Source organism: Triticum urartu, chromosome 7 (assembly GCF_003073215.2).
Source record: "Triticum urartu cultivar G1812 chromosome 7, Tu2.1, whole genome shotgun sequence".
NCBI classification, from domain to species: Eukaryota; Viridiplantae; Streptophyta; class Magnoliopsida; order Poales; family Poaceae; genus Triticum; species Triticum urartu.
Window position 1 is genome coordinate 502,693,702 of NC_053028.1, and position 72,089 is coordinate 502,765,790.

Here is a 72,089-nt window from a genome sequence, read left to right on the forward strand (position 1 = left end):
ACCGGGTGGTGGCTCCAACCGGTACTAAAGGCCCCCCCTTTAGTACCGGTTGGAGCCACCACTCGGTACTAAAGGGTGTGCGGTTCCCGCCGCTTGGCCTGGCCAAAACAGGCCTTTAGTACCGGTTGGTGGCTCCAACCGGTACTAAAGGTCCATCCTGTATAACTAAACACTTCAAAAATTTCAGTTTCTCATCTGCATCTTCTCCTCTGCCCCGTCGCCCGCCGCCCCCGTCTCCATATCCCTCGTCGCTGCCCCGCCCCCGTCGTCGCTGCCCCGTCGTCCCTGTCGTCACCGCCGCACCTTCCCGGCCTGTCCCGCGCGTCGTCCCCGTCCCCGTCATCGCCGCCCCGTCCCCGTCGTCGCCGCCCCGACCCGTCCCCGTCGTCGCCGCCCCGGCCTGTCCCCGTCGTCACCGCCCCGTCCCTGTCCCCGTCGTCGCCATCCCCGTTGTCGCCGCGCCCGTTGCCGTCCCCGTCGCCGCCCCCCGTCACCTCTCGCCTCGCCGGTGAGCACACACACATACATTTTTTAGTTTTTTAGTTATAGAAATAGTTATAAAAATGTTAGAAATTTTTCTTTTTTTAGTTATAGAAATAGTTAGTTATATAGCTGTAAGGTCATATTTATCCCTAAGTGTTTTGGTGATTGATGACAATGCATTTGCGGACTAATCGTGTGCCATGAGCTTTCCAGACTCTTCTCTACTAGGCACAAGACGATTGGGTGCCCCTCGAAGACTGACGAAGACAGCGTCTTTTCTACGTTTCTTTTTGGTGGATTTGAGTCGTAGGAAAGCCGTACTATTAAGAGAGGGTCCGCGTTGGAAAGGTTTGGGTGGAATCATCACATACACGTCTCCTTTTACCCCCTCCTTCTTCCTTGGAGCTTCCTCCGTTTTCCTGCCATAGTTGACTGACTGCTTGTGTGGTTGCGGTAGTACCGCTCCAGGATTAACGGTAGTACCGTGGGCATCCACGGTAGTACCGCGCAGTGGCACGGTAGTACCGCTGGTGCTCACGGTAGTACCGCTCCCCTGGAGCCTTACTACCGCTGCCCCACCCGGCTAGTGCCGCCTGGTTGTGGTAGTAGGAGCGGATGTAATTTTTTACATCTGCACCTGCCACGGTAGTACCTCTTTCACCGTGCGGTAGTACCGCGCTAGGCAGTCAGGCAGTAGTACCGCCCCTCGGCAGTACTACTGTGTCGAGTTTTTGCTACTTCCGTTCTTTTGCGGAAGTATGCACGGAAGTTCCCCTCCCCCCTATCGGGACTTTTTGCCTCACGGTAGTACCGCCCTGATGGCGCGGTAGTACCGCGCGGGCGGAAGTACCGCCCCAGCTTGCGTCTGTTTCCCTGGCTGGTGGTCGTGACAGTACCGTAGGGTGGTACGGTAGTACCGCACTACCGTGCGGTAGTACCGCTTGGTTGCAAGCAGTACTACCGCGTGGCCTTGTGGTAGTACCGCTGGCCATGCGCGGTAGTACCGCTGGCCGCGGGCTGGTAGGTGGGTAATGGTTGGATCTTTTCCACACACTATATAAAGGGTCTCCTTCTTCCCTGTTGACTCACCTCTTCCACCATTAAAGCTCCATTATTGCTCCAAGCTCCATTTTCGCCCGATCTCACTCCCTAGCCAACCAAACTTGTTGATTTGCTCGGGATTGGTTGAGAAGGCCCCGATCTACACTTCCACCGAGAGATATTTGATTCCCCCTACTAATCCCTTGCGGATCTTGTTACTCTTGGGTGTTTGAGCATCCTAGACGGTTGAGGTCACCGCGAAGCCATAGTCCATTGTTGTGAAGCTTCGTGGTGTCGTTGGGAGCCTCCAATTGAGTTGTGGAGATTGCCCCAACCTCGTTTGTAAAGGTTCGGTCACCTCCTCCAAGGGCACCAATAGTGGAGTCAGGGCATCTCGCATTGTGTGAGGGCGTGAGGAGATTACGGTGGCCCTAGTGGCTTCTTGGGGAGCATTGTGCCTCCACACCGCTCCAACGGAGACGTACTTCCTCTCAAGGGGAAGGAACTTCGGCAACACATCCTCGTCTCCAGCGTCTCCACTTTTGGTTATCTCGTGCCTTTACTTGTGTAGCTTATTTGTTTCATATATCTTGCTTGCTTGTGTTCCTATTCGTGTTGCATCATATAGGTTTCTCATCTAGTTGCATGTCTAGACAACCTATTTTGATGCAAAGTTTAAATTGCTAAAGAAAAGCTAAAAATTGTTAGTTGCCTATTCACCCCCCCTCTAGTCAACCATATCGATCCTTTCAATTGGTATCAGAGCCTCGTCTCTTTATTAAGGACTTTACCGTCCGAAGAGTATGGTTGATGCCGTAGACGTAGCGGAGGAACACTCCGGTGTGAATCCTATCTCGTCTACGGGCGATGGGGGAACTTCGGTCTCTCGTGAGGAGTTCAATGTAGCCTTGGAGACATTGAAAACCTCCATGACGACCGAAGTTGAAAGCATGTTTACTAAATTTCTTGAGGGGCTTAAACTATCAACCGCACCGTTGAAAGCGGGGGATCCCGCCAACAAGGTGTCGGATGCTATCCCTGAAAAGGGGGAAGCTAGTAGTGAAAAGGCTCCTTCTTCTAGTGGCAAGAATGGCACCGGCATCTTTGCCCATGTGGAACCACCACTTGTTTATGGTGGACCGGTTCCTTCCACTCATTTGAATCATGCCGGTCCTCCCCCTAAGATTGTGAAAAATGAGGATTTTGATTCATGGGTTTACCGCTTTAAACGTCATTTAAATCATGTGAACACTAACCTTTGGAGAATCATTGAAGAAGGTTTCTATCCACATGATCCAAGCAACTTCACTCCTCGAGAAGCCGCGGACAATCAATTGAATGAGAATGCTCTCTTCATCATTCAAGATGCATTTCCACCCGAAGACCTACCTCATCTTCGTCCCTTCGCCTTGGCCAAAGATGCATGGCATTGTGTCGTGTCTCTCTACCGGGGAAGCGCAAGCATTCAACGGTCGAACTATGAAGTGGTACAAGATGAGGCCGATGAGTTTGCAATGAAGGAAGATGAAGAACCTCGTGAGCTCTATTGGAGAGTCACCAAACTCACGGTCTCACTACGAGATCACGGGAGCAAGGACACGGATGACAATTGGATCAAGCGCAAATTCCTCAAGGCGATGATGCCCTACCACAAGGCCATGTCCTCCGTCATTCGTCAAAGACCGGACTTCCACACTTTGACCTCAAGCGAAGTGTTGGATGAGTTTGTGGCCATGAACATTTTGGACAAGACCGCCGACAATGCGGTGCTCCGTTCTCAACAGGCAAAGAAGCCTAACCTTGCATTGAAGGCCAAGCTCACCGTGGAAGAAGAAGAAGAGGAAGAAGAGGAGAGCAGCCCCGAAGATACGAAGTATGCATATCATGAACATATGGCACTTGCTTCAAGGCAATTTTGGAGCAAGAAAAACTCGAGGCCCAACTTTAGCAAAAACAACTCGAGTGGCACAAGGGGAAAGCAACGTGTAAGGACTTGCTACAATTGCGGCAACGTAAGTCATTTCATTGCGGAATGCCCGTATGAGAAGAGGGAAGACAATGGTGGCAAACTCATTCGAAAGGACAAGGCCAAGTCGTTCCCCAACAAGAACAACTTCACCAAGAAGACTCCTCCCAAGGCCTTGGTTGTGCAAGAAGAGTACAATGAGGATGATGATGATGATGAAGATGATGATTCAGTTGCCATGGCCTCCGTCGCCATTGCAACAACGTCACGAGTGTCCCTCTTCGACTCACCCAACGAAAGCATCACCGCCAAGTGCCTCATGGCTAAAGCCACCAACAAGGTAACCTCCAACATCAAAACTACCATCATTAATCATCCTTCCCAAACGGATAGCATTAATGAAGTTGAGGGAGCTAATGTGGAGGCCAACGAGTTTGAAGCCTTTATGGGTAAACTCAAGGGAAAATCCAAGAAGCACTTTGTTGCTCTCTTGGAACAACTTGGTGAGGCCAATGACATGATCGAGGCTCACGAATACACCATCTCGAAGATGGAAGGGCATAGTCGTGACTATGCCGATGAGATTTCGGATATTTCCAATGCTCTTGAGGAAGAGCGTGTTCTTCGTTTGGCTCTCGAGGAGTCACACAACGTTGATCATGCTAAGTTAGAGAAAGACTATGATCATGCCCTCGTTGTTTCTCGTGTGCTAAATTCCGAGAAGGCCAAACTCGGGGTTGATCTTGCTAGACTCAAAGAGGAGTTTGATATACTTGACAAGGCCCACAAGGCCTTGAAGGGTATTCATGCTAGTCTCAAGGAGTCTCATGATCAACTCCAAGTGAAGCTAACTAAGGAGAAAGCAACTTTTCCTCATATGGTTTTAATTGATAATGCAAATGCTACTAACCCGTGTTGTGAGCATATACATCTTGTTGAAGAAAATGCTAAGTTGAAGGAGCAACTTGAGAGAGGCCTTGCGACTTGCATACAAGGCAAGAAGAACCTCAATGATCTCTTGATCAACCGAAAGGGAGGTGTGGCGAAGGAAGGGGTTGGGTACGTCCCCGACTCCAAGAACAAGAAGAATAATGACAAGACCAAACGACCTCCTCCCCTCATGCAAACCTTTGTGAGGGCGGGAGAGAGTGTCCCCGAGGAGAAGAAGAAGAACAAAGTCAAGAAGGGCAATGTCACCTCACCCAACAAAGCCGGCAATTTTAATCCTTCTTATGTGTTGTGCCGTGCTAGTGATGGGCATGTTTATGCCAAATTTGTTGGTTCTCTTCATGAGTACATTGAATGGTCTATTTGGGTTCCTAAGACCCTTGTTACTAACATCAAAGGACCCATTACAAAATGGGTACCTAAAACCAAGCATTGGTCTCTTGTAGGTGTTTGCTTCCGGTGGTGGATCATGGTTGCTCGATAGTGGAGCTACAAATCATATGACCGGAAGCAAGGACTTGGTGGTGGACGTGCACAAGGTTCCATCTATGCCCACCAATGTCGAGTGGGGTGACGCCTCATCTTCTAAGGTATTGGGACTTGGCAAGGTTGTCCTCTCTCATGATCTCACGATCGAGAAGGTCATGCTTGTTGAGTCCCTTGCATACAATTTACTTTCCGTTTGTCAACTTGCAATCATGGGCTTTGCCACTTTCTTTGATATCGATACCGTGGCCCTCTTGTGGAGCAAGACTCTTAAAGTAGCCTTTGTTGGGCATGTCGAGAACGGTCTATATGTGATTAACTTTTCGGAGCGACCCACTAAGACCGCGACATGCCTAATGGCTAAAGTTGATGTGGGATAGCTTTGGCATCGCCGTTTAGCCCATGTCAATATGAGATCTTTGCAAAGTCTCCTAAAGGGGGACCATGTCCGTGGACTAACGAATGTTAGTTTTGCTAAAGATCGTGCTTGCAGTGTCTGTATCGAAGGAAAGCTACATGAGAAGGCTCACCCTCCCTCGACTATCATTTATTCAAAGAGGCCTTTGGAGCTCCTTCACATGGATCTCTTTGGGCCTCCATCGTTCGATAGTCATGGAGGTAGGAAGTATTGTTTGGTGATTGTGGATGACTACTCAAGGTACACGTGGGTGTATTTCTTCAAGAGGAAGAGCGAGACCCAACAAACCGTCATTGACTTTGCAAATGAAGCACAACGTCAACACAATGCAAAGATCTTGACAATAAGAAGTGACAACGGCACCGAGTTCAAGAACTACACCTTGGATGAATTTCTTAGTGATGAGGGAATCAAGCATCAATATTCCGCACCATACACCCCTCAACAAAACGGTGTTGCGGAGAGGAAGAACCGGACGTTGATGGATGCGGCAAGGACCATGATGGCGGAGTTCAAGTCTCCGTACAACTTTTGGGCCGAAGCCATCAACACCGCGTGTCATGCATCCAATCGGCTCTACCTCCGCAAGGGCTTGAACAAGACTCCATATGAGATACTCACCAGTAACAAGCCCAACCTCAAGTACTTCCGGGTATTCGGGTGTAAGTGTTTCATTCTCAAGAAAGGTGTTCGGTTGTCTAAATTCGAGGCTAGAGCTTATGAGGGCATATTTGTTGGTTATGCTACAAACTCTCATGCTTACCGTGTCCTCAATAAATCCACGGGACTTATTGAGGAGACGTGTAACGTGGAGTTTGATGAGAATAACGGCTCCCAAGTGGAGCAAAGTGGCACTTGTGATGTAGGTGATGAAATTCCTCCTCAAGCCAGAAGAAGAATGGGTGTTGGTTTCATCCTACCCATTGAGGAACCCCTTGTGGCCGAAGGGGAAGGACAATGCTCCACTCAAGTGGAGCCATCACCAACCCAAGGGCCACACGCTTCCGCAGAACAAAGTGAAGGCCCTCAACCTCATGAACAAGACCAAGGGCTAGATCATACTCAAGACGGTGTGGACACACCAAGTGATGACCAAGGTCAAGTTCTCTCCCCAGAACAAGTTCATGACGGCGCTCAAGATGATCAAGTAACCGCTCCTCAACTCACCACCGAGGAGGAATTAGAGCATCGTGCCGCCAAGGTTGCTTCCAAGCTCTCCACCAAGGATCATCTCATGACGAATGTGCTTGGAAGCTTAAGAAAGGGGGTAAGCACTCGTAGACAATTAGCAAATTATTGTGAGCATCACGCGTTTGTCTCTTGTGTGGAACCCCACAAGGTCTATGAGGCGCTAGAAGATCCGGATTGGCTCAATGCCATGCACAAAGAACTCAACAACTTCGAGCGCAACAAAGTGTGGAGATTGGTACCAAGGCCAACGGGGAACCACAATGTCATTGGAACCAAGTGGATATTCAAGAACAAGCAAGATGCCCGTGGGATTATCATTCGCAACAAGGCTCGTTTGGTAGAACAAGGCTACTCCCAAGTCGAGGGTATCGACTACGGTGAAACCTTTGCTCCTATTGCTCGTCTTGAATCCATTCACATGTTGATTGCATATGCTTCTCATCATAACTTTAAGTTACATCAAATGGATGTGAAGAGTGCTTTTCTTAATGGTCCCATTAATGAATTGGTGTACGTCAAGCAACCCCCCGGGTTCGAGGATCCCTATGTTCCCGATCATGTGTATCAACTCGATAAGGCACTCTATGGCCTTAAACAAGCCCCACGTGCGTGGTATGACCACCTTACCGAGTTGTTACAAGACCGTGGCTTTGAAGTTGGGATAATCGACCCCACTCTTTTTACTAAGAAGGTCAAAGGGGAGTTGTTTGTGTGCCAATTATATGTTGATGATATTATCTTTGGTTCTCCTAACAAAGCTTTCAATGAGGAATTTTCCGCTCTCATGACCTCAAAGTTCGAGATGTCCTCCACGGGAGAGTTGAAGTTCTTTCGAGGGTTCGAAGTGAAGCAAAGAAGCGTAGGAACCTTCATCAATCAATCCAAATACACTCAAGACATGCTCAAGAGATTCAAGCTAAGTGACGTCAAGCTGGCTTCCACTCCAATGCCCACCAAGTGCCAACTTGACTTAGATCCCAATGGTAAAGTGGTGGATCAAAAGGTATATCGTTCCATGATTGGATCCTTGCTTTACCTTTGTGCATCTAGACCGGACATCTAGTTGAGTGTGGGAATTTGTGCATGGTTTCAAGCCGCACCTAAGGAAAGTCACTATGTGGCGATCAAACGAATCTTTCGATATTTGGCTCATACCCCAAACTTTGGCTTATGGTACCCAAGAGGATCAAACTTCAAGCTTGTAGGGTACTCGGATTCCGATTGGGCGGGATACAAAGTGGATAGGAAGTCCACTTCCGGAGGGTGCCAATTCCTTGGTTGCTCTTTGGTAAGTTGGTCTTCCAAAAAGCAAAGTTGTGTGTCTCTCTCGTCCACCGAAGCGGAGTATGTTGCGGCCGGTAGTTGTTGTGCACAACTCTTATGGATGAGGAAAACTTTAAAGGATTATGGTGTCACTTGTGACAAAGTGCCTCTTTGGTGTGACAATGAAAGTGCCATTAAGTCTCTCTCAACCCGGTGCAACACTTCAAGACGAAGCATATTGAGATCCGGTATCACTTCATCCGGGGATCACATTAGGCGAGGAGAGATCGAGCTCAACTACGTCAACACTCATGATAACCTTGCAGATATCTTCACGAAGCCCTTGGATGAAGCAAGATTTCGCGAGTTAAGGCATGAGCTAAATATCATCGATTCGAGCAATGTTGCGTGAACCCTTGCACACCCCACCATACTCAACGTGTTGTCCTATTTAGATGTAGGCATGGACATAGGGGGAGTGATGTTCTCTCAATGAACTCTCCCTCCCCCCATTATGCATAAATCAATCAAGTCTTTCACATTAGCCATTTTTTATGGTACTTGTGCTTCAAAGACGAGTTTTGGTCATGGACCCAAGGATAATTCTTCGCGGTGCCATACCAATTGACTCAAACATAGGTGGCTACGGCCACCACCCTCTCTTTTGGAGAGGTGGTGTCTCGTGGTTGGTTCTTTTGTCGTGTGCCTTTCTGGTTTTGTGTGTTGCATGGTCTTGTGGTGTTGTGTTGGCTCGGAGTTATTTTGTGCAAAGATCCAGTATTTTGGGCTCAAAACGTGCATCTACTTGAGCCCACGGTACTACCGCGTCTGGGCGCAGTACTACCGCTTGGGAGGCACGGTACTACCGCACCACGCGATACTACCGTGTCTGGGCATAGTACTACCGCGCCGTCAAGGGCGCATGGGGGTTATGACTCGGGCAGGGGAGTTCCAACTCCCCATACCCATTCATTGTCTCTCTCTCCACGTCTCTCCCTCTCAAGAACGGCGCCGGAGGTCCTCGCCGGATCTCCATCTCCGGCCACTCTCCTCGGATTCCGACCGGTGGGATCATTCCCCACCACTTCCTCTTGCCATGGACCAAGGTTTTTCCCCAAATCCCTCTCTTTCTTGGCTGTTTTCTTGCTTCTAGGCTTTTGGGGAGAAACTTGTTGTTCTTGAGATTTTAGGCCAAATCTATGCAAGAGTAGGATGTAGGAGAGTCGTGATGCGTAGGAAACATACTTGATATGCTGTCTTGTGGTAGTTTTGTCCAACCATAGTACTGCCGTGTTTTTGCGGGTTTTCTCAGATTTGAACCAGTTCAGATCTGACGCGGTGCGGTACTACCGTGCCTGATGTGCGGTACTACCGCTCTTGTGGTACTACCGCCCGTCAGGTGCGGTACTACCGTACAGTGCAGGACTACCGCTCCGCTGACGCGGTACTACCGCGCCGGCTGCGGTGCTAAGGTCGTACTACCACTCCTACACCCGGTACTACCGTGATCTTGCACGGTACTACCGCGTCTAAGAGCCGTACTACTCTCTTAGCTACACAGATCTTGGCAGTACTACCGTAGGGATCAAATCTCTCTCTAGGCATGTATCATGTGTGCCCTCTACTTGTTTCACTTGCTTTGTTGTGGTCTTTGCATTAATCTCTCTTGGCCATTGTGGGTGTTTTTGCGTTCTGTGTCTCAGGTGGTGGCTCTCGCCGTTCCAATCCCAGTCATGACACTGGCTCCAAGCGTCTGCGCAACCCCCAAGATGAAGCTCCAGAGGGCTCCAATGCCCCCAAGCGCAATGTCAAGACCACTGCCAGAAAGCACAAGGAACCGGCTAAGGGCATGGACGAGATTTCAACCACTGAGTATGTCGAGCGCCAAAAGATCAATCCCTATGTGAATCCTCGGGCTATCCTCAGAGGCACCGAGTTGTTCTGGACCAAGCAACAGGCTCTCATCTATCTGGATGTGATCAAGAACAAGCAGAATACCTACGTGGATGTTAAGTGGATAGACATGCATCACCTGCGGAAAGACAAGTTTCGTGACTATTTTGGAGAGGCTCTGGACTTGGTGGAGCAGTTTGCTATTGAGCCGGTGATCTCCTTTCACCTTGACTATGACCCTGAGCTTATCTATCAGTTATTTGCCTCAGTGTACTTTCATCCCGGGGAGGAGCGGAGGATAACTTGGATGACCAATGGGCGTCAGCTGTCTGCTACATGGAAAGAGTTTATGGATCTGCTGCACATTCCTGATGACGGGCTTCACACCCCCGTTGGCGTCCGCCCCCATGCCAACTCTGAGTCTGCCAACAAGAACCAGCTTTAGCCCTTCCTTGTTGAGAAGGTACTCCCCAATGGGAAGTCATCTTGGGTGTTGAACTCCTTTCTGGATATCATGCATCGCATCTTCCGCAACACTCTGTTCCCACGCATTGGCGACAAGGACAAGGTTCATGCATATCTACTGGACATGTTGCTCTTGTGTGCAGAGGCACGTTCTTCTCAGACTCAACCGCTTGATGTCTCTCACATCATGTGGTGTGAGCTTCGGTTTGCGGTGTTCACTCGCAAGGTACCTATCTATGGACCGTACCTGTTTCTGCTGCTCTCCTCCACTTGGGAGAAGACATATCCAGGTGATGAGTTCCTTGCTCCAGACTGGATTCGCCATGAGTCCATCAGCCTCCGCGTCAAGCCCAACTAGGCCAACACCACTACTCGTGCTGAGGCATCTTCTGCTAGGAGGGCTGCTGGTCAGGGGGAGGCTACTGAGGACCGTGCTACTGAGGACCGTGTTGCCAGGTCCACCACTTCTTCCTCTGAGCCATCATGGGCCAAGAAGCTGAAGAACAAGATGAAGACTCTCTTCTGCATGCAGGCGAAGGGACAGTACAGGGCTCACGTGTCTGACAAGGAGAGTCGCCGCCGTGACAACAAGGTGATGAGGCTCTATGGAGAGGATGTGTCTGGCGGGTCTGAGGACGTCATCACTCCTGAGGCTGCCTGGATCACTAAGCAGGGCTACAAGTGGACCAGTTCAGAGGATGACATGGAGGAGACTATCCCCGCCGCTGAGTCTGACGAGGAGCACGAGGAGCAGTGGGACGACTTCTCTGCCTGAGCCACCCCGTGTCTGTAGGTGTCCTCTCTACCTTTTTGGCGTCTCGATGCCAAAGGGGGAGAGAGTGTAGGGATTTGCGTTGTGTTTGGTGTGTTTGTTTGCTTTGTTTGCTTTGTCGTTTGGACCTCGTTTGCTTTAGTTCGGTTTGTGCTTCCGAGACCTTTCCTCCATATGGTGTAAGACATATGCACTTTATCTATCGTAGTTAACTTATGTATGGTATATCTTGTCTAGTGATAGATATGCCTTGTCTCTATAATATAGGGGGAGCTTTGATCCTAGTATTCGTGTGCCGTGCAGTTCAAAGCACTCATCTAGGTAGCACACATCTAGGGGGAGCCCATCTATATTATAGAGAGGAGGGGTTTGCATTTACTTAATATTATTTTCTTTGTGCAAATCCCGTATTGTCATCAATCCACCAAAAAGGGGGAGATTGTATGGTCATATTTATCCCTAAGTGTTTTGGTGATTGATGACAATGCATTTGCGGACTAATCGTGTGCCATGAGCTTTCCAGACTCTTCTCTGCTAGGCACAAGACGATTGGGTGCCCCTCGAAGACTGATGAAGATGGCGTCTTTTCTATGTTACTTTTTTGGTGGATTTGAGTAGTAGGAAAGTCGTACTATTAAGAGGGCGTCCGTGTTGGAAAGGTTTGGGTGGAATCATCACGTACACGTCTCCTTTTATCCCCTCCTTCTTCCTTGGAGCTTCCTCCGTTTTCCTGCCATAGTTGACTGACTGCTTGTGTGGTTGCGGTAGTACCGCTCCAGGATTAACGGTAGTACCGTGGGCATCCACGGTAGTACCGCGCAGTGGCACGGTAGTACCGCTGGTGCTCACGATAGTACCGCTCCCCCGGAGCCTTACTACCGCTGCCCCACCCGGCTAGTGCCGCCCGGTTGCGGTAGTAGGAGCGGATGTAATTTTTTACATCCGCACCTGCCACGGTAGTACCGCTTTCGCCGTGCGGTAGTACCGCGCTAGGCAGTCAGGCAGTAGTACCGCCCCTCGGCAGTACTACTGTGTCGAGTTTTTGCTACTTCCGTTCTTTTGCGGAAGTATGCACGGAAGTTCGCCTCCCCCCTATCGGGACTTTTTGCCTCACGGTAGAACCGCCCTGATGGCGCGGTAGTACCGCGCGGGCGGAAGTACCGCCCCAGCTTGCGTCTGTTTCCCTGGCTGGGGGTCGCGGCAGTACCGTAGGGTGGTACGGTAGTACCGCACTACCATGCGGTAGTACCGCTTGGTTGCAAGCAGTACTACCGCGCGGCCTTGTGGTAGTACCGCTGGCCATGCGCGGTAGTACCGCTGGCCGCGGGCTGGTAGGTGGGTAACGGTTGGATCTTTTCCACACACTATATAAAGGGTCTCCTTCTTCCCCGTTGACTCACCTCTTCCACCATTAAAGCTCCATTATTGCTCCAAGCTCCATTTTCGCCCGATCTCACTCCCTAGCCAACCAAACTTGTTGATTTGCTCGGGAGTGGCTGAGAAGGCCCCGATCTACACTTCCACGGAGAGATATTTGATTCCCCCTACTAATCCCTTGCGGATCTTGTTACTCTTGGGTGTTTGAGCATCCTAGACGGTTGAGGTCACCGCGAAGCCATAGTCCATTGTGGTGAAGCTTTGTGGTGTCGTTGGGAGCCTCCAATTGAGTTGTGGAGATTTCCCCAACCTCGTTTGTAAAGGTTCAGTCGCCGCCTCCAAGGGCACCAATAGTGGAATCACGGCATCTCGCATTGTGTGAGGGCGTGAGGAGATTACGGTGGCCCTTGTGGCTTCTTGGGGAGCATTGTGCCTCCACACCGCTCCAACGGAGACGTACTTCCTCTCAAGGGGAAGGAACTTCGGCAACACATCCTCGTCTCCAACGTCTCCACTTTTGGTTATCTCGTGCCTTTACTTGTGTAGCTTATTTGTTTCATATATCTTGCTTGCTTGTGTTCCTATTCGTGTTGCATCATATAGGTTGCTCATCTAGTTGCATGTCTAGACAACCTATTTTTATGCAAAGTTTAAATTGCTAAAGAAAAGCTAAAAATTGTTAGTTGCCTATTCACCCCCCTCTAGTCAACCATATCGATCCTTTCAATAGCATTGTTAGAAATGTTATAGAAAAGTTAGGAATTTTTCTGTTTTTTAGTTATAGAAATAGTTATAAAAAAGTTAGAAATTTTTCTTTTTTTATTTATAGAAATAGTTAGTTATATAGCATTGTTAGAAATGTTATAGAAAAGTTAGAATTGTTAGGAATTTTTCTGTTTTTTAGTTATAGAAATAGTTATAAAAAAGTTAGAAATTTTTCTTTTTTTAGTTATAGAAATATTAGAAATGTTATACAAATGTTAGTTATATATATAGAAATGTTATAATTTTTTTTTCTGTTTTTTAGTTATAGAAGTATTAGAAATGTTATAGAAATGTTAGTTATATAGCATTGTTAGAAATGTTATAGGAATGTTAGTTATATAGAAATGTTAGAGATTTTAGTTATCAAAATCCAATCATTAAAAAAATGTTACTTTTTGCGGGCATATAGCTAGTATTTGTTCTCGACGATGCCCGGCCCGCATCCTCGCCGTCGACCCATCCGCGATGACGTCCGGCTGACCCATGTCCGGGACTGGGCTCCGCCGGGCTGGCACTGGGAGGTGCTGCCTGGAGGGGCACGCCGCTTGATGAGGAACCCGGCCCCGGTCATCGACCCTGATCTCGTCTGGTGGCGTTCGCGTGGGCCTGTTTTGGTGCGGAGGGAGCCGGCCCCGCCAGAGGTGGTACGTCGCCGTGTCAGGGAGGAGGACAAGCACGTCCATCGCTACATGGTTGCGTTAGAGGGCGGCAGGTTCTCCAATACCTGGCAGTTTCTTCAGGGATCTCACTTCAGCAATGATCCTGTGAGGGTTCCTTATCTTTGGGTGTCTACCGCCCGCGCCGCATGATCCGACGATGTATTCGAGATTATATCTATTATTCGAGACGATGTATTCGAGATTATATCTATTATTCGAGACGATGTATTCGAGATTATATCTATTATTCGAGACGACATATTCGAGATTATATTCGATGATGCTTATTATGTACTATGATTGATTCAGTTTTTCCTTATTAATTGATTGCATCGATGCATTGTAATTTGAATATTTTTCTTTTGGATTAGTTAAACAAAACCTATGGCGGACAATACCAACAGAGAGGGAGAAGAGGCCCTGTTTAATATCATACGCAATCCTCGCGGGCCAGATGATGATCAGAATGAAGAAGATTTTGACGGCTCCGAATATCTAAACAACACCGGGGAGGGTGATATGATATTCGATCGCGACGACCGAATTGATGAAGTCATGAACTATGAACATGACGAAGAAAATGTTGATCTTGAAATAACAAAGACCGGCGAGGTATATATATTTATATAAGCAGGCATCTGGTGATCATCACATGTTTTAAATGACTTGAAGATATATTAACGAATCGATCTTTCTTCTTTCAGCCATCCGGATTGAGCAAATCTTCAGGCAACAGGATGAAACGAGGCCCGAACAAAAAGTTGAAGGAGGGCGTAAAGTACAATATCGAGGCAATCAGACCTAATGGCGAACCATTCGCGCCTAAGAAGATTGCAGACAAGTTCGTTCGTCAGTGCGGAGTTCTTGTGAAGGACCAACTCCCGATCTCCCTTCAAGAATGGAGAGAGCCAGCAAAGCCACGTCCAGGAGTTACTTTTGTCGACGACAGACAAAAACATTTGCTTTGGGAAACAGTCATGGAACATTTCACCCTACCAGATCATTTCACAGATGCAGATGTGGAGAAAGTCAAGGACGCTCCTCTTAGGAAGATGGCGGTTGCATTCAAGAACCACAAGATTCGTGAATGGTCCAAGTACGTCAACGGAGGAAGGAAGACTCCAGTATTCGAGGGAACACTAGAGAACCAAAGTGCTCATTGGGACGATTTCGTGAAATTCAAGGATTCGGAATTATCTAAGGAACGGTCGAGAATAAACAAGGCCAATGCCGCAAAAAAGGATAAGTTCCATAAGCTGGGGCCAGGTGGCTATGCGGTGGGAATTCCTAAGTGGGATAAGTCTGAGAAAGAGATGCTGGATGCAGGTGTCACTCCAGAAACATTGAGCTTGCCCCCCAGGTGCAGGACTTGGTTCTATGCGCATGGGGGGGAGTTGGACCCGAAGACAGGCAAAGTTTCGAAGAAGGCATGTCTGGACGGAGCCGAAGATAAGCTACTTGTTGCAATAGAAGATGCTCGATCCGGGTTGTTCGAGCCCAACGAAGAGAACGATGAGCTTACGCGTGCCCTGGGAAATCCTGAACACCCGGGAAGAACACGAGGCATGGGCGCTATTCCGTGGTATGAGGGGTTTTCGGACTGGAACGCCGACTACAAAACCCGTGCGAGAAAGAAGATTGCGGAGGAGAAGAAGAGGAAGATGGAGGAGGAGCAGAGGAAGCTAGACTATGAACGCCTTCAAGGCCTAGAATCAGCGCACGTGGACTTGGCAATCAAATTCCAGCGGCAGCAGGAGCAGATCGACTCACTTAGCTAGCAAAGGGGGTCTTAGCAGCTAGCGGATGATCCACCAATGGATGGCACCGTCCCATCCATGCCGAGAAGTAGTGTGGGTTCCGCCCCGGGCGACACATTGCTGGATAGCTACCCAGTGGATGACATCATGGAGAACACTAACTGCGAGCTATAGTTCAAAATGAAGAACATATCCATGAAGGTGGCGGACGCCCTTGCTTTTACAAATCCCCCCGAGGCAACCTTCCATTGCAACCCGATTCCAGCAGGCTATGCTTGTGTCTTGGTTGATGAGGTGGTGGACCAATATTCGGGGCAAGAGCTTGACATTCCTAGAGGTGACGATGAGCACACACTAGGAGAGGCCAACCATCGTATCATCCTATGGAGAAAGGATTGCATCATCTTTCGAAGGCCACCGACACCGCGTCATCCGACTCCTCATCGCAGTCCGCCACCGAGTCAGCAGACTCCCGCTCCTCCAAGTCCACCAACGCGTCAGGCCACTCCTCCTCCAAGTCCAGCACAGCTTCAGGACACTCCTCCTCCAAGTCCAGCAAAGCGTCAGGCCACTCCTCCTCCAAGTCCGGCACAGCTTCAGGCCACTCCTCCTCCAAGTCCGGCACAGCGTCAGGCCACTCCTCCTCCAACTCAGCCACGTCAGCCGTCTTCGCCGCCTCAGCAATCACGGAAGAGAGCCGCCTCAGCTATGGTGCGTAGCGGTACAAGTCGAGGTAGTACTGCAGGTATAGGCGGAGGCAAGCGATTTCAATATGGTCCAAGCCTCGCGCCTCTTCCGCAGAGGCCTTATGACAAGTCTGAGGAGGAAAACGTAGCCATATTAAAGGCCGAGGTGGAAGCCCATTTTGCATAGAAACCGCCGCCGCCACCAAGGGAGAAATTGCCTGTGGAAAAGATTGACCACTTCATTCGTATGGCTAGACCACCAGCTCCCAAGCCTGTTGACACAGACTATGAGTGCCACCTCAGGAAGTTAAATCGAGCACGTCTACAGAGAGAGGCGAGCTCGATCTCGAGCAAATCAGCTAGCAAAAGGAGCGGTAAAACCGTTCCCCAGTTGGGAGAACAGGCGGCGCAATCAATCCCCCCGCTTGTTGTGCCAACAACACATGAGAGTAGGCGCGCCCAATATTATTGTGGGCAAACCGTTAACGTTCCCGGGGTGGGCGATGTGGTAATAACCGAGGAGCATATTGCGCAGGCTGAATCGATCGGGATCACTGTTGGACAACTCCTCGATATCGAGCCCATGTCTCCGACTAGAGAGGAGGAAATAAAACGGAAATATGCCCGGGGCCAACCTTTGGTTGAGCCAGAAGAGGTCAATAAGCTCCCAACGAGAATGTATGAATTGCATCAATGGTACATGGACATTACCAAGATTTCCAATCGAGAGTCCCTCATGGTGAATCTCAACGAGGAGCATTACTACCATAAGAAATCTATGACCGTTGAGTATTCAGAGCTTTTTCGGCTATACAATAAAGATGCACTCGACAAATCTATCGTCAGTTTCTATTGTATGTAAGTGATTTCTTTCTGTAATTTAAGTCTCAAGCTAGCTGATCATTTTGATCAATCATTACCTGTAATTATCCTCACTATATTCTTTTCTGTGGTATTATGCAGGATGAAGATTTATGAAATGAAAAAAGGTGGACGCTATGGCATTGGGTTCGTTGACCCAAATACCATTAATGAATACACATGGAAAATAGATCCATATCACGCAAAATGTGTAGAGGAAAGCATGCCACAGTTCTTCAAGGAACTCAAATACAATGAAGATATACTACTTCCTTACAACTTCCAGTGAGTCACACTGTCTTGTACTACAAATTCTGTTTTTCCCTACTAGCTATAGCTACATGTTTTTGCTTACATATGCCCGCTTAATTAAGACATGCAAACGTGTGTGCATGCAGATATCACTGGATCTTGTTAACCATTAAAGTTGATGAAGGAACAGTTGAAGTACTAGACTCGCTACTTAAGAAAGCAAGTGACTACACCATCGTGAAGGGGATAGTCAATAGGTAATTTCAATCATTATTAACTATATCTCGGCCTATTTAATTAGTTCGTCATTTCCTGATAACAACTATTTAATAACCCATTTATTCATTTTCTTTGTCGGCGGGCAGGGCTTGGGCAAAGTTCATCAGGGTCACTCCAGGCCCATGGAAACAAAGTCTGAAATGGTATCGACCCAAGGTAAGTAATTAAGTGGTACTAGCTAGCTGCCATCTCTTTAATTATCATGCTTGATTAATTATTATCTGATCAAAATTCCATTCTCGTAAAGGCCCTGAAGCAGGCGCCGGGGAATGATCTATGTGCATACTACGTTTGCGAGAACATTCGCATGATGGCGTCTGAAAGGAGCAAATCTCAAAGACAGGAGTGGGTACGATATCGATTGTCAGAACACTATTCACAATTTTTACACCATTATCGATATCTAGTCACACAACTAATACACATGCATATTGATCTCCTTCTTAACAGTTCAAAGAGGTGTGGGACAAGCTCCTAGCACAGGACCGCATAGAAGCAATTCAAGAGGAAATAGCGGGATTTTTGCTCGACCAGGTCATAGATCCCAAACGAGAATACTATTACCCGCTACCGCCCCCATGAACGACTTCCAATTGTTATCGTGCTCTTAAGGTACCAATTATCTAGGCTAATGCCACTGGCTCCAAAGGCACCAATTAGGAGAAATTGTATATATATATACATGTGTGTATATATGTGTGAATTAATTAATGGTGGTTGTGAGACATTCGATGGTATATATATATATTATGATCGGTTCTACTAGAAATTCTATTTATATATATGCATAACGTGTACAATATGTAGTATCGTAAAATACCAGGAAACGAAAAAGAATTAAATGGAAAACACAAAATTAAATGAAAAAGAAATCATAAACCCAACCCCCCCCCCAACATTTTAATACCGATTGGTGACACCAACCGGTACTAAAGGGCTCCCTGCCCCCGAAGCTGGCTCGTGCCACGTGGTTGCCCTTTAGCACCGGTTCGTGCTGAACCGGTACTAAAGGGCGGGGGGGCTTTAGTGCCTACATGTTAGCGTCGGTTACCAAACCGGCACTAAAGGGCCTTACGAACCGGTGCTATTGCCTGGTTCTACACTAGCCCTCGTAGTTGAGGGATAGATCTTGGTTTTTGGATCTCTCAAGTTCTTCATAATGATAAGCAGATATATATCCCAAGTGACTCAAAGAATAGAGCTATGCTCCTCGGCAACGGCGCCAGAAAATAGTCTTGATAACCCACAAGTATAGGGGATCGCAACAGTTTTCGAGGGTAGAGTATTCAACCCAAATTTATTGATTCGACACAAGGGGAGCCAAAGAATATTCTCAAGTATTAGTAGCTGAGTTGTCAATTCAACCACACCTAGAATCTTAATATCTGCAGCAAAGTATTTAGTAGCAAAGTAATATGATAGTAGTGATAACGGTAGCAAAAGGTAACAGTAGTAAAAGGAATGTTCTTGGTATTTTGTAGTGATGATAGCAATAGCAACGGAAAAGTAAATAAGAGAAGAATAATATAGGGAAAGCTTGTAGGCAATGGATCGGTGATGGAGAATTATGTCGGATGCGGTTCATTATGTAACAGTCATAACCTAGGGTGACTCAGAACTAGCTCCAGTTCATTGATATAATGTAGGCATGTATTCCGAACGTAGTCATGCGTGCTTATGGAAAAGATCTTGCATGACATGTTTTGTCCTACCCTCCCGTGGCAGCGGGGTCCTTACGGAAACTAAGGGATATTAAGGCCTCCTTTTAATAGAGAACCAGAACAAAGCATTAACACATAGTGAATACATGAACTCCTCAAACTACGGTCATCACCGGTAAGTATCCCGAATATTGTCACTTCGGGGTTAATGGATCATAACACATAATAGGTGACTATAGACTTGCAAGATAGGATCAAGAACACTCATATATTGGTGAAAACATAATAGGTTTAGATCTGAAATCATGGCACTCGGGGCCCTAGTGACAAGCGTTAAGCATAGCAAAGTCATAGCAACATCAATCTCAGAACATAGTGTACACTAGGGATCAAACCCTAACAAAACTAACTCGATTACATGATAGATCCCATCCAACCCATCACCGTCCAGCAAGCCTATGATGGAATTACTCACGCACAGTGGTGAGCATCATGAAATTGGTGATGGAGGAAGGTTGATGATGATGATGGCGACGGATTCCCCTCTCCGGAGCCCCGAACAGACTCCAGATCAACCCTCCCGAGAGGTTTTAGGGCTTGGCGGCGGCTCCGTATCGTAAAATGCGATGATTTCTTCTCTCTGGTTTTTTTCTCATCGAAACTCAATATATGGAGGTGGAGTTGGAGTCGGAGAGGCAACAGGGGGCCCACGAGGTAGGGGCGCGCCCTAGGGGGGCAGGTGTGCCCCCCACCCTCGTGGCAAGACGGTGGGCCTCCTGGCCTTCATATTTGGCAGGTATTTTTCTTATTTTCTAAAAAGTGTCTCCATGAAGTTTCAGGTCATTCCGAGAACGTTTGCTCCTGCACATAAATAACACCATGGTAATTCTGCTGAAAACAGCGTCAGTCCGGGTTAGTTCCATTCAAATCATGCAAGTTAGAGTCCAAAACAAGGGCAAAAGTGTTTGGAAAAGTAGATACGTTGGAGACATATCACACCATTGCGATAGTTCGTTGTGCTGAGACACCACGTGATGATTGGGTGGGATAAGCTCTACGTTCACATACCACAGGTGCGAGACAGTTTTGCATGTGCAGAATACTCGGGTTAAACTTGACGAGCCTAGCATGTACAAACATGGCCTCGGAACACTAGAGACCGAAAGGTCGAACGTGAATCATATAGTAGATATGATCAACATAGAGATGTTCACCATTGAAGACTACTCCATCTCACATGATGATCGGACATGCTTTAGTTGATATGGATCACGTGATCATTTAGATGACTCGAGGGATGTCTATCTAAGTGGGAGTTCTTAAGTGATATGATTAATTGAACTCAATTTATCATGAATTTAGTCCTGATAGTTTTTGCATATCTATGTTGTAGATCAATAGCTCGTGTTGTAGCCCCCTAGTTTTTGATATGTTCCTAGAGAAAACTAAGTTGAAAAATGATAGTAGCAATGATGCGGACCGGGTCCGTGATCTGAGGATTATCCTTGTTGCTGCATAGAAGAATTATATCCTTGATGCACCACTAGGTGACAGACCTATTGCAGGAGCAGATGCAGACGTTATGAATGTTTGACAAGCTCGGTATGATGACTACTTGATAGTTTAGTACACCATGCTTTATGGCTTAGAACCGGGACTTCAAAAATGTTTTGAACACCATGGTGCATATAAGATGTTCCAAGAGTTGAAATTGGTATTTCGGACTCATGCCCATGTCGATAGGTTTGAGACCTCTAACAAGTACTTTGCCTACAAAATGGAGGAGAATGGTTCAGCCAGTAGCATATACTCAGAATGTCTGGGTAGTACAATCGCTTGAATCAAGCAGGACTTAATCTTCCAGATAAGATAGTGATTGACAGAGTTCTCTAGTCACTATCACCAAGCTACTAGAACTTCGTGATAAACTATAATATGCAAGGGATGACGAAAAAGATTCCCGAGCTCTTCGCGATAATGAAATCGGCGAAGGTAGAAATCAAGAAAAAGCATCAAGTGTTGATGGTTGACAAGAACACTAGTTTCAAGAAAAGGGGCAAAGGAAAAGAAAGGGAACTTCAAGAAGAATGACAAGCAAGTAGCCACTCCCGTGAAGAGGCCCAAAGCTAGACCTAAGCCTGAAACTGAGTGCTTCTACTACAATGGGAATGGTCACTGGAAACGGAACTACCACTACTGCAGGATGCTGCTAACACGACACTATGATCAGAGACCCTTCGAGAAACTATGTGTGATACAATAATTGCAAACGGTGGTGTATAAAAACCGTCAAAATGTATAAAACGTTTGCGATGACGGATGCATCAAACATGGTTCAGATTTTAGTTGCGTGTGCGATGAAGGGCATACAGTTCGGTTCAATTAACTGTTTGTGATGAGAAGGAACAAAAGAAACGGGCAGCCAGATGAAGGCATGTGCGATACACAACATACGGTTCACTCGGATGAATTGTTTGTGATTAGGCAACACAAAAGAAACGGGGAGCCAGATGAAGGTGCGCACGAGCATATGGTTCACTCGGATGAACTGTTTGTGATTAGGCAACACAACATAAACGGTTAGCCAGATCAAGGTGTGTGCGATATACACATGCGGTTCACTTGGCCCTTGTCGTTAGTGTGTGACCTCTGTGGCAACCGTTTTCTCCCCAGGCGCCTCTTTGTGTACCGTGTCAACCGTCCACCGACTCTTCACCTTTCCCTCTCGATTTGGAACTGTTGCCGCACGCTAGCTCTTCCTCCCTCCTCCATTTGCCTTCACCCTTCCTTCTGCCATTGTTTGATCGTCTTCTCCATGGAGGGAACAGGCCGAAAACGACCACATTATTCTTGCCCCGATCTGAATGATGGCGCGATGGAGTAACTCATTGATCGGTGCGATGTCATTACCTCGGCTAGCATGGCAGGTTCGTTCAAGAACATTCTCGACTCAACTAATAACATCATTGCAAGGAACCCAAGGGTCCAGGAGCGGTTTGATCTCCCCTATCTTCTTCGTTGTGACCCTGCTGACTGGCGCGGTGACGAGGGATGCCTCACCTTGTGTAAGTTGATACCGCTTGATAATGATACATATGATTTTAAGATGCCATCGCTTGAGGTCAAGGCTTGGGCATGCACAAATGGAGATTGGGTTGTTTATATTAGGTACAACTGCAAGTGGGAACTTGTGAATGTGTACACTCGTCACCGGGTTCCACTTCCAAAAATCTCAGACGACTGCCCAGGGGTTGAGTACACTGGTATTCTACGTGAGTTTAAATACGATCATGATGACTGTCGTCTATGGAAGATAGCAATTTGTCGAGTTCCCAACCGCTCTTGGGATTACACGAACTATGAAGTTGTTGCTATCTTTGACAAGGTTGTTGCTGTCCTTACATCCACACCTCGATGGATATTGCTCAAAAATCAATTTCTGTACACGGATGAGTACTGTGATGCAATTCAATACGATGGTCTTGTGTTTGCTGCCACCACTCATGGCACTGTTTTTGCATGGAATCATGATGCTTTTGGTACGTTTCTCTTCCACCGTAATTATAATTGTTTCATCGACATGCATGCAGGTTAGCTAGTTCCCTTTACTAATTAACCTTCTTGTGTTTCCAAGGTCCTGTGAACATTCCACCACCTATACTTGAAATTTTTTACGAGCATGAGGACGAGCAGGACCCATATACTCAGTGGCGCCTGGCAACCTATTCTGATGGATCACCTCTTGTTGTCTGTATACAGGGCACTGCTGATGTTACTAAGGATGCAGGTGTTGTCTCGCATGGTCGCACTCTCCGGCCTATTCCAACATCCATTGCAGGGTATTCGGGATGGATACTAGTGTACTAGCGCCAACACCTTCTCCCTGGTTCAGTATTGAAATTCTTGGAGGCAACTCGCTCTTCCTTGGACAAAACTATCCAATGATGGTGGAAGGCGATCCAGCTGCTATTGACACAATGTTACTACCATTTATTGGAAGCAACTGTATCTATACCTCAGACATTGCTATGCTTCCCTACCGTCCCAATATGGGTCCTGACATAGCCACTACAAAAAAATACACTTCCGTGATGATACGTGTTTGTCACAGTAGGTCACGTTTTCTGTCATGCATGTACATCCATGACGATTTTATGACAGAATCAAGATAGTCATACTTGTGCTGTCGTAGAAGTGTTCCATGACATTACCAAAATTATCATCATGGAAGTGTCCACTTCCATGAAGCAAAATCACGCGTCACAAAAGTGCTTTCGTCAAGGGTGACCGACACGTGCCATCCACCGTAACGGAATGCCGTTAAGCTATCAGGTCCGGTTTTGGATCCGATAACCCGTCAACAACTAGGACCAATGGCGATTTTCCACGTGTAAAGTCATCATTGGCTGGAGGAAACATGTGTCAGCTCCCCGTTGGCACAGGTGTCACTCATCCAATGGGCGAGATGCGCTTATGAAATGTTGACACGTGGACCGGCCCAAAAGTGGCCTATAAAGTTTAAATGGGCCGGCCCAACTAAAGGCCCAAAAGATTTTGCGGTCCATAATGGGCCGGTCCAGTAAGAGGCCCACAAGATTTTGCGAACCATAATGGGCCGGCCCAGCTAAAGGCCCCCAAGATTTTGCAGGCCATAATGGGCCGGCCCACCTAAAGGCCTGCGAGATTTTGCGGACCATAATGGGATGGCCCAGCTAAAGGCCCACAAGATTTTGTGGACCATAATGGGCTGGCCCAACTAAAGGCCCATGAGATTTCACCGACCATAATGGGCCAGCCCAGCTGAAGGCCCAAAAGATTTTGATGACACTAGTAGGCTGGCCCATTAACAGGCTGCCATGTTTTGGGCCAAATGCTGGCCCATATTTGATCTGGTCCGTTAACAGTTTCCACGTTCCGGGCCTAATAAAGGCCCATATAAGATCCGGCCTGTTAAAAGCCTACCACGTTCTGGGCCAAATTACGGCCCAGATCAGGTCTGTCCCTTTGAGAGGCTTTGGGATAAATTATGGCCCATATCAGATTCGGCCCGTCAACTGGACGCTATGCTTTTGGGCCCACTTGATAAAGGCCCATTTGGTAATTCGGCCTGATATTAGTTTTAGCCTGTTAAAGGCCCGTTTAACATTTTGGGCCTATATATATTTCGGCATGTTAAAAGCCCGTCATATAGGTGGGCCTAACTACGGCCCCGTTTGCTTCCGGCCTGCTCACAGATGATAATCTGATTGGGCCAAACAAGGACCGAGACAATTTTGGCCTATTATAAGCCCATGATTTGATTGGCACAATAATGGGCCAGGGTCTATTTCGGCCTGCTGCCAGCCCGTGAGCTGTTTGGCACTTTCTAGGCCCAACCTACTTTTCGGCCTCCTAAAAGCCCATTGAGTTTTCTTGGGAAAATAGGGCCGGCGGTTTACTCGGCCTATTAAAGGCCCGAATCTACTAGTGGGCCAGTTTACATTTAGGCATGTTAACGGACCAAGATGACGGGGCCCATGATGCGGATCATACATAGTGATTTGCATGACGGCCTGATTATGTACCGTAATTTTACGGTTTGGCCGGTTTACTACGAAGACAGGATATATATATAGTAAAATAACTACAACATCGTGAATAAGAAGAAGAAAAACCTAGACTATACAATAAAGAAATTACGGCATATTACATCCACTAGGCATCAAAGTTGACCACTATGATAATAAAGCACAAGCAGACAACAGATTACATACACTTGGCATCAAAGATCGCCACCAGTGCAATTAAACACGCCTACAAAATAATATACAAAACCGACAACACTTCAATAGATATCAAGAAAGGTTAGCCCTGCTCGGGAGCTGCAGCGCAAGCAGCTGAGCAAGCTGATGAGACTGCACTTGTTTGACACTTATATCCTCCTCACTCTGAAAGATAAACAAGCAGACAGATGGCAGGTTTTGCACATATAAGTATCAATGCTGACAATTCATCACATTTCTTACTGACGAATAAAGTGACACATTTTAAAATAGCATTAACACAATATGGTATTGTTCAAGTCAAGACATGGCAGGAAATGACATTGTGAAGGAGTTGGCAGCTTCACGACACCACTAGATTATAGATCAAGAACTCATAAGTATCAATGGTTAGTGTGCTGTCAATTTATCCCATTTCAGATTGGCAAAATAAGATCACTTTCTCTATATAGTTTAATTTACATGGTATGAAGAAGGAACTTGGTTGTACAACTAAAAACTTAAATTGAGAAGGACAAACTTTTGTTTATGAAGTACATAATAAACTTTAAACATGCAATTTGATGCAAACACCAAAAATAAATAGTTGTTGCAGTCATGCCTAACCAAATATACACAAAAAAGTTTGAAGTCTTGAGAAGGACAAACTGACATTATTGGTGAAGGCAGGCTCTATAAAGCCCTTGTCCATGCTGATGGGGGGCAATTCAAGAAGTTTACCATAGAATCTTATTCATAACCATTGCCTTCATTCTACATTTTGTTAAGAGAAAATATAGATGTGACAATATGAGGAAAAATGGAGAATATTTAAGATAAGATGAAGAGTGATGCTACATAACCAAGTAGCTATAAATGTAAGTACAGAGATACAGGCAAAAGGTACAGCCAAGAGCAATGCAGAGCTAAACTTCTTCAGTACCATCGGTGTTATCCAACCTTATGGTACCAGTAAATATAGATCTTATGTGTAGAAAATGGAGGGCAAATGAAAATAAGCTGCAGAGTGATGGTACATGAACAACTACCTGTCAATATAAGTATACTGATAAAGGACAACAGGTACTTACAAGAACAATGCAGAGCTAAAAAAATTCATTGGCATTGGATATATTCTACACTAATGTAAACATTCATACATATCAGATAATTTCGAGCGAACAATTGATAAGCAAGCTATCATGCATACTGCTATCATATAATGAACCAGGTATGTATGCAAGTACAGTGATACATGACAACAGGTACTAACAAGAGCAAAGCAGTGGGCAACATATTTGCGACATCCTGTCATTCTTTTCAAACCGGAATTCCTTTTTGAGCAGATTTCCTGCAAAAAATATCCGTAAGGCACATGCGGAAAAGTAGAAGTTCAAATTATCATGCGATATCATAGACAGTACCTCATCCTCAGAACGAGACCAGTGCATAACAAGGTTTTTCCATTCAATGTCTTCTAAATTTAGCACAGGAGACTTCACCAGAAATTCATTTATAGACTTGCCATCAAAGTGTGGTTTCCTAAGGTAACACCGATACTGCTGCAATGCTTCCTTCAAAAGCGCAAGCAAGCTTTGCTCGTCATGACTATCCAAATTGACCCTCGCCTACTTATAACAATGTAATGTAAATCATTGATGTGTTCAATCAGCAGAAAATGGGAAAATAATCACCATGAATAATAGCACTTACACGTAAGTGGGACAGGAAGATGTGAAAATGGTGTTTGTCTTCACTATAATATTCCCATGATGGGAATATATGCACGTAGTCCCTAACAACATTGAAAGTATTGTCTTTTAAATTGGGAATAACTGGAATGGGGTCCCAATCTGCAGGATTTGGCCGTCTCTGCAGTTGGGATATGTCTTTGGCCAGTGGACTTGCTGTACTTTTTGCTGGAGTGGGATTTTTCTGTGGTACGGCTGGTGCTATGGCAACTGAAATCGGCATACCTTTTGCTGGAGTGCAGGTCCTATGTGGTGGGGCTAGTGGTGTGGCCAATGAAGTATGGGTACAGTCTACTGGAGTCGATCCTACATTTTGTGCCAGTACAACCAATATAAGTGGGGTGATGTCTTATTTCTCCGGCACAACCATGTTTTTCAAGGACTTTGGTGGTGCTCCTTCAGGTTCGGCAATCACCCTATTCCTTTTTGATGTCTGATGCACAAGAACAACATTTGAGTGGAAAAACATGGTATGATGAAAGATGGAATATGTATTGATAATGGATGGGCATGGCATCTCGACATATATGATGAGTAAACTAAGCAGATGGCGGTGCAAAAAAGTAGAATAAATGCAAGACAACATATGCAAGATATGCGCAATCAATAAAACCTTGCCAAATTAGAACAGGCACCTTGATGGGTGAACATGACATGCCATCTGCCTTTGACTCATCGAGGTTAGAATAGTCATTAGGATCATATTCTGAACAAGAATCAATAGGTGGGGAGCGTATAAGTTTCATTGCATCCAGAATGGCACTCAATGCCTTGGTGCCAATTTTGTAAGTCATTGCAGTGTTTAGCTTCAAGAATGGACTGCTGCTAGTGCGACACAAAGCAGCTACACAGATAATAGTGTAGATATAATGGGAAAACCTTAAGCATCAGAGTAAAAGCAGCAAAGTGAAAGTTGCTGAAATATATGTGCTAGTATTGCCGGTACGGCTAGAAAGGCTTCGGATACCAGCTCTCTTCAACTGAAGGTGCGGTAGTGTTAATATCAGTGTAACTCTCAAAGGCGACACAGCTCCCCGCATTTCCTTGCTATTCTTATACGATTCAAGTGGGCAGGCCACTATAAATCCCATTCCGATGTTTACAAAATCCTACGAATCAAAGAGGCACGAAGAGTTCAAAGTTTCCATCACAACCGACCGTATAGACCTCTACACTGCAAATGTCCATGCTCATCTTCAGTACAAGGAACATACTATACTACTATCATACTCCATCCGTTCCAAAATATAAGTCTTGGTAGAGATTTCCACAATGGATCACATACAGATGTATCCAGATACATTTTAGAGTGTAGATTCACTCATTTTGCTGCATATTTAGTCCATGGTCGAATCTATACAAAGACTTGTATTTAGGAATGGAGAGAGTACTTATTAAAGAAGAATGGAAGAGGAACATGCTAAAGAAGAGCAAGCAAATTTTGGATAATAAAATGTTCGTTGCGTAGTGCCCACACATGATGAACCAGAGCACATTAAGAAAGCAACTCCCTGTTGTCTCTCTATATGTGGTGCACGTGCTTTTTCGAAAGTAAAGGTGGAACATTAGCTGGCCAATTAAATGTTATCTATTTTAGTAATATCAGCATCATATCAGATTTAGACTTGAGCAACAAGTTTGGAATTATGAGTGGCACATTGTTTACCTTGATGGATTCAGGAGCAGTGCTAAGGAAGTACGATGATGGTACTGAATATAAAGGCACGTCTGCATGCAAGTCGCGTGACTTTTGTCATTTGGGTCAGTCGACCATTTCAGGTGGTTGGATGAAGATCCTACGTCTCCTAACCCTTCTTCTTCCTCGTCTCTGATTCTTCCCATACGAAACACCGCACGGGCCGCCGGCCGGACCACTGGCCCCCACCGCCTGTGTTCCTCCGCCACCCCCACCCCCGCCCCACCCGCGCCGAGTTTTCTTCGTTCGGCGAGGCCCCCCACCGCCCCCACAACCACCGTCCCCACCCGAGCCCCTTCGTTCGCACCGGTGAACTCCGGTGAACTTTGAAAAATCGACTGACCCAATTTTGAAATTTAGTCTACTGTCATTTAACTAGTGTGGAATATAAAAGGGGAAAACCATAAGCATTGGGAGTATAGTGTTGAGCGTGCCATGGGGGATCTGAAGGTGCAAACCGGACAAAGGCAACTTTGCAACCAATGTTTTCTTTCAACTAGCAAGTAAGTGATGGACAATAAATCAGAGTAAAGAAGTGGCGATCTATTTTCTTGCTGCGATAAATAAGTTGAGCAGATACGAAAGTGTACCGCCTCTGGTGCGGCGCCGTGTATGCATCTACTGAGAATTTGATGGTGTTGCGGTAGCGATGGCTGTCAGCAGCGTGTAAGCAGATCTAGGATGGTAGACGGTGGCGGCAGGGCGCGGTGGACGAGACGGTCGTAGGAGCGGCACCTGCAAGGTGGAGGACGGCGGGGATGAAGTGAGAGGACGGGATGCAAGGATCCCGGTCCAAAGCCGTGGATGAGAGAGGTCGATCTCTTGTAATGGACGGCGGCGTCGGGGTATCAGCTCTGGCATGGTGGAGGAGGACGGTGGTGGATGGGGTGGCGGACGGAGGAGGCTAGAGTGGAGAGGGTGTTTTGGTGCCCTCGGAGTACGAATGGGGAAATTGAGGTGGAGAGGAAGGGGGAAACATGTCTTCAGGGCGCGCTTGTCTCAAATGCGAGGAAATTTACAAACTTAGCCCCCGTTTCAAATTTCCTACATCACAGCAATATTAGTCGGTTGGGGATAGGACGGTAATCTTGCATACACCGAATATTTATCGATGAGTGTTTGTTTTTGGCGCCCACCGTGTATGAATCGGGGAGGGAGTCGATTTCGGCCGAGGACACACTGTGTTTTGGTGCCCATCGTGTATGAATCCGGGTGAGAGGCGGTTATGTCATGTTTGAGTGAAATTACAAACCTAACCCTATCGAAACCTATAGAAATCGAGCAGATAGGCTTTGCGTGGCAGGGATAGGCAGTAGTAATTTCCATCTCACAGATTTTGGTTTCGGGCGGTTACTGCGACTTTCCCCGCTTCATTCAAATTTTGCAGAGTGCATGTTTACCGTGCCAATTCAATTTGAATCCCGTTTGTATTCTATTTTTTCGGGCGGGATCCATTTTCGATTGGAATAAAATTCTATATACATCATTTTTATATGTACTTTCAAAAGCACAACAAAGAATTCTGCTCCATTGTATGTATAATATGATTTACAAATACAATGATCTCAAAATCTTAAGGTTGAATTCAAAAAATTAAACCAAATTATGTTCTACTAAAATGTATGGATCAGTAATATCTACATATTAAATAACATAGATGCGCGTGAATTCATATGAGTATGCATGTTTGATAGATCAATTTTGGTTTGAGTATGGATTACATGTATCATCATCTCGAATTCAAATATTTGAATCCCTTTTATGTTCACTCCTTTCACGCCCATCTCTCTCGCATTCATGCTCCTTCATGTAGGTATCACTCTCTTTTCTCTAGCTCACCCGCACGCTCACTTCATGTTTCTCCTATCCTCGCAAACATGGTGTCTCAACGTCTCCCTTGAGAAGTGTCACACTCTCCCTATCATTATACATTACATGGTTTTCATTATCTCTCATGTCTCTACTGTTCTCTCGTATCACTAGGTACATAAGCTTTCTTTTTCACCGCCACACACACAATCTCCACTCGTCTTTCACTTTGTCTTTCTCTCTATGGTATTCTCTCACACACCCTATCTGTCTCTAGATATGAATCATACCACTAAAATCACTCTCTCTCTCTCCTGTAGACACAACATTTGTTGCGGTCTCCTTTACCGATCAGACAAACTCCCCCCTCTCTCTCTCTCTCTCACACACACACACAACTCCTGCTTCCACTCCCCTTCCCGACTACCATCTCTCTCTCACACACACAAAACTCTCGCTTTCGCACCCCCAACTCGTATTTGTCTCACAAACATTTATCTACTAGCCTCTAGATAGGTTTATACACCCGCACACTCATCCTTCCACTATCGCACACATGTCTCTCTCCCGCTCCTTGTATCTATGTAGATTTTTCTTCCCTTCTTGAGACATGCCCTCTCGATCGTGCACACACACACACACTATCGCCTCATTTTAAGCTGATACCTCTCGCACACACACTCTTTATGTCTTTGTCACACATGCACTCCGTCCTCCTCCTCTCTCCCTCTCTCTCTCTCACATAGATGGGCTTTTTGCAACAACTAGCAAGATGCCCATGCATTGCACGGAACATCAAGATGCATTGTATGAGTAGTTTATCTTGTGGGAGAAAAGGATGAACAAGGGAAGGCCTTATTTGCAAGTGTGGAGAGGGGTGTGGGTATATTTTTGCAAATTTGCCATAGTTTCCTTCCTATCCGTCAGATATAGATCGGACGGCCTATATTGCAGGATGGCAGGCACATGATCATCACCGACTATGCTTTTTACAAGAGTAAGGATAAAAGCAGAGTTGGTGATGATGGTGGGCCTGCCATCCTTCAATATAGGTCGTCTGATTTATATCTGACGGATAGGAAGGAAACTATGGCAATTTACCCGCACTCCTCTCCACATTTGCAGATAAGGCCTTCCCTCGTTCATCCTTTTCTCCCACAAGATCTTGATGTTCCGTGCAATGCACAGGCATCTTGCTAGTAAGAGTAGAAGTTCAACATATACCACTTCTCGAATCTTGAAACCAACAACATTCCTCCCTTATCTCATCAAAACCGCCAAAGGAATATATTTTGAGTGAAACATAACATATTTTTAGTGATATACGTATTTCAAAACAAGACTTTCTTCTATCAAATCGGTGAATATGTATTAATATACTATGATCGTGTGGCAACGCATTGGCACATTGCTAGTAGTTATTATAATTTTTTGGACACCAGACAAACGGTGGAGTACATATACGAAGAGAAGAGGCGCACGCACGCAGTTGGTCTCTCGCTGTCTCGCACACATGAGTGTTACATAAAGGCAACGTTAACAAATAAACCGTAAAACCCTAGGTGCATGATTGCTGCATTCGCGGGTACCGGGTATGTGGTGGAGCGCACCTTTGTAGGAATAGTCAGCTCGCGTGATAATTTGATCTGTAGGAGTTGATGGTCGGGACCACAGGTGAACGACTTGGAGGCGGAGGCTAACCAGTTGCCACAGATCGAGTAGCCACGTTTAAAATATCATTTTTTTAGCGGGGTTAAGAGTTCTGATTTTCAATGGCACGTTATAAGTACTAAGTAGTTTTTAGAACGATTGGTATGGAGCAAAAATGGAATTCATAGTACTACGTACCTCCTTGGCGTATGGTTGTATGGGTTTATGTTGCGAGATGTTGAACCTGGTAGTTCTAGGGAAAATACTATGGTTTAGATTTAGATGTTGGTTTTCAGTAATGAAAATCGGAAGGGGGAAACCCTTCTTTGATTAAAAAAACTACTACCTCCGTTCTGGTTTACTAGTCCCCATCGTATTTTGGGTCAAAGTTTGTCCATGAATTTTACTTGTAAAATGTGAATGGAAGACGAGATTTTGTTATACCCAAACAAAAAAGGACTGGAGGGATTGATTTGTTTGACACGTACGCGACCTCTCATAGCACAGGCATTGAACCGGCGCGTCGGCCAAGAGGGCCCCACTCGCTGCAGGCCCGGCTGAACACGCCTCCTCGCCGCATGCAACCGGCTTCAGACTGCCCCGCGTGCCTTCATTGAATCCGCGCATGTGCCGGCAACACGTCCTTCCGTGAGCCGGCCGCATTTTAGAACACAAAAATGACCAAAATATAATTAATTACGCATGGTCTTGACTTGTTGTGCTCGCACTGGTAGCAGGAACTAGAGGTTTTTCTTTATTCATAACTCTCCTCAACTTTTTTTGGCTTTGAAGTGAATCATGGTTGTGGACATTATGTATGAATGTGCAGATATCTGTGAACATGAGTTTGATGTGGAAGTTGAACTTGGAATGTCGGGCTTGCGCGTGAACTATACCATGTCCGATGCTTCGTCTGTTATTGTTTGGAAAGTAATTGATGTTATTACATGACCCGGAAAACATATTTTGTGCCACATCAGTAGATGCACGGACATCACAACAGGCATGCTAACTGGATAAACATTTGAACCTAGCTACTACGAAGGAAATTTTGTATTGACAACAGTTTTAGATAGCAGGAGACGCCTACCCTGCTCTTCCTCTGCTAGCTTATTTCTGGCTTCTTTCATCTCTTCTTTGGCATGGGTGAAGAGAGCATCTGATTGCTCTTTTCGCTTCTTCAGGAACTCAGCTACATTCTCAAGGGCTGCTGCACACTTTCTTTCAGCCTTTACTAGAGCCACGAGGACACGAACAACTGACGACTCCACCTGGCTTATGTGTAATCTAGCATCATCTGGGAATTTTCACCTTGCGTCTAATCCAGCATCATTAGGGAACTGGCACCTTGTGTGTAATCCAGCCTCATTTTGGAAACATGATCTCGGGGTTGACCATACTTCCCTCCTCGCAGGAACTGCATCCTGACATGAAGTTACTTCTTTTTTAGATCAATACTAGCAACCCAGATCCATTTAGTAGAAGCCAAATAAACAGAACTGGGAGAAGTGAATTCAAAAGGAAAAAAATAAAAACAGACTACAAGGTGAGAACACCCACTTCCTACATCAAGCTAAAAACAAAAGCATTAGGACGATTAAGACTCTTCTTATTACACCTCGAAGAACACGAGGCTTAAGAGAAACAGAAACTACAACATATACACATCGAAGAACACTAGGCTAAACGAAAGTAATTGAAAGGGTGTTACTTACCACAGCTCGTTTTACAGGTTCAGTGTAGCTCCTCTTTAACTTGCCACGCTCCTTGAAGATGTCCCCAATATCCCGTGTTTGGTCTTCATTGCTCCTCTGCATGTTCGCACTCGTGGTTTTAAAATCTCAATATGGCAAGAAAAAAATACTACTAGTAATACTCGCGCATCTTGTGGGCAACATTAAAGCACTCGTCTGCCATGTTAGAGCATCTCCAACAGAATGGCAACGCGCGGTGCTTTAAAAAAGCGTTTACAATGATGAGATTGAGCAGTAGAGATAGAGAGTAGAGACTAGAGAGTAGAGGATAGATCTCTCATCATAGATAGATAAAAAAGATTATTCAACTACTCCTCATCGTCTGACTCCTCGTCGGTGATGTCCTCCTTCGACGTCTAACTGTACGCATGAAGATACCGATCGTCGTCGGATTCCCAGGGCGACGCTGCTCCTAGCCTCATTTTGAATTGAGCGTCCGCTTTTTGCCTACGCTTGTCCTCGCGATATGCGGCTTGCTCCGCCCTCCTTTGCACGCAGAACTCACGCTCGTTGATGATGTCTTGTGGGAAGCGTTCGCGCCACAGCTTCCTCATCTATCTCGGCGATGCCGAGACGGTGCTCCCGCCTCCGGTTGTCGCGACGATCCTCATCGGTGATAAGCCGCGGCAGAGGCACAAGCTCCTGTGCCCGCTCTCGCGTTGGCACGTTGGGGAAGTTCAATGTTCAGTGAGGCCACCGGAGGCGCCACGCCACCCGTCGTACGCGCGGGCAGCCTCGTCGGCGGTGTTGAAATTGCCGAACCCGAGGCGCATCCCGCGGAACCGGATCTCGGTGGTGAAGCCGCCGGAGGGGCGCGTGCGGACGCCGCGGTATCCCCAAGTTTCCCGGCGACGCGGCGGCATGGTGGTGCAGTGGCGGCGAGGCGAGAAAGAGCGGGGAGAGAGCGGTGGTGAGGTACAGAGCGGGGAGAGAGCGGTGGCAAGGCACAGAGCGGTGGGAGGGCGTTGGATTTTATAAAGCGCGCCGGATGCCGCGCACCAAAACTAGCACACGCCCGGCCGCTTTTTCCCGCGCGCACAATCCTTTCCCGATGTCTCTGCTATCTCTACTATTATATTTATTTTGTATTTAATATTTATCTCTACTTATCTACTCTCTACCTTTTTTCTCTACTTTGTTTCTTATAAGAAACAGAGTTGGTGATGATGGTGTGCCTGCCATCCTGCAATATATGCCATCCAATTTATATCTGACCGATAGGAAGGAAACAATGGCAATTTTGCAGAAGGATACCCACACCCCTCTCCAGATTTGGAAATAAGGCGTTCCCTCGTTCATCCTTTTCTCCCACAAGATAAACTACTCATACAAATGCATCTTGATGCGTGCAACGCATGGGCATCTTGCTAGTTCTAAAAAACTTTCCATCATTTGCCAGACTACTGGTTGCAGATGAAAACCTACCCAAGCTCAGCGCGATACAGGAGCGACGCACAATTACAAGGTGATATTCTGTTGGACAATGGAGGCTATAACCAAATACTTTTACGGGAACAATAGCACCCAGGAAATTTGAAGGGTAGGTATGAAAAAAATTGGAACTGCACATGTACTGCTAAGTGATTCAATACACACATTACCAATCGAGGAGGAGAACGATGGTCGCGGCTGCCTCTGTGAGTCATGGTCGGCAACGGGAGTCAGTTCATTGTCCACAACAGTGGTGCTTCTGCGCTTGGCCTCAGCTTCCGGGAAGCAGATCTGAGACCGTGGAAGACGGTGCCGGGGAAGAGGCTCCATGTACGACGACGACGGCGGACCGGCTCTAGTGCGGCGTACGAGGTCTTCGATGAGGCAGATGCGTTGCGGTGGATGAGTGCGCTGATGTAGAAGGGGAGGAGCACGAAGGCTGCGGTGCCGTGGAGAAGTCTATTTTGCGGGGGGGATAGAAAATGGGGAGTATTCAGGGGTACTACTCTGGATGTCGGGGTGTGGTTGGCTGGGTAGGGTGAACCTGAAGTTACGAAAACAGCCCCCTACCAACCGTCATCTGTAGGCATGTTCCGATGGCTATGATGGTAACTTCCCACTGCTGGAATCAGGTTCGCGGGAGATTTTCCCGCCGACCTCAAAATTTTGTGACACTGAACTCCCCGTGTGGCATGTTGGGTGATTCGGCTAAGCAACTAGCGAGTAGTACTAGTAAACTCTGCATATTAGGTTTGACCAAAGTCAAACTTCCTAAAGTTTGACCAAGTTTATAGAAAAATATAAACATTTACCATAACATATATGTATGATGTGAAAGTACATTCAATAATGAATCTAATGGTATTTATTTGTTATTGTATATGTTAATAATTTTTGTTATAAACTTTCTGAGAGTTTACGAAACTTGACTTTGACCAATGCTAATACACGGACTTAAATAAAAACGAAGGTGTACACATTTGTTTTCTTAGTATGTAGTTAATTAATCATTTGTTGAAATTGTGAAATAAATATATTAGGCTACTGACTTCGAATGTAATGGTCTATACAATTCAATAGTTACAATCATTGTCGAATTCCAAGATGTATACGAGGTCTATAGTACTTCACAACATGCTCAAACTCACATAATCCCAGTCAAATGACAATCAAAATGCATTTCATAGTTATTACTTTGTAGGATGCAACAAAACCAACTATAAGTATACATCAGCCATTATAAAAGCAACATTTTGAACATATCCCAATGTGTGAATGAAACGTGCAGAGAGAGCTTGCGAAGATTGTCGGCGTTCTGGGAACGGGGAATCCACAGACTTGCCTATATGCGGCCCACGGCGTGGCTCTACGAGCGGGCCCGTACGGCCCATATTCACCAACAAGCACTCAAGACCCTCGCGAGGGGCCAACCTCGCGAGGCGGACGACACAAAACCTCCTTGGGAGCACCCTCACCAGGCTGGCTCGTGAGGGGCGGAGAGTTCAAGGCAAGGCAAACCTCGCGAGGTTCCAGTGACATAAGCCATGACGACCAAGGCCAGGCAGGCGCCAGGCGGGCACTAGCGCGCACAGTGTCCTTGTTTCCTCTTTGGTGCTAAGAACGCAAGCACAGGCACGGAGTACTGAGGCATCGAGCAAAGGTTTCCATATCAGTGCAATGAGACCAAGACCATCAGGACGGCAAGACGGAGGTCACCATGGAGCCCAAGGCGGCGTCACCACCAGAGCCTTTTACAGGCGAAGACTACTTTTGTCAGGATAAGTTGTACTAGTTGTCCCCTTTCAAATTGGCTGTTGTTGGCTCCCTTCCTGCTCAATATTTGGGGAGAGGACCAGGGCCTCTATAAATAGGATTAACCACCACAGTAGCTAGGGGAGAGAAAAAGGGAAGAGACCCGAACAACCACAAGTTCACCAAGCATAAGAACACCTCTCCTCAGGAAGCTGTTCTTCCCTTTGTACTGTTCATCCTCAGCCCAAGAGGCAATCCACCACCACCACACTGGAGTAGACCATTACACCACAACGGTGGCCCGAACCAGTATAAATCTTGTGTCCTTTGTGTTGCGAGTTCGTCGAGTTAGCCCTTGATATCTTAGTGAAGCTAGGATGTGGATCGGTAGGGGGAGATCTTCGCGCGCCCCCCAGTGTTTGAACCTTAAGGGTTTTGCCGGAACCCGAGATACAACATTAGGCGCGCCAGGTAGGGGTGTGCTGAAGCTTCCCTTCCGTCGCTCTGCGTCCCATTGCTTCATTGTCTCCATGGCGGATGCTCGCCACGCTCGCGCTGAGCGCCGGGCTGCCCTCACCTCCTGCATTGCTCAGACGGCTCCTCTCGGCGGGCCACCCCGTTGTTCTCCATCGCCTGCCGCCAACGCCGCCACCGGCCCGGCGGGGAACGAGCAGCAGGCATCCTCGTTGCGCCCCTCGATGCGGCGGGACAGCCGCACCGCCACTCCATCGCTGACCCCAGCCGGTTCGTCATCCAACGCTCGTCGCACTTCCGTGGACGCGCAGTCCGCTCTGTGCATGGTGCGCGAGCTCCTGCGCTACCGCCCCGTCGATGACCTCTACAAGGACTGGCTCGACCGCATCACCGAGCTTCTCAGTGTCGTAGGGGGCTCCCTGCGCTGTCCCTCTCGCTGCCTCGCCCTCCGCCAGCCGCGGGCGGAGTGGCCCAAGGAGCTCCTCCACCACCTTTGCCCCAAGACGGACTCTTAGCGCCCAGGCGCGTGGCCCCACGGCGCGACCTGCCACGTCTAGCGCCCGCACAAGAAGAAAGAAGCTACCAAGAAGTCCCTCAGTCACGAGAAAATTCCCCCGCGCTCCCTGTGCCACCACGGCAAGATCGCGTGCCGCATGCGGCGGCGGTGCGTGGACCCCATCAAGGACAAGTTCTCCACCAGCGCAGAGTCCCAGTGACCATGGCAGGCTGTCGTGCCTTCACCCCTGAGCTGCGTAGCATCGCTTAGCCGAGCAAGTTCACGCCGGATCTGCCTCCTCGCTATGACGGCACCCTGACCCTGCGGAGTGCCTCCAGCTCTACAAGCTAAGCATCAAGCTAAGCCATTCGAGAAGGACGCTTCGGTCGACGCCCCGAGCGGAACGACCAGGGCTATGGCCGAGGAGGAGGACGTGGTGGCGGACGCTGGGCGTGACTGGCCTCGTGAGGACCGCTGGCACGATCAGTCTCGCGAGGGAGCCTGGAGGGATCAGCCTCGTGAGGATCGTCCTTAGGGCAATGCCGGTCTCCCTCCACTACTGCCGCCACCAAGAAGGAATGACGACCACCATCAGGACGAGGGGGCCGGGGGCTTCCAGGAGCCGCGTGTCGTCGCCTTCATCTTGGGCGGAGCTCAAGCCCCAGCCTTACGGCGTATCTTCAAATAGCTCGCTCGTGAAGTGAATGCGGTCCTCCCCAAGCTCGAGGCCACGCGCCCGCTCAGATGGTCAAAGTGAGCCATCACTTTCAGCTCAGTAGATCAGCTTAAGTGTGCGGCCACCGTTGGCGCCCTCCCGATGCTTTGTTCACCCATCATCACCAATGTGCAAGTCACCAAGACCATCATTGACGGCGGCGCAGGGCTCAACGTCATGTCCGTCGAGACGTTCGACAACCTTCAAGTGCCATACGATCAGCTTCAGCCTACCAAGCCTTTCTCAGGAGTGACCGACGGCTCCACCAACCTGATCGGGCAGGTCCGCCTTCCCATCACCTTCGGAGAACACTACAACTACCACACCGATCTCATCGACTTCGATGTCGCCCACATTCGTCTGCCGTACAATGCCACCCTCGAGTACCCAACCCTGGCCAAGTTCATGGCAGTAACGCACCACGGCTACAACGTCCTCATGATGCCAGGAAGCGGCGGGATCATCACAGTACCCTACGAAGAAAGAGATGCGGTGTGCTCCCTTGAGCGCGCCTTCCAAGAAGTGTCAATCGAAGACCCCGGCAACAATGCAGCTTGGTACCCTCATGAGGTCGTCCCCAAGAAGAAGAAGCAGCTACTCTGTGCCGAACCTCAGGAAGGCAGCGCCGCAAGTGGCACCTCGTCAGCATCAGCGCCCGTGCCTGGGGCGCCTCCCTCTGTCGCATAGGACAGCGCGCCCACTGCCCTTCTCGGGCAGGGCTCGGGGGCTCTCTTCTGGAGGGCCTCAGACCTCGCCAACATCACGAGGGAGGCGCTCGGGCACCACTTGGAGGCGTGCTTCGTTGCACGTCTCCCTCAGGAGGACGTTGGGCAAGGAGCGCCGGGTGCCCAGGAGTTCATCACCAAGGTATCTCTGGAGCTTCAAGAAGCAAGAGCAATACGTGGCGACCGCCGTCCACCTGGCGTTGCTCCCCACCCAGGCGAGGGTGGTGAGCTGCGCGTCTACATCGATATACCAGGGCTCAACCGAGCCCCATCTCAGGATCGCTTCTGACCTTCGCGTGTTGGGCGCTGCGAGGGCCCACTGCACAGCTACGTTCGCATGCCTCTTGGCCAGCCGAGCGTGGCATCTTCCTATCAGCGCAACCTGTGGAGCATCATGGCGGGTCAGGAGGCCAGGCACCACGCAGTCCTAGCGGAGATGGAGATAGTCCTCAAGGAACCGCCTGGACCCCCAGAACCTCCCGAGGCTCAGGGCCCTGGTGGTTCATGAGGAGCGACCCCATCGCCGCATACTTTCAGCTGCCTCAACACCCCATCATCAACGGAACCAGGTGACACCTTCCAAATTCATTTAGCTGGGAACGCGCTTGGGGCTGCATCATTCCCAGGTCGCGTGGGTCCGTCCCTGTGGCATGTATCCCTTTTTATGTCTTTAGCTTACCTCTCTGGGGGCGCCCCTCGGGCTGCGTCATCCCCAAGCCGCTCAGGCCTGACCCAGTGGCATGTGTCTTCCCTGCATTTACCTAAGCCAGTTTGTTTTCCATGCTTAATCTACCTATGACTATCACCTGCTTGATTGTCGCCCATCGCGAGAGCCGCGCGCCGGTCGTCTTTCTTTAGGACCCTTTGCGTGAGAGGGTTAGGCACGGTGTCTGTGCTCGGGCCCGTCCCTGCAGCGTCGATAAATCCAATGGCTGAGCTCTTTCTGGCGGGCCGGCCCTGTTCACGTCACCTCCTGGGGCTGTTGGTGCTTGGCTTTCTCACGCGATAATCTCAGGAGATTCGTTCGGCGCAGGTTGTCTAACCACCTCACAGGACCAACATAGCGAGCAAGAATCAAGACCAGGTGCAAGCCGCCTTGAGGTAGGTCCTCGTGAGTCCCGCGCTGGCTCACGAGTGCCCAGACACACCTCGTCTAGCCTTGCCATGCAAGCCACGTGTTAGGGCGGGGCTCTACTCACCCCTGGGGCTCTCCCCAGTAGGGAGTCCCCTCCCACGTACCAGTGGAAGCACCTTGCTCCGCGCTGGCAGTCGACACTGCCGAGGAGCGGCTATGCCCGTGCAAGTGTGGAAGCGCCATGGTCCATCCTGGTGATAAACAACTGAGGGCAGCCTCACGGCCGTATCAACCTCAGGGAGCTTCCGGGCTCGGTGTCTGGCCTCATCGCAACGCCTCCCCTCGGGAGATCCGCGCGAGGGGGCTGGGCACGGGGGCGGCGCTCGGGTCACGCCCAAGCGTGCGCCACCCAGCCAGGTCCCTTGGACCTGGTCGTAGCGCGCCCCTCCCGAGCCGACACTCGGCGAGGACAAATGTATGAAGGTTGTTTGAACGTCAAGGGGGACTCCTGACCATCGCGACTCAGGAGCCTAACGGGTCACGTAGCCCCTCACTCCTTGGGCTCGTCCTGGTCTCCGGACGACCCAACGGCGGCTGAGGTATGCGCGGGGTCGGGCTCTGCCGATGTAGAACATAAATCAAATGAGAAGGAAATCGCAAAATCTCAAAGCAAATATTACAAGACGTGCTGTTCTCCGAATATCAAGCACAAGTTTAAACGCCTCCACGAGGCACGCTACATGCTGCAGGAGTTTCAACAGGAAAGGAGCCGCAAGCCAGTCATCCCTCGATATCGCCGGCACCTACAAGAGGTGCCCCCTCCTGGGTGGCGTCGCCTTCACCTGCACCACCGGTCGAAGGCGCGGGGGCGAAGGCGTCGAACTTCTCCAGTAGGGTTTCCACCTGACCTTTAACGGCTGCGGCGACGACTGAGCAGTGTTCATCAGCCACGGGCTCCAGCAGCTCATCAAGGCGGGCGGCAGGATTGCAAAGATGGAGGTGGCTGAAGACGCGCGTCAGCGCGGCTGAAGAAAGGACGCGAGCCTCTGCCTCTGCCATGGGGTCGATGCAACACATGACTTCCTCAAGCACCTCGACCAAGTAGGGAAGCAACTGGGCGGGGCCGTCCTCATTGGTGGCCAATGGATTCTCCAAGCCCTTCTCATAGAGTGACTTCAGGGCCTCGCGAGACCTCTTCTCCAGAAGCGCGAAGGTCGCGCGGTCCTCGGCCAGAACCTTCGCCTTGGCATCGAGTTCGGCGTTTTCAGCCTGCACCTTTTGCTCCAGCTCCTCTAGCCGGCAGTGCTCAGCGGCCTGCGCCTGCGCCAGCTGCTCCAACTTGGCGTCACGACCCTTGAAGGCATCCTCCCAGGCCTTCATCCTCTCTTCCTTCGCCTTAGGGCCACGGACAACTTCAGCACCCTCGTCACGCAGGATCTTCAGCTTGGCCCCCAACACCTAGTAGTGACCTAGGGCGGCCTCGGCGTCCTTCAGTGTCGCCTCGCGAGCAGCTGCTGCCTGAGCTGCGGCTCGCTTCTTCCCCTCAGATGTCGTCGTGACCTGGCTCAGCGCCGCCCGAACGGACACGTCAAAATGGAGCCAACCGGAGACCAGCTCCAGGCGACCAGCCGCCAGGAGGGGTTCGTTGTTCTGGAGATCTTCTCGCGGCCGGGCCATCTCAGAAAAGTCCCACTCCGGGACGTTGGGAGAAGCGGAGGAACCTGGGGTCAGCAACATGGCAGAAGAAGGAGGAAGAAGTGTCGTCGTCAACATGGCCTGGGAGGCGGGAAGCTCCTGAGCCTCTCGGACCTCAGCACCCCAGCCGGGCGCTGGCGCCTCCTGAGTCGGCGGTGCTTCGGGGGCTGACTCCTCCCGAGGATGCTCCACCCAGCCTCGTGAGGATGATCGGGCTGGAGAAGCACGAGCACCGTCCCCACCTTTTCTCATGGAGAGGGTCGCGGTCGCAGGAGGCGACCCGGACTCAAGCAGCACCACCTCGCTCTCCCTTCTCCTCTTCGCCGCAGGCTTCATCCTCATTGCACAACAAGGAAAAAGAGTCAGAAACGAGCATCAACAACAAGAACAAGGCGAGACGGGGACACTTACTCATCCGCCAAGGCATAGTCCCTCTGTTTCGGGAGCTTGAAGCTGGAAAGCTTCGCAACCCGAGGCACGCGCGCCAGCTACGGAAGCAGAAGCAGGAGCGGCAGCTGGGTCGGAAGCGGCTCCAGGTGGCGTCGGAGCAGAAGCAGCGTCCCGGGAGATCAACGCCGATCAGTCCCTCGTCAGGATGACGGGCAGCTCTCCCTTCTCTGGCAGGCATCAGCCTCGTCGTCGTCAGGAAGGGCGCAGAGGATGTCAGCTTTGCTTAAGGGGGAGGTCTCCCCTGTCCCTTCAGGGGTCTCCTTCGAGTCTTCCTCCTCCTCCTCTTCCTCCCCGCAGGACTCACCAGAAGACAGCTCCACCGGCGTCAGCACCGCAGGGGCCCCGGTGGGTGCCGGCGACACCAGTCCGCGCCCGTCAAAGGTCCTCCTGGAGGCCATGACCAGCGCCCCATCCTTGCGGCAGAACAAGGGAGTGAAGACATTCGGTGGGTACTCCTGGTCGTCCTCGACCAGGATACGGAGAACCACAACCAGCTCATCATGGGACAAGACTTTCGGGCTCAAGCGAACCTTGTCCTCTTCGTTCCCAAACTCCCACATGGGGCGCGTACGTGCCTGGAGTGGGGCTTTAAAAAAGCGTTTACAGTGATGAGATCGAGAAGTAGAGATAGAGAGTAGAGACTAGAGAGTAGAGGATAGATCTCTCATCATAGATAGATAAAAAATAGATTATTCAACTACTCCTCGTCGTCCGACTCCTCCTCGGTGATGTCCTCCTCCGACGTCTAACTGTACGCGTGAAGATACCGATCGTCGTCGGATTCCCAGGGCGATGCTGCTCCTAGCCTCATGTTGAATTAAGCATCCGCTTCTCGCCTACGCTTGTCCTCGCGATAGGCGGCTTGCTCCGCCCTCCTTTGCGCGTAGAACTCACGCTCGTTGATGATGTCCTGTGGGAAGCGTTCGCGCCACAGCGCCATGGCTTCCTTGTCTATCTCGGCGATGCCGAGACGGTGCTCCCGCCTCCGGTTATCGCGACGATCCTCATCGGTGATAAGCCGCGGCAGAGGCACAAGCTTCTGTGCCCGCTCTCGCGTCGGCACGTTGGGGAAGTTCCATGTTCTATGAGGGCACCGGAGGCGCCACGCCGCCGCGTCGTACGCGCCATGGTGTTGAAATTGCCGAGGCCGAGGCGCATCCCGCGGAACCGGATCTCGACGGTGAAGCCGCCGGAGGGGCGCGTGCCGACGCCGCGGTATCCCCAAGTTTCCCGGCGACGCGGCGGCATGGTGGTGCGGCGGCAGCGAGGCGAGAAAGAGCGGGGAGAGAGCGGTGGCGAGGCACAGAGTGGGGAGAGAGCAGTGGCAAGGCACAGAGCGGTGAGAGGGCGTTGGATTTTATAAAGCGCGCCGGATGTCGCGCACCAAAACTAGCATACGCCCGGCCACTTTTTCCCGCGCGCACAATCCTTTCCCGACGTCTCTGCTATCTCTACTATTATATTTTTTTTATTTAATATTTGTCTCTACTTCTCTACTCCCTACTTTTTTTCTCTACTTTGTTTCTAATAATAAACAGAGTTGGTGATGATGGTGTGCCTGCCATCCTGCAATATAGGCCGTCCAATTTATATCTGGCAGATAGGAAGGAAACAATGGCAATTTTGCAGAAGGATACCCACAACCCTCTCCAGATTTGCAAATAAGGCCTTCCCTCATTCATCCTTTTCTCCTACAAGATAAACTACTCATACAAATGCATCTGGATGCGTGCAACGCATGGGCATCTTGCTAGTTCTAAAAAACTTTCCATCATTTGCCAGACTACTGGTTGCAGATGAAAACCTACCCAAGCTCAGCGCGATACAGGAGCGACGCACAATTACAAGGTGATATTCTGTTGGACAATGGAGGCTATAACCAAATACTTTTACGGGAACAATAGCACCCAGGAAATTTGAAGGGTAGGTATGAAAAAAATTGGAACTGCACATGTACTGCTAAGTGATTCAATACACACATTACCAATCGAGGAGGAGAACGATGGTCGCGGCGGCCTCTGTGAGTCATGGTTGGCAACGGGAGTCAGTTCATTGTCCACGACGGTGGTGCTTCTGCGCTTGGCCTCGGCTTCTGGGAAGCAGATCCGAGACCGTGGAAGACGGTGCCGGGGAAGAGGCTCGTGTACGACGATGAAAAAAATTGGCAACGGGAGTGGACAATGAACTGACTCCCGTTGTACTGCTAACCATGACTCACAGGAAATTGGAAGGGTAGGTATGAAAAAAATTGCAACTGCACATGTACTACTAAGTGATTCAATACACACATTACCAATCGAGGAGGAGAACGATGGTCGCGGCGGCCTCTATGAGTCATGGTTGGCAACGGGAGTCAGTTCATTGTCCACGACGGTGGTGCTTCTGCGCTTGGCCTCGGCTTCCGGGAAGCAGATCCGAGACCGTGGAAGACGGTGCCGGGGAAGAGGCTCCGTGTACGACGATGACGGTGGACCAGCTCCAGTGTGGCGTACGAGGTCTTCGATGAGGCAGATGCGTTGCGGTGGACGAGTGTGCCGATGTAGAAGGGGAGGAGCACGAAGGCTGTGGTGCCGTGGAGAAGTCTATTTTGCGGTGGGGATAGAAAATGGGGAGTATTCAGGGGTACTACTCTGGATGTCGGGGTGTGGTTGGCTGGGTAGGGTGAACCTGAATTTACGAAAACAGCCCCCTACCAACCGTCATCTGTAGGCATGTTCCGATGGCTATGATGATAACTTCCCACTGCTCGAATCAGGTTCGCGTGAGATTTTCCCGCCGACCTCAAAATGTTGTGACACTGAAATCCCCGTGTGGCGTGTTGGGTGATTCGGCTAAGCAACTAGCGAGTAGTACTAGTAAACTCTGCATATTAGGTTTGACCGAAGTCAAACTTCCTAAAGTTTGACCAAGTTTATAGAAAAATATAGACATTTACCATAACAGATATGTATGATGTGAAAGTACATTCAATAATGAATCTAATGGTATTTATTTGTTATTGTATATGTTAATCTTTTTTGTTATAAACTTTCTCAGAGTTTACAAAACTTGACTTTGACCAATGCTAATACACGGACTTAAATAAAAACGGAAGGTGTACACATTTGTTTTCTTAGTATGTAGTGAATTAATCATTTGTTGAAATTGTGAAATAAATATATTAGGCTACTGACTTCGAATGTAATGGTCTATACAATTCAATAGTTACAATCATTGTCGAATTCCAAGATGTATACGAGGTCTATAGTACTTCACAACATGCTCAAACTCACATAATCCCAGACAAATGACAATCAAAATGCATTTCATAGTTATTACTTTGTAGGATGCAACAAAACCAACAATAACTCTACATGCAGAGAGGGCTTGCGAAGATTGTCGGCATTCTGGGAACGGGGGGTCCACAGACTTGCCTGCCTGCGGCCCACGGCGTGGCTCTACGAGCGGGCCTGTACGTCCCATATTCACCAACAAGCACTCAAGACCCTCACGAGGGGCAAGCCTCGCGAGGAGAACAACACAAGACCTCATCGGGAGCACCCTCACCAGGCTGGCTCACGTGGGGCGGAGAGTTCAAGGCAAGGCAAACCTCGCAAGGTTCCAGTGACGTAAGCCATGACGACCAAGGCCAGGTGGGCGCTAGCGCGCACGGTGTCCTTGTTTCCTCTTTGGTGCTAAGGAAGCAAGCGCAGGCGCGGAGTACCAAGGCATCGAGCAAAGGTTTCAATATCAGTGCAATGAGACCAAGACCATCAGGACGACAAGACGGAGGTCACCATGGATCCCAAGGCGGCGTCACCACCAGAGCCTTTTACAGGCGAAGACTACTTTTATCAGGATAAGTTGTGCTAGTTGTCCCCTTTCAAATTGGCCGTTGTTGGCTCCCTTCCCGCTCAATATTTGGGGAGAGGACCAGGGGCTCTATAAATAGGATTAGCCAGCACAGTAGCTAGGGGAGAGAAAAAGGGAAGAGACCCGAACAACCTCAAGTTCACCAAGCACAAGAACACCTCTCCTCAGGGAGCTGTTCTTCCCTTTGTACTGTTCATCCTAAGCCCAAGAGGCAATCCACCACCACCACACTGGAGTAGAGTATTACACCACAACGGTGGCCTGAAACAGTATAAATCTTGTGTTCTTTGTGTTGCGAGTTTTTTGAGTTAGCCCTTAATATCTTAGTGAAGCTAGGATGTGGATCAGTAGGGGGAGATCTTCACGTGCACCCCAGTGTTCGAACCTTAAGGGTTTTGCCGGAACCCGAGATATGACCTTTGGCGCGCCAGGTAGGGGTGCGCTGAAGCTTCCCTTCCATTGCTCTGCGTCCAATTGCTTCATCGTCTCCATGGCGGATGCTCGCCGTGCTCGCGCTGAGCGCCGGGCTGCCCTCGCCTCCCGCATTGCTCAGACGGCTCCTGTCGGCGGGCGACCCCGTCGTTCTCCATCGCCTGCCGCCAACGCCGCCACCGGCCCGACAGGGAACGAGCAGCAAGCATCCTCGTTGCGCCCCTCGGTGCGGCGGGACGGCCGCACCACCACTCCATCGCTGACCCCGGCCGGTTCGTCATCCAACGCTTGTCGCGCTCCCGTGGACGCGTAGTTCGCTCTGTGCATGGCGCGCGAGCTCCTGCGCTACCGCCCCGTCGACGACCTCTATGAGGACTGGCTCGACCGCATCACCGATCTTCTCAGCGTCGCACGGGGCTCCCTGCGTCGTCCCTCTCGCTGCCTCGCCCTCCGCCAGCCGCGGGCGGCGTGGCCCATGGAGCGCCTCCACCACCTCTGCCCCAAGACGGAGTCTTAGTGCCCAGGCGCGTGGCCCCATGGCGCGACCTGCCGCGTCCAGCGCCCGTGCAAGAAGAAAGAAGCTGCCAAGAAGTCCCTCGGTCGCGAGAAAATTCCCCCGCGCTCCCCGCGCCACCATGGTAAGATCGCGTGCCGCATGCGGCGGCGGTGCGTGGAGCCCATCAAGGACAAGTTCTCCACCAGCGCAGAGTCCCGGTAACCATGGCAGGCTGCCGCACCTTCACCCCTGAGCTGCGTAGCGTCGCTTGGCCAGGCAAGTTCAAGCCAGATCTGCCTCCTCGCAATGATGGCACCCCCGACCCCGCGGAGTTCCTGCAGCTCTACAAGCTAAGCATCGAGGCGGCCAACGGCGATGAGAAAGTCATGGTGAACTGTTTACCTTTGGCTCTCAAGGATGGTGCCCGCTCCTGCCTCCTGAACCTGCCTCCAGGCTCGATCTCCTCCTGGAATGAGATGCGCGACCATTTCGTTGTGAACTTCCAGGGCACTCACGACCGCCCACCGGCTGCGGGTGACCTACGCCGCGTCAAGTAACAACCAGGAGAGACCCTCCAAAAGTACATCCAGCGCTTCAACAACGTTCGCCTCAAGATACCCAAGGTGACGGACGAGGCCATCATCTCCGCGTTCTCCGATGGGGTCCACGACGTCAAGATAAAGGAGGAGCTAGCCATCCACGAGGAGTTGTGCACGTCTCTAGAGCTGTTCAACCTGGCGACCAAGTGCGCAAGAGCTGAGGAGGTGCGCCTCTCCCTCCTCGAGCTCCCGGCTGCGGACCCGGAGGAGAAGAAAGCCAAGGCCAAAGACGTGAAGCGCAAGGGAGCAGTCGTGCTCACGGTGGAGCCAGACACAAAGCACGGCAGGGACCAGCCCGAGTCATCCAAGAGCAGCCGATCGTTCTGCGCCTCCCATAACCTGCATAGCCACAATACCATCGACTGTCAAGAGCTCAGAGCCATTCGAGAAGGACGCTTCGGTCGACGCCCCGAGCGCAACGACCAGGGCTATGGCCGAGGAGGAGGACGTGGTGCCGGACGCTGGGATGACTCTAGCGCGCCAGGAGAGGCGTGACCGCCCTCATGAGGACCACTGGCATGATCAGTATCACGAGGGAGCCTAGAGGGATCAGCCTCGTGAGGATCGTCCTGAGGGCAATGCCGGCCTCCCTCCACTACTGCCGCCACCAAGAAGGAATGACGACCACCATCAGGACGAGGGGGCCGGGGGCTTCCACGAGCCGCCTGCCATCGCCAGCATCTTGGGCGGAGCTCAAGCCCCAGCCTTACAGCGTATCTTCAAACAGTTCGCTCGTGAAGCGAATGCAGTCCTCCCCAAGCTCGAGGCCACGCGCCCGCTCAGATGGTCAAAGTGAGCCATCACTTTCAGCTCAGTAGATCAGCTTAAGTGTGCGGCCACCGTTGGCGCCCTCCCGATGCTTTGTTCACCCGTCATCAGCAATGTGCAAGTCACCAAGACCATCATTGACGGCGGCGCAGGGCTCAACGTCATGTCCATCGAGACGTTTGACAACCTTCAAGTGCCATACGATCAGCTTCAGCCTACCAAGCCTTTCTCAGGAGTGACCGACGGCTCCACCACCCCGATCGGGCAGGTCCGCCTTCCCATCACCTTCGGAGAACACAACAACTACCACACCGATCTCATCGACTTCGATGTCGCCCACATTCGTCTGCCGTACAATGCCACCCTCGAGTACCCAACCCTGGCCAAGTTCATGGCAGTAACGCACCACGGCTACAACGTCCTCAAGATGCCAGGAAGCGGTGGGATCATCACAGTACCCTACGAAGAAAGAGATGCGGTGTGCTCCCTTGAGCGCGCCTTCCAAGAAGCATCAATCGAAGACTCCGGCAACAATGCAGCTCGGTACCCTCCTGAGGTCGTCCCCAAGAAGAAGAAGCAGCTACTCCATGCCAACCTCAGGAGGGCAGCGCCGCAAGTGGCACCTCGTCAGCATCAGTGCCCGCGCCTGGGGCGCCTCCCTCTGTCGCATAGGAAAGCGCGCCCACTGCCCTTCTCGGGAAGGGCTCGGGGGCTCTCTTCTGGAGGGCCTCGGACCTCGCCAACATCACGAGGGAGGCGCTCGGGCACCACTTGGAGGCGTGCTTCGTGGCACGTCTCCCTCAGGAGGACGTTGGGCAAGGAGCGCCGGGTGCCCAGGAGTTCATCACCAAGGTATCTCTGGAGCTTCAAGAAGCAAGAGCAATACGCGGCGACCGCCGCCCACCTGGCGTTGCTCCCCACCCATGCGAGGGTGGTGAGCTACGCGTCTACATCGATATACCAGGGCTCAACCGAGCCCCATCTCAGGATCGCTTCTGACCTTCGCGTGTTGGGCGCTGCGAGGGCCCACCGCACAGCTACGTTCGCATGCCTCTTGGCCAGCCGAGCGTGGCGTCTTCCTATTAGCGCAACCTGTGGAGCATCATGGCGGGTCAGGAGGCCAGGCACCACGCAGTCCTAGCGGAGATGGAGATAGTCCTCAAGGAACCGCCTGGACCCCCAGAACCCGAGGCTCAGGGCCCTGGTGGTTCATGAGGAGCGACCCCATCGCCGCATACTTTCAGCTGCCTCAACACCCCATCATCAACGGAACCAGGTGACACCTTCCAAATTCATTTAGCTGGGAACGCGCGTGGGGCTGCATCATTCCCAGGTCGCGCGGGTCCGTCCCTGTGGCATGTATCCCTTTTTATGTCTTTAGCTTACCTCCCTGGAGGCGCCCCTCGGGCTGCGTCATCCCCAAGCCGCTCGGGCCAGACCCAGTGGCATGTATATTCCCTGCATTTACCTAAGCCAGTTTGTTTTCCATGCTTAATCTACCTATGACTATCACCTGATTGATTGTCGCCCATCGCGAGAGCCGCGCGCCGGTCGTCTTTCTTCAGGACCCTTCGCGTGAGAGGGTTAGGCACGGCGTCTGTGCTCGGGCTCGTCCCTACGGCGTTGATAAATCCAAGGGCTGAGCTCTGTCTGGTGGGCCGGCCCTGTTCACGTCACCTCCAGGGGCCATTGGTGCTTGGCTTTCTCGTGCGATAATCTCAGGAGATTCATTCGGCGCAGGTTGTCTAACCACCTCACAGGACCAACACAGCGAGCAAGAATCAAGACCAGGCACAAGCCGCCTTGAGGTAGGTCCTCGTGAGTCCCGCGCTGGCTCACGAGTGCCCAGACACACCTCATCTTGCCTTGTCGTGCAAGCTACGTGTCAGGGCGGGGTTGTACTCGCCCTGGGGCTCTCCGAAGTAGGGAATCCCCTCCCACGTACCAGTTGAAGCACCATGCTCCGCGCTGGCAGTTGACACTGCCGAGGAGCGGCTATGCCCGTGCAAGTGTGGAAGCGCCATGGTCCGTCCTGGTCATAAACAACTGAGGGCGGCCTCACGGCCGTATCAACCTCAGGGAGGTTCCGGGCTCGGTGTCTGGCCTCATCGCAACGCCTCCCCTCGGCAGATCCGCGCGAGGGGGCTGGGCACGGGGGCTGCGCTCGGGTCACGCCTAAGCGTACGCCACCCCGCCAGGTCCCTCGTACCTAGACGTCGTGCGCCCCTCCCGAGCTGAGACTCGGCGAGGACAAAGGTATGAAGGTTGTTTGAACGTCAAGGGGGACTCCTGAGCATCGCGACTCAGGAGCCTAACGGGTCACGTAGCCCCTCACTCCTTGGGCTCGTCCTGGTCTCTGGACGACCCAACGGTGGCTGAGGTATGCGCGGGGTCGGGCTCTGCCGACGTAGAACGTAAATAAAATGAGAAGGAAATCACAAAATCTCAAAGCAATTACAAGACGTGTTGTTCTCCGAATATCAAACACAAGTTTAAACGCCTCCACGAGGCACGCTACATGCTGGAGGAGTTTCAACAAGAAAGGAGCCACAAGCTAGTCATCCCTCGATACCGCCGGCACCTGCAAGAGGTGCCCCCTCCTGGGTGGCGTCTCCTTCACCTGCACCACCGGTCGAAGGCGCGGGGGCGAAGGCGTCGAACTTCTCCAGTAGGGCTTCCACCTGACCTTTCATGGTTGCGGCGATGACTGAGCAGTGTTCATCAGCCACGGGCTCCAGTAGCTCGTCAAGGCGGGCGGCAGGATCGCAAAGATGGAGGTGGCTGAAGACGCACGTCAGCGCGGCTGAAGAAAGAACGTGAGCCTCTGCATCTGCCATGGGGCCGATGCCGCGCACGAATTCGTCAAGCGCCTCGACCAAGTAGGGAAGCAACTGGGCGGGGCCGTCCTCATTGGTGGCCAATGGCTTCTCCAAGCCCTTCTCATAGAGTGACTTCAGGGCCTCGTGAGACCTCTTCTCCAGAAGTGCGAAGGCCGCGCGGTCCTCGGCCAGAACCTTCGCCTTGGCATCGAGTTCGGCGTTTTCAGCCTGCACCTTTTGCTCCAGCTCCTCTAGCCGGCAGCGCTCAGCGGCCTGCGCCTGCGTCAGCTGCTCCAGCTTGGCGTCGCGACCCTTGAAGGCATCCTCCCAGGCCTTCATCCTCTCTTCCTCCGCCTTAGGGCACGGGCAACTTCAGCACGCTCGTCACGCAGCATCTTCAGCTCGGCCCCCAGCACCTGGGAGCGACCTTGGGCGGCCTCGGCGTCCTTCAGCGCCGCTTCGCGAGCAGCTGCTGCATGAGCTGCGGCTCGCTTCTCCCCCTGAGAGGTCGTCGCGAGCTGGCTCAGCGCCGCCCGAACGGACACGTCAGAATGGAGCCAACCGGAGACCAGCTCTAGGGGACCAGCCGCCAGGAGGGGTTCGTTGTTCTGGAGATCTTCTCGCAGCCGGGCCATCTCAGAAAGGGCCCACTCCAGGACATCGGGAGAAGCGGAGGAACCTAGGGTCAGCCACATGGCAGAAGAAGGAGGAAGAGGCGTCGTCGTCAACATGGCCTGGGAGGCGGGAAGCTCCTGAGCCTCTCGGACCTAAGCACCCAAGCCGGGCGCTGGCGCCTCCCGAGTCAGTGGCGCTTCGGGGGCTGACTCCTCCCGAGGATGCTCCGCCCAGCCTCGTGAGGATGATCGGGCTAGAAAAGCACGAGCACCATCCCCACCTTTGCTCATGGAGAGGGGCGCGGTCGCAGGAGGCGACCCGGACTCAAGCAGCACCACCTCGCTCTCCCTTCTCCTCTTCGCCGCAGGCTTCATCCTCATTGCACAACAAGGAAAAAGAGTCAGAAACGAGCATCAACAACAAGAACAAGGCGAGACGGGGACACTTACTGATCCGCCACGACATAGTCCCTCTGCTTCGGGAGCTTGAAGCTGGAAAGCTTCGCAACCCGAGGCACACGCGCCAGCTCCGGAAGCAGAAGCAGGAGCGGCAGCTGGGTCGGAAGCGGCTCCAGGCGGCATCGGAGCAGAAGCAGCGTCCCAAGAGATCAACGCTGATCGGTCCCTCGTCGGGATGACGGGCAGCTCTCCCTTCTCCGGGCAGGCGTCAGCCTCGTCGTCATCAGGAAGGGTGCAGAGGATGTCAGCTTTGCTCAAGGGGGAGGTCTCCCTGTCCCTTCAGGGCTCTCCTCCGAGTCTTCCTCCTCCTCCTCTTCCTCCCCGTGGGACTCACCAGAAGACAGCTCCACCGGCGTCAGCACCATAGGGGCCCCGGTGGGTGCCGGCGACACCAGTCCACGCCCGTCAAAGGTCGTCCTAGAGGCCACGACCAGCGCCCCGTCCTTGCGGCAGAACAAGGGAGTGAAGACATTCGGCGGGTACTCCTGGTCGTCCCCGACCAGGATGCGGAGAGCTACAGCCAGCTCATCATCAAACAAGACTTTCGGGCTCAGGCGAACCTTGTCCTCTTCGTTCCCAAACTCCCACAAGGGGCGCGTACGTGCCTGCAGTGGGGCTACGCGTAGCATCAAGAATTCCCTCAGGAGCATGGCCCCTATCACCTTCGCCGCCTTCGCGTTGCCCGGCTTCAGGTCAGCGTTCATCTTCTCCAGCACCAACATCGCCCGCTCGTCAGTGAGCTTCGCACGAGACCACCCCTTGTCAGACCGGGGCATCTCCATCGGCAGCGTCAAGCGTGGGTGGACGCACTTGGCGTCCATCATGGCCCACTTGCTCCGGAATCCGTCGGCCTTCTTCCCAGTCTTCGAGATTGAGTTGGCCTTGCCGGCCGCGATGAAATTGGTGCACCCGGAGGTATGGCCATCGTTGATGCGGAGGAAGAAGAAGTGGCGCAGCAGAGCCACGGACGGCATCACGCCGAGGTACGCCTCGCAGTAGAAGGCGAAGATCGACAAGAGAAGGATAGAGTTGGGATGAAGATGCAGCGCATGCAGCCCGAAGTGATCAAGGACCTCGTAAAAGAAGTCAGAGAAGGGGGGAACCAGCCCTGCGACGATGCTACTCGTGAAGAAGGGGAAGAAGGTGCTTCCCTCGGGCTCCGGCATGTCGGAGCCAGCCCGGAGTCCAGTCTTCCCCATCTCGTTGCTTTCCCCCGCCGTCAGCAAGCGCGTGGCGGCGAGGTTCTTCTCCGAGACGTTGGGTGCATCGAGGGCTGGCTCGTACCAAGCCGGCGACGAGGCGGGCTTGACCCTCCGGGGCGCCATTGGTTGCTAATACGGAAGGAGATGGGAGTAGATTTGGATATTTCGGAAGCAGGGAGCAAGAAAGGGGATCTAGAGCAAGATGAAAGGAAGTAGTGGAGGCAAGCGATGTCTATGCCAGCCTTTTGACAGTCGAGAAGCTGCCGAGGCAACGTGGGAAGCGGAGACGCCCATGTCCATTCAACCGCCATGCGTCGACCAAGGCCACAGGCTATTGGGGCCCGCAGCGCTCCACACTTGACCTTTGGCTTCGCCTCGAAGCCAAGCCCGAGCGCGCCTTGGGCCCGCGGCCTACTGTCGGCGTTCTGGGAACAGGGGTCCCTAGACTTGCCTGCCTGCGGCCCACGGCGTGGCTCTGCGAGCGGGCCCGTACGACCGATCTTCACCAACAAGCACTCAAGACCCTCGCGAGGGGCCAAGCCTCGCGAGGCGGACGACACAAGACATCCTCGGGAGCACCCTCACCAGGCTGGCTCACGAGGGGCGGAGAGTTCAAGGCAAGGCAAACCTTGCGAGGTTCTAGTGACGTGAGCCATGACGACCAAGGCCAGGCAGGCGCCAGCGTGCACAGTGTCCTTGTTTCCTCTTTGGTGCTAAGGAAGCAAGCACAGGTGTAGAGTACTGAGGCGTCAAGCAAAGGTTTCCATATCAATGAAACGAGACCAAGACCAGCACGACGGCAAGACGGAGGTCACCATGGAGCCCAAGGCAGCGTCACCACCGGAGCCTTTTGCTGGCGAAGACTGCTTTTGTCAGGATAAGTTGTACTAGTTGTCCCCTTTCAAATTGGCCGTTGTTGGCTCCCTTCCCACTCAATATTTGGGGAGAGGACCAGGGCCTCTATAAATAGGATTAGCCACCACAGTAGCTAGGGGAGAGAAAAAGGGAAGAGACCCGAACAACCACAAGTTCACCAAGCACAAGAACACCTCTCCTCAGGAGGTTGTTCTTCCCTTTGAACTATTCATCCTCAACCCAAGAGGCAATCCACCACCATCACACTGGAGTAGGGTATTACACCACAATGGTGGCCCGAACCAGTATAAATCTTGTGTCCTTTGTGTTGCGAGATCGTCGAGTTAGCCCTTGAGATCTTAGTGAAGCTAGGACGTGGATCGGTAGGGGGAGATCTTCGCGCGCACCCCAGTGTTTGAAACTTAAGGGTTTTGTCAGAACCCGAGATCCGACAAAGATGGAGCATATAGGGCGGGAAAGATTGTATGTATGTGGACAAGAGAGTAGGAGACAAACCTAACGAAACAAAAAAAAGAGGAAGAAGTTAGGTCTGTGAGAAAGATGGAGACATGTAATATACGTGAGATGCGTGTGCATCCGGATTCTATACACGTGGAAGGAGAAGAGACAACAGGTTTGATGAGAGAGCTGGAAAAACATGGATGAGAGGGGAAGGATCTCGTGGGTTGAGGGATTGATAAATTTGTGCGGGGGAGAGAGGGATTGGTAATTTTGTGCGAGAGAGAGAGAGAGGGTGGGGGGAGTCAGTCAGCCGTCGTCACATCATCCTGCTTCCAAATGGCCCCGCATTCTCTAGCGTAGTGTGGTCGCCGTCTTCGATCTCCTCGATGCCTTCTTTGAAGATTGAGGTGTTGTGCATGCTGGGTGCAGGGAAGCACAAGCGAGAGTGGTCGCCATATAACCTTGGATGGGGATGAATTGTGTGCTCGGGGGAGGGTGTGTGTGTGTGTGTGTGTTTGTGTGTGTGTGTTTGTGTGTGTGTTTGTTAGATATTGAGAGAAAACAAACCTAAGGAGAGAAATGTGTGTGTATGTGATGGAAAGCTACATGCTAAACAGGGTATTCACGAAGAGATTGTGCGTGCGAGATAGAGAGCGATGTGCGGGCCTTGAGGTGGGCAGGGGCCGGGTGAGGGTGTCAAAATGTGTGCGTTGATGCATGTGTTACATGCGATCATGCGAGGGACAGACGAATCGAGAGAGATGGTTGTTGTGTTACGGATGCTCCTCTCTCTCTCACACACACACACAAGTAAAATACAAGACCGTTCTCTCATGTATACACAACGTATTGGCATCTGTCTATGTCTCACTCATGCATGATCATTTGCACATTCACACTTCTCTATGTCTCTATCGCACGCACACCGTCTCCACATTGCCCTTCCACCACAACACACATATGGACACATACACATGTTCTCTCTCACTCACACACACAAAATCAGTATTAAAAAACTAGGGCGCACCTAAAACGTCCAAATCCAAATAAACACGAAGTGGAGCTAAATTCAAATATATGGAAATATTGTAGAATCAAGAACTTTTCCAGGAAAAAAAGTTGAGTAATATTCGGGGCTTGTTTTCACACACACAAAAAGGTTCGGTGGATGTCCTTCGAGCACGACACGGTGACGCACCGTTCGATTGACCGCGCAGCCACGGTTCACGCGCTTGCATAGGATTCCGTATCGTGGCTGTGGTAACTAATAAAAGCGTTGCCTAAGTCTAATGTTTACGTGTACTAGTACGATTTTCTTTTAAGTTTGACCAGCCCTATATAAAACTAAACTAAGCTCCCATACACGCACTCATCAATATGCCGCCGCCGTTGCACATGCCAGCGCCTGCCTGCTCCGGCCAACAATTTCTCGGCCATCACTGTCGTGTCGCCGCCATCCCTCTGCCATGAAGCCGAAGGCTCGCCCGCTCACGTCGTCTGCAGTCCCTCCTCGCGATGCCGCCGCGCTGCCAAGCACGCGATCAGCTGGTGGAGCCACGTCTATGTATGCAGCGTACGAAGAGGAGGACGAGCGCGTGCTCCAGCACACCGGCGAGGAGGAACTAGCGTGTCATTGACGTCTCCGCCTGCGCGGAGGAGGCGTGCATGGTGGCTGTCGTGGCGGAAGCTGGTCGTGCACGCGTCGAGCCCGCAAACTGGGTGCAGACGCGGAATCTACCTTCGAGACCTTGAATGCCACGTGGATCCTGCAATCTGAAGGAGCAATTTGGGTCAGTCGACTCTTGTGAGTCGTTTGATGCAACATGGATGGCTAGAAGGGCTTCTTCAACCTCCGAAATTGATGCATAGTTCATCTTCTCAGCACGCCACACGCCTAACCGCCAGCCGCCGCTGCCGTGCCCTCCCCTGAACCGCCTTCCATCGCCATGCTCCCCCACCCCCGCCATCAGTTTAACCTCGGGCACGATCCATTTTTTCCGGCGAACTGCATTCCACACCCAACACTCATAAGATAGATCATGGGCACCCTGCCACCCTAATATAGATACTGGGGTTGCTTCTCTGCCATCTTCTTCCTTCGCTCCATCGAACTTCTTTCACAAATCGACTGACCCAAATTATACAAGTAGTACGAACGTATTAAGTACAGTAGGAACACGAAGATACGAGTAGTAGTACCAACTGCAAGAAGAAGAATAGTAAGACATAGTACTAGTACTATTGTACGTACTAAAGAGTTCAAATAACAAGAAAGAACATAAACATAGTTCTGCTGGGGCCTCAGCACAACACACCCTTGAAAATAAACTAAGCAACTAGCCCGCTTCACACTGCAGTAGAACCAGCATGACCAACAGCACTACCACCTACTCGGAGTCCGAGTCCACGTCCTCGACTTCGTCCTCATCCCTCTTGCTCTTCCTCTTCACCGACGCTTCTTTGCTTGAACTAGACACTGGGCTCTACTTCTTCATCCAACCCTTCTAGATATTTAAACAAAGGTAGGCATCCATTTCTGCGTACAGGATGTGATCTTCATCTAATGTCTTCGACTCCCATGCATGATGAAACTCCTGATGAGGTTTCTTCAGTTTAGCATACGAAGGATCAATCATGGCTGCTGCCAGGGTTAGCATTGAAGGCTAAGAGGAGGACACCATGCTTGCCTTCTGGAGATCGAAGGGCTGGCCTACAAAGAGGCCTATGTGACCCAGGACATCCCTGTCATTCCTAAAGTCTACAGTAACGAATTTCACTCTTTCGTCCTTGAGGAAATTCTTAAGATCCTGGCACTCAATGTCGGCATGGCATATGTGGTAGACCAAGCACACATTATGTACACAAACCTGGATCACGGAGGGCTTCTTCTTCTCTATCTCCTTTGGAATCTTCTCTCTTTGCAGGACTATATATGGTGTACTCAACATCTAGCCGAACGACCCACTCATCCGTTGAATAGTTGAACATGCGTAGGAAGTGAGCAAGGCATGCTTTCACCATCACGGATCCATGTGTGTAGATGACGATGAACTCATCGTCGGTGATGGCTCTAACCTGGTACTCAGCAACGACCATGAAGATTTGGGAGGCCATGGATTTTGGAGGAGGGTTAGGAGAAGTTGAACTGGTGTAACATGAAAGGACGGAACGACTGGGAACGAACTGTTGTAAGGTACTGTACTAGTAGAAGACGGGGATGGGTAGGGCGTGCGAACAACATGGGGTTGCTGGCTTGCCCGGTGGATAAACGGCTACAAGACCCCAAAGATTTCTCGAGAACTATGCGGGACCCACTAGATGTCATGTCTACTAGACCCATATCGTAGGCCTGACGGTATTGCTTCTACCTGTTCGCACGCCATGCCGACGCGTGGGTAACTTCACTGAATTCCATCAACCGTCGTGCCTCCCATGACCTTCGCCTCCCTCGCGCGGTCGCGCCCTTTGAGACTTCGACCGGATATAAATGAGCAATTTTTTTGCCTACTCCGCATGCATGATACTCCCTCTAGTCCTTTTTACTTCCGTTAACCGTTTGCAAAGTGTTCGACCAAATTTATACTAAAAATATCAATATCTACAATACTAATTATAATGAGTATAAGAACTGCGTTTTATAATGAGTATAAACATATTGATTTGACATTGTGAATGTTGATACATTTTTCTATAAGTTTGGTCAAAGTAGAGGTACATTGACTTCTGACAAAACTTAAATGCACAATGCAGACTAGTTCCTCCGTCCAGGTGTGTGCCATGTCCTATCTTGTCATCACAACAAGAGCTATAAGAGTACTACTACCTCCCTTCAAGTTTAAAGGTCTCGATTCAAAAATTTCACCCACTCTTAGCAAGATAGAGGCGGTGGAATAGTTTTTGTAGTCTGCAAAAGTACTCAACTAATGATGTCATTCTTCACAAAAAATGTGTTTACCAATGCATGCATGAACACTAGTTACTCTAACCCCCTCTCTTTTTTAATTCTTTGCCACATCATCATGTTTGCTATTCCCGTGTGCATGATACCAGCTAAGGTACTACCATTATGGCCAGCCTTCATCATCACATGCAATAATTTAGTGCACCTTGAAATATGAACATGTGTGGGGCGTGTATGCTTTAATGACTTGAGACTATACCTAGCCCGGCATGCAAGATGAGACTTATTATGCACCGTTCCCCATACCTGCAGGAAGCCCGTTCGTCTCCAAATATTTTCATCTCCATGTGTGGAAACAATATGCCTGCCAGACTCTCCTTCTCCCTCCAGCGGTCCCACCACTCCACCCGTGTGGAAAAAATCTACATGCATGACTCTCCTCCCCCCGCGCTCGTCCAATCCGTTATGACTAGCAATATTTCCACCCCTTCCCTCCCCCGTAATTTACTCCAACAAATATGCCCATGTACTACCTCCTTTCCGGTTTACAGGGATCAATTCAAAAATCTCACCGACCAAGGTAGATGATGAGTGGTGGAATAATTTTCATGGTTTGTAAAAGCACTCAATTAATGCGCTCGTTTTTCTCAAAGAATTGTGTTTACCAATGCATTAATTGCAATGCATGCATGCATGCATTAAGTACATACATTGGTCAAGTTTCTCATAATCCTCGCATGCAATGAATTAATGCACCTTGAAATCTGAGCATGTGATGGGAGTAGCTGTTACGTTAATCACACAACATATCTTCCGGGACGCTGCTTCAGTTACTTAACTGCAGGTGCATTGGGTCACTGACATATGGGCCCAACATGGGTCTGGCCCACATGTCAGTGACGCAACTGGACCTGAAGTTAAGTCAGTGCAGCTCAGTCCATATCTTACGTAGGTGTGCCATTGCTCGCTATAAATACTACGCCTCCCACGACATTCGGAAGAACGCTCACGTTCATCGCTATCTCCTCCCCCTCCCTCTCACGTCGACCACCATGGCATCGCCCCTCCCAAGCCCTAGGCGCCCCTCGCTACATTGCATGGACAGTCACGCGTCGCCGTTCCATTCCCCGCCTCCACTAGTCGAGGAGGACGCGTCGGCGTTCCACTCCTCACTGCGACGCGTCGAGGTGGACGCGTCAGCATTCCCAATCTCGCCAGCACGCGCGTCGGAGTTCGCGTCGGCTCCCCGCTACGAGGAGAACGCCGCGCCGCCCGCCGAGCCCCCCAGCCTTGAGGAGCTTTGGAAAGAAATGGATGTCGCCGTGTGGGAGGCTTTGTCGCCGTTAGAGAAAGCCAAAATAGAGGCAGAGAAGAAGGTCGAGGAAGAGAAGCGCGCCGTGGGGCAAGCTGCCTGGCAGGTCTATGTTGCGTTCGAGAGAGTCAGGCAATTGGCTCTTTGGCAAAAGGCTTGTGCAAGGGCCGTGAGGGTGTAGGAGGACGCCCGTGCCAAAGCCCTAAGTGTAGTTGGGCCCAAGCGCCTCATCTACGCTTGGCGGTATGTGGACCGGGTGCACGCTTCCAGCAAGGAGGAGTACCTATTGGCACCGGATCACCACATCGGTGAGATCGCGCCTCGCCCGCTGTCAAGCCGCCAATCAGCACCTCACGAGTTGCCAGGCTAAGGAAGAGGCGTTGTGTCGGTGCGCTGGGAAACGACCGCGCACTAGGGCACTCATGGCGCGCCGCAAGCGCTCCTGCGAGCGTCGTGGCTTTTAGTAGGAGTATAATTTAGTTTCGTAAGGTGATCTCATTAGTTTTGGGACGCAAATGATAAATCCCGAACGTTCGAGAATTATTAGCATCCATAATTAAGTATGTAAGAGGGAAAGTTTGGGAACCCTGTGTATCTATACGCATTTTGTAAGTAGGTACATATAGCACAAACTTTATTATATACTATCGCACTACACGTCTCTCTCTCTATATGCTTGTGGACTGTGCTACTCCCTCCGTCCAGGTGAATAATTCATCTTAGGTTGTGCACCGTGACCAACAAGGAGGGAAGACTTTATACACCTAGACGGAGGGAGTACTACTATTACTTATGTACATGCAAATGCACATTTTAACATTACGATGCGATTTTTGTAAAAGTAGAAAAACAACAGTAGTCAAGATTTTGAAATGATTCAATGCAAAAATGCTCGTTTGATTGTTTACCTTTAGCTTCCTTCTCTGTGGTTATTTCTCTTTCGTACTTTGTACGGAGTATCTCACTGGTCGGAAAGGCATGCAAATTCCCAAACCGCTTCCTACACCCTGTATCAAATTTTTTGCCTGACAAGTTGTGCCATGCAATTGGAATTCCATCTTGAGTACTAGTACTACTAGTAGGAGTACCAGGGGGCAGTTTGTTTAGACTTCTAGATCAGTAGTAATCCCATTACTACTAGCTCCGTCCTGGTTTATTGGTCTCCATTGTAATCTATGTCAAATTTTGATCATAAATTTAACTACGGAAATGTTTGTGCATGTCACATGCACTAACATTTTATCAGTTAAATCTTTGGTCAAAATTTACCACAAATTACAATGGTGACGAATAAACCAGGACGGAGGTACTAGTAGTAGTTTAGAAGCCCGAATAAATGAGTGAGGCGCCTTAATGTTACTCTCCACTGTGACTAGTCTTATGGGAAAAGATAGGGGAAGAGACGGCTTGTTTTTTAAGCCGCCAAAAGAACTGGCCCTAGGAGTAGTAGCGAGGGACACTAGGAGTAGTAGCTAGGGATCGAGTGTGCGAGATGAACCGGAGAAAGTAAATGCAGAGAGATGAAATGCAAAAAAGATGGAGGGATGTGATGGTTGCTTGTCCATTTATTTTACCAGGCCACTTATTACTAGTAGTGGTTGGGTTTTGTGATATGACGGCTTTACTGCCGCGCCATGAGCGAGGTGAGAGTGAGACACCCATGCAGCGCCGCCCTCTACACTTGTACTACATCGGTCGTGGTTTATTAGTCCCCCATTGAATTTGACTGAAGATTTAACTGACAAAATGTTAGTGCATGTCAACAAAAACTATATCGTTGGATTCGTATTTGAACATAGTTTTCAATGATATAATTTTAGGTGACATGCATCAGCATTTATCGTACTATATATAATGTTAGTTCAATTTTTGGTCGTACTAATCTATAGTAGTAAGGTGCCCGCGCGTTGCACGGAAGAGTGAAATGCATTGATCAGGGAGTTGTTTATTTTGAAAAAGGATGTGGGGGTCATCTCTAGAGCTCACAAACATCCGGGTGAAATAGATAAAAAGGTATCTTTTGCAAACAAAAGCGTTCAACTATTCAACCTGCATCCAAAACTTGTGAAGAAATAACACTTACTGTTCTTTGCAAGAAATGATCTTTAAGAATTAGTTTTTGAGTATCAATTGTTATACATGTTGGCTACAGATGACATGGCACTTTCTTGTAGTCGATAGTTGGCTATACTATTAAGTATTAACCATGCCTTTATACACCTAGACGGAGGGACTAAATTAGGATGACTTGGAAGGGGCAGAGGAGATGTAAGAAATGGTTCATAGTAAGTCTTTCACCAGTACTGTAGTAAAAAATTCTTACAAGGAAGATTCTAGACTAAACTATAAATGGATATACTTTTATTCATGCGCGATACTCCAATAGAGCAAGATCATGCATGGAAGTCTCCAGATGCTTAGACAGCGGATTACACTGAGCGAAGACTAACGATCAACATTTAACTTGATAAGTGTATGTCCAGGTGAGCCTCCTTGGAGTCCCCGTGCACCGTGTTGGGGGGTAAATCATACCATGCGTCTTCCATGTCCACATCGGCGGGAAGGTCCCAGCTCTACACAGTCCTAGTTAGCATGATGGAGCCGGTGTCGCGGCCCACGTACCTCGGAGGGGTAGTAATAGTGAGCACGCACCCGTACATCGGCCTCGTGTCAGTGTCAGCGTCAACGGCATCGCCCCTGACGCACACTACAAAGACGGGGCGGCGGCCTGCGCGGGCCTTGCCGGTGCCCACGATCAAGAGAGGAAGACGCTATCGTCCTCCTCCGAGACTAGCAGGCGGCGGTGATCCTCCAGCGACTCCGGCATGGTGAACGGGTAGCACGTCTCGTACTTGATGTCCTCTACCAAGGGCCAGTAGTGACCGTTGCACGCATCCGTGAGGTGATGCATGATGTCCACCGGCGATCCCCAAAATGGCATCGACACTCATAGCAGTAGACGAAGGGCTCCTTGGAGGCATCGACCAGGCCGTCCATCAAACGGGAGTGGTTGTAGGGGACGTTGTGCCAGTTGAATATATGAGCAAGTTACTACGAGATTTAATATGAATAAGCACAAAATAAATCATGACGGCTATAACAGAGATTAAACTAATCATGTGGACTAGCATAGTAGATGAAGAGATAGAATCTAGTAGGATACAGAGTAGAAACATGAATTCTACCACGATTTCGAACAGGAAGGACAGACACACATACGGTGCAACGGGAGCAGCACCGTTGGCGCTGAGGTTGTCGCCCATGTCATTGAGGAAGAGGTTGCCGAGGTCGGGGAAGAAGTCGTCGTCAGTGAAGACGTGGCTGCCAGCAGTCGCAAGAGTGCGCTCCCCAAATTTCAACAGCGCTCGCCGAATGGAGCGCGGGAGGGAGTGTCTGTAGGGGACGTTGCGGCCGCCGAATGGAGTGCAGGAGTAGCACACGAAGCAGTAGATGGTGCTCCAGTGCCTAGAAATTTTTGTTTGGCATCGCTTGGGCAATGTAGGTCATCAGTGCCAAATACCCAAAAAGCAAATTTAGCACCGCATTTGGCCTACATAGTGGAAGGCCTAAGTCTCTATCTCTACTCTTATATCTATCTCTACTACTCTTCTTTGTTTTTTATAACAAATCAAATAGTACTACACCGTCCGCTACACGCCCGGCTGAACACGCCTCCTCACCTCCATCATCACCAACTGAGTCTTTTATAGGAGTAGGAGTAGAGAAAAAACCGAGTTGGTGATGATGGTGTGTCGTGCAATGCACGGGCATCTTGCTAATTTTTTTGCATATAATTCCAAACACCACGTAGACACGGTCTTTGACCATTTCACAACTATGTTAGTATCATTGTTAGTGGTCAGCCGGTGCAAGTTATAGCCCCGGGTGTTTTAACCTTTTTTTAGTAATGATATTTGGCGATTGTTCGGCATGAGCTCAATCCTGGCGAATCCCACGTAACCGTCAGATTTCCATCCGATGGTGGCATGTTTTTAAGCCATAGTATTTGAAAAAACCGCCACCCTTACACACGTATTGTAACTGTGTCGCGGGCGTTTGCAACTGCCATGTCTCCCGTTGAACGTTTGCTGGGGATTGGAGTTAGCACTAATGGCGGTTCGTAGTCATTCCACGCTCGGGCATTGAAGTTGGTAACTATTTTAGATTAGAATATACTACTCCTCCGGTGCTAGTAGTAGAGCAGAGTCCTGCTACTCTACTCAAGCAAGTTAGGGCATAGTAGTAGGTACTGTAGGGAGTACCGGTACTGTGATCACTCAAGCAAGTTGTCTGACTTTGATATGACCCTACGCTGCTGGTATGTGTCTCGTAAGTCAAGCGACGTGCTGTAGTCATCATCACCTATCCACTTTCCATAGCACATATTCACTTCTCCATCTTTGTCCGCTCTTCCATCGCCACTAAGGCGCCTCCCCCTCGTCCAATCTTCCATCCCCGCTAAGGCGCCTCCCCCCTCGTTCGAAAACCAAGCACTAACAATGGTAGAACCGAGCAGCGTCTGCCGAAAGAGTGGCTGGATTCGCTCCCCATAGAGGTAATCAAGCACAGTGTTTCGCATGTGGACAATATCAGTACCATGCCGCTCGTCGCGTGCTCATCGGGGTTGTACCGTTTAATCAAAACCCTCAGGCAGGAGCTTTTTAAGACAGCTCCTTGCTTGTTGATGCCGCATGATCTTCAGAAACGGCGTGTCACGCAGCATAACAATCGTAGGGTGGCGAGCATCAACCCTCTTGACTGTGATCCGATCCCCGTCACCCTGACCTACATTAACGGTATGTACTAGGTTGGCATGAACACGTCTTGGATGGTGCTCGTCAACGGTCGCGGCAGCTGGATGCTCGTGGAGGTCTACACCCGGCGATTGATCCCCCTTCCTTCGATTAACACTGCACTGCTTTGGCACCGCGGCCCAGAATACTCGGAATCTTCCAGTAGCCAACATGATACCAAGTTTGATTTGCTCAAGGTTGTAATCTGCCAAGTGCCCACAAGATCTGCGAATTATAAAGACTTCAGGCTAATTGCGTTCTTCAACCGTGGTCTCGCCTATCTGACAGGTCACTGCGATAAGTGGATAAATCTGCACGTCCATCCCCGGATCATACATCCTCCATTTTTCTCTGATGCCATTTAACACAAGGGCTTCATTGACACTGTCGACTCCTTCTATGGCTAGACGTATTGCTGGCCTACTCCAGTCATCGCTACAAACGGCTATTATAGCAGTATGTTACTTTCCTATGATATCATGATGGCTTGCTTATATTACTGTCAACATTTACTAAAAAATATTCATGCTCATAACATGTTGTTCTTAAGATTGACTACATCAAGGGCCCTTTTTATTTGACTCCAACTTTTTTGAGGGTTATTTGACTCGAACTTGATATGATGTTGTAGGCCGCCTGGTGTCCCTACCCTTCCTAATCCCAGAAGTTGGAGTCACAGGCATGGCAGTTGCAGGCGGCTCCTGGCTCGATCAGAAGACGGCGAACGATTGACAATCGTTCGCACGTACGGGACGTGTTGTTTCGCGGAATACAATCACAGTCACTGCAAGGTCTTTAAGCATGATCCCAAATTCTCTGGGCCTTCAAGAATTTTTGACTAGAGGTTGGTAAGTAGCCTTGGTACAAGCTCTCTGTTTGTCGGACTGAATTATCCGATTAACCAGGAGATAACCGACGGCAAGGATCATGATGGCAGCGCAGTTTCGTTCATCAGGCAAAATTGTGTGTACATAGCGTACCATGCGTCTCTACATGCACCTTACCCTGATATGTGCCACCATGCTCTGCAGCCCAAAGTAGGAGAGAGGGTTGCAAGTATCAGACTTCGACCTGCCGGCTGGAGTTTCCCCCGTTAGGCACCCATCTGGTTCAAGCTATCAGCAAATCACCACAGCTTAATAAATAGTAACGTCTAACTGAGCCAGTTAGTTAGATGTGTGCAGTTGGCGTAGTAGGATCTTTATTTAGTTTGATGCATACACTTGTTCTTTTTTGGTAGCCCTTTTCTAATGATGGCTGATGTTTGGTTTGGAAGAGAGAGCTGCATCTTCACTCTTCTGGCCTGCTTACTGCTTCTGTTGCACCCCTAGCCATGGTTGCTGCTGCTGCTGTTTTCAATGTACAATCAGTAGTATATTTCGTCTGTTGGTTGAATAAATGTGTTGTTAGAACGACAAACACAATGTTTTGGAAGTCGTTGCACGGTTTGATCCTTTAGTGCCCCGTACCATATGTAGTGCATACTATTTTTCGTACGGAACACATTTTCCACTTGTTGATAACATGTAGCCCACTGATGAAGGCCCAATAGAGAAGCCCATAATTAACTGGAAGGGAGGCTCTCACATGAATCCGGCCCAGGTACATGCTCATGGTCCCCTAAATATAAATAAGCAAATAAATAAAGCTAAATGCTCATGCACCAGTTCTTTAAATTCACTATTTAACAGGAGGATATTATTTCCTATGATAGTGTCGTTACATTCAGTCGATATTATTCTCAGGCAAAGATAGGGACCAGTCTTCTTTCTCCCAGCATTTTCTTCCTGCAACCAGCGGACCCATGCAAATCATAGTCAACGTCGTAAATAGTTCCGGCCCATTTTTATTTTTCAATAAGAATGTCCAACCTAGCCCAGCACATTGGCGACAACACTTTATCCTTCGCCTTGATGCGCTCGCTGCGGCGCCGCCGTCCGGCCCTGTCAACATAGTTTTTTTTGAAACGGTCCCTGTCAACATAGTGAATCGGGAGAGGACTGTAGTTGTGAGTATGACAGTACGTACCCACCAGGTCCACTCCTGAACACAAGCAAGCGCCTCTTTTACTACTCAGATGAACCCCTCGTTTTTTACTCTAATCCACCCTGCTGATATCTGGGACCCACATCATTTTCAATGTATAGTCATTTAGCGACAGAATTGCACAACTTTTTTTTGATTAGTAATTCAGAGGAGCAGGCTATAAACTGGGTTGTGCGGTCTTTGTGGCCCGTCTAACAACATGACCAGCCCAGCAATTTTTTCTTTGGGAAAATAGGTAGCCTAGTATTTCTTTTTGAAGCATACCGAAGCCAGGCAAATCTTTCAAGACGACGAGGCTGGGCTGCAAATCTTTTAAGACGACGAGGGATTCGTTCCGGCCTGGCCAAAGAGTATGATCAGTGTCTGTTAAAAGTAATATCAAAAGGGGTTGAAAATTCCAAAAAAAAATTATAGCAAATGGGATATTAGTTTGTTTTTTGTTTTTGTTCTTCACCGATACCGTATACTCCCTCCGTCCCAAAATTCTTGTCTTAGATTAGTCTAGATACGGATCTATCTAATACCAAAATGTGACTTCATACATCCGTATTTAGACAAATCTATGACAAGAATTTTGGGACGGAGGGAGTATTTCATTGGATTTAACATGACATAGTACTAATTTATTTTTAAATTTGTTTTAGTATTAGTATGACTACTAATTTTTGGATTAAGAATATTTTGTTCCTCAGCAAAAAATTGCGAATTTTCAAAATTTCCCACATATTTAGTTAATTTTTTAACCCTGGTACTGACCAGAAAATGGGCAGCAATTCTAAAAATGGAAAACGTACTGCAATAAATTCCATATGAATTAGAAAATGAGTAAAAATTATAAAAATAATAGAAAATGGGCTGTACTCGCCACAGGTTTCGAGGCTGACTTGTTTACGCAAGGCTTTGTCAGTCAACACACGATTCTAGCAGCAGTGATTGTTGGATGTCCATCCAACGGCCGACGTGCTTCTTCAATCTCTGATCATCCTGCTCCAGCGGCCTAAACTAGCGCCAATGGGATTGCCTGCTCCCTCCTCTTGTGGCCCGCTGTGATGCCGCAGGCTTCCCGGCCCACCCTACTCCCTCCGCCGGCCTGGCCGCACGCAATCAACTGCCTCCTTATTACGGAAAAAAATGATTCCTCCCACTGACATCTGGGGCGCACCGGTTGGGAGGCTGACCTGTGGGCCTACTAAGTTAACATGTACGCAGGGCTTGTCAACTTAGTCAACAAACGATTCTAGTTGCAGTAACCGTTGGATTTGAATCGAACGGTCCTGCTGCTTCTTCAATCGCTGCTCTTCTTGCACCAGCCACCCAAACCAGCACCGGCGAGACCGCCTGCTCCTGCCTCCAGTGGCCGGTTGTGCTGCCGTTGAGGCCTCACTGCCCCATACTACTCCCACCGCTAGCCTGGCCCTGCGGCGACGGCAGCCTCACACCGCAGCCGAACCAGTGAACCCTCGTACTCCTCTCTGTGTGGGCATCCACTGCCGCGTCTTCCCCGGCTCCGCGTCTTCCCCTTCCTAGGCCTCCCCATCGTCCACCACCTTGGATGCGCACGGCGCGGAGTGGTCAACGTGGTCAATGAATGACACCATCGGAAGTAGACTGTGCGTGGAGAGGCTGACAGCTAGGTCCACGGCCACACGCAAGGAAATGCCTCCTTATTACACACAAAATAATGATTCCTCCACCTGACAGCTGGGACCCATCAGAAGGGCCTCTGTATTTCGCGAAAAGAAGTTCCCACCGCTGATAGGTCGGACCCACCAGCTATATCTTCGCATGCAAGGAACTGCCTCCTTATTACGCACAAAAAAGAATACCCCCTGCTAGCTGGGACCCACAATAGTGGGAGGCTGACTTGTGGGCCAACTAAGTTGACGAGGATGGAGGGCTTTGTCAACTTAGTCAATGTGAACGATTCTAGATCTAGTGAGCGTATGATGTCCATCCAATGGCCGTAGTGCTTCTTCAACCTCTGGTCTTCTTGCTCCGGCCGCCCAAACCAGCGCCGGTCATGCCTCGTGCTCCTGCCCCCCATGGCCGGCTGCGATGCCGCGGAGGCCTCATCGTCCCCTACTACTCTCACCACTGGCCAGGCCATCCCTCTACTCACCCACACCCCTTGTTATTCTGCGGCAATGGCAGCCTCACACCGCAGCCGAACCAGTGAACCCCCGTACTCCTCTCCGCGTGGGCATCCACTGCCGCGTCTTCCCCAGCTCCGTGTCGTCCCCTTCCTAGGCCTCGCCGTCTTCCACTGCCTTGGTGCTCTCGGTGCGATGTGGTCAATGTGTTCAACGACCGACTTCCATCGGAAGAGTACTGTACGTGGAGAGGCTGACAGCTGGGTCCACGGCCGCAGCTAGGTCCATGGTCACAACCTGTTTTTTGTGATTTGCCAAGTAAGTCGCTTTGTCAGGCCTGTTGGGCTGCAAATCTTTCAAGACGAGGAGAGCTTGATTCAGCTGGCCGAGAAAATGGCATATCAGTAATGAGAAATGGGATGTACATTTTTAAAACACATCAAACCGGCAATTAGTTTCAAATTTCTTTTTTTTCATTTCGAGATTTTAAATTGCATGGACAATTTGTTGGATTTTATATTGATATACATTTATTTTTAAAATCAGTTTGAATGTGACTCGAAATTTCGGGACTAAAAACAGTTCGGACCGCACCAAAATATGCAAAATTTCGTATAATTTTTTAATCGTGGCCACAATATGGGCTGTAATGCTAACAAAAAGAATATGGGATCCAACAAAACCTTAAGAATTAGCAAATGAGCTGTAAATTATTAGAAATAATGGCAGATGGGATGTATGATGTTTTCCATAGATTTGAGGCTTCCCTAAAAAAAGGTTGACGCACAAGCAGTGACTGTTGGATGTCCATCCAACGGCCGTCGTGCTTCTTCAATATCTTCTGTTCCTGCTCCAGCCGCTCAAACAAGCGTCGGCGGGACTGCCTGCTCCCTCCTCCCTGTGGCCGGCTGTGCTGCCACGCAGGCCTCACCGCCCCACCATACTCCCATCGCTAGCCTAGCCATCCCTCTACTCACCCACACCTGTTGTTATTCTCCGACGATGGCAGACGAACCAGTAAACCCTTGTATAGTCGTACTCCCCTCCGCGTGGGAAACAACTGTCGAGTCTTCCCTGGCTCCGTGTCATTCCCTTCCTAGGCCTCGCCGTCGTCCACTGCCCTGGTGCTCTTGGCGCGGCCTGGTCAACGTGGTCAACGACCGACATGCATCTGAAGTGGACTGTACATGGAGAGGCTGACAGCTGGTTCCACGACCGCACGCAAGGAAATGCCTCCTTATTGCACGCAAAATAATGATTCCTCCACCTGACATCTGGGACCCATCGAAAGGGCCTCTGTATTTCGCGAAAAAAACGTTACCGCTGCTGACAGCTCGGACCCGCCAGCTATATCTTCGCACGCAAGGAAGTGCCTCCTTATTACGCACACAAAAATGAATACCCCCCTGCTAGCTGGGACCCAGTATAGTGGGAGGCTGACTTGTGGGCCTACTAAGTTGAAGGGGACGGAGGGCTTTGTCAACTTAGTCAACATGCATGATTCTAGCTCCAGTGACCGTACAATGTCCATCCAACGGTCGTAGTTCTTCTTCAACCTCTGGTCTTCTTGCTCTAGCCGCCCAAACCAGCATCGGTCGTGCCTCGTGCTCCTGCCTCCCGAGGCTGGCTGCGATGCCGCGGAGGCCTCACCGCCCCCTACTACTCCCACCGCTGGCCAGGCCATCCCTCTACTCACCCACACCCCTTGTTATTCTGTGGTGACGGCAACCTCACACCGTAGCCGAACTAGTGAACCCTCGTACTCCTCTCCGCATGGTCATCCACTGCCGCGTCTTCCCTGGCGCCGCATCGTCCCTTTCCTAGGACTCGTCGTCATCCACCGCCTTGGTGCTCTCGACGCGGCCTGGTCAATGTGGTCAACGACCGACTTCCATCGGAAGAGTACTGTACGTAGAGAGGCTGACAGCTGGGTCCACGGAAGCCACAAGGAAGTGCCTCATTATTACGCGCAAAATAATTATTCCTGCACCTGACAATGGGGACCCACCGGACGGGCCACCGTATTTTGTAAAAAAAACATTTCCCCCTGACTATTGGGACCCACTAGCTACATCTTCACACGCAAGGAAGTGCGTCAAAAAATGATTCGCTCCCCTGACTGCTGGGACCCACCAGCTATATATTCACACGCAAGGAAGTGCCTGACACTCAGGACCCACCTGGTCGAAGCATATGTAGCGTTGTCATTCTAGTCGCGAATGTGTATACGTACATACTGGTCGATATAGAGCGCACACGTGTCGTAGTAGAGGGCACGCATGTAGCATGTACACGTACGTACAGCGGCCAGTGTGCAAGTGTAAGTGCATCTAGTGCCCCTTAGTGATTTTGGTGTATTGAAGACTTATAGGTTAAGGGACTAATGCGTTTGTGAGTGTACACAGGTCTATAAGTCTATGAGGAGTTTGATATTTACAGAGAAAGTCGACCCCTAAAAATGAAGTTCTTCGACTGAAGACTTTAAATCTCTGAAGACTTTCTGAAGACTTTGAAAGTGAAGAAATTGGTGTGACCTTGAAGACTTGGTATTCATTCGAGGAACATGAAGCGTGAAGACTTTTGTTTTCGTAGTTTCATTTTCTCTTTATTGAGTCATAGGAAACACAGTAGTGTTAAAGGGGATCGAGGAAATACTAAGGAAAAATTTCCATGTGATGCTCAACTCAAAATCCTACACCTACCAATCCCTTCGGGTGAAGCCATTGGAAATCTCATACAGTCCAGTCATATTCTTCAGCGACAGAGACGAAGTTCTCTGGTCTCTGAGGAATTTGTTCTGACTATGGAGTTAGGAATTCGCCAGTGTGGATTGCCTACACAGTGAGGAACATGATAGCCCTGAGGATTTTGCTACTCAAAATTCCGACCGTTGCTATGCTATGCGCCAGGTGTCCCAAAATATCTATCCACCTAACGGTCATATAATTGAAG